Source organism: Pseudopipra pipra, chromosome 8, assembly GCF_036250125.1.
Source record: "Pseudopipra pipra isolate bDixPip1 chromosome 8, bDixPip1.hap1, whole genome shotgun sequence".
NCBI classification, from domain to species: domain Eukaryota; kingdom Metazoa; phylum Chordata; class Aves; order Passeriformes; family Pipridae; genus Pseudopipra; species Pseudopipra pipra.
In genome coordinates, this window is record NC_087556.1 from 16,737,785 (window position 1) to 16,793,348 (window position 55,564).

At 44.9% G+C, this 55,564-nt stretch overlaps 2 protein-coding genes across 4 annotated transcripts in view; one reads left to right on the forward strand and one right to left on the reverse strand.

Annotated features, from left to right (window-relative positions):
* The window catches only part of HELLS (helicase, lymphoid specific), a 21,218-nt gene extending 19,426 nt beyond the window's left edge, over positions 1-1,792 (reverse strand). The window contains exons 1-2 of one of the 3 annotated variants that reach the window (XM_064662669.1): positions 1,671-1,792; positions 1,456-1,574 (exon numbers count right to left, since the gene is read on the reverse strand). In XM_064662669.1, the coding sequence (XP_064518739.1) occupies positions 1,456-1,574; positions 1,671-1,713 (162 nt within the window). In that variant the 5' untranslated portion in view covers positions 1,714-1,792. Of the gene's footprint in view, positions 1-1,455; positions 1,575-1,664 lie in introns of all 3 variants that reach the window. The other 2 variants (XM_064662668.1, XM_064662670.1) reach the window with 2 other exon arrangements.
* A 21,363-nt stretch (positions 1,793-23,155) lies between these two features.
* LOC135417946 (uncharacterized) lies at positions 23,156-54,375 on the forward strand. Its single transcript, XM_064662673.1, has 9 exons — positions 23,156-23,409; positions 32,869-33,722; positions 40,850-41,011; positions 43,536-43,722; positions 44,736-44,887; positions 46,109-46,135; positions 47,642-47,760; positions 51,557-51,676; positions 52,184-54,375. Exons 1-8 carry the CDS (start codon positions 23,364-23,366, stop codon positions 51,651-51,653), a joined length of 1,644 nt encoding a protein of 547 aa, XP_064518743.1. The 5' UTR covers positions 23,156-23,363; the 3' UTR covers positions 51,654-51,676; positions 52,184-54,375.
* Positions 54,376-55,564: the final 1,189 nt, after the last annotated feature.

Below are 55,564 nucleotides of genomic sequence, written 5' to 3' on the forward strand. Positions count from 1 at the left end.
TACTTCCTGTGCAATGAGATAATTTGCTCTACAAGGGTTTCCTCCTCCTTTCCTCCAAGAGAATTGCCTGTAAATTTTTTGTTCCTAGTCTGACCAAGGAATACTTGAAGTTCAGACAGGCTGTATCATCACTTACTGTTTGCAACAAAGAATATCATGACACTTCTGGGAGAATCAGTACTATTTTCTAGCTATAGTATCACAAAATACTGCATTCTATAAACATGTCCTTATAAATTCCAACCTTTTTTGTAGGGAAAAGAGTAATCAAAATTAGTTCCAAGCCTTAAGAGATTGGCATTTTTCATGCCCTTAAAATAATGCTTCAATTTTTAAGACACTGAAAAAAACATATCCACTTCCCTTCTAAAGTATATTGAGTAATAGTACTACTGCCTTGAACTAGAAGATCCTTAAGGTCCCTTCCAAGCCTAACCATTCTATGATCCCTTAGAACACAATTCCCCAAAAGAGCATTTAAGAGAATAGTTCTTTCAAGCTTGTACTCTGATACTGATAATTTTTATCTGCACAGGTCTGGGAGCATCATGCTTTCATATTCTCTCCCCAGAACAGACTGGTTAGTATCCATCAGTGCTTAGCATCAACATATGAAAACATTCACAGCAAGAGAGAAATGAAGCATACACCACTGGCTCTGGGGATGTACCATTTCCCTGAAGCAGTCTGTATTTCCTGTAACACAAGCAAACCGAGGTATGCAAACCAAACATCGTCTCCCAGGATGATCACATGTACATTTTTCCTGGCAGCAATGCCAAGTCAAGAGCAGCTCCTGGACAGTTGCGTGCAGGGAAAGGAAGCAGTGCAGACCAAGAGAGTGATTGGCATAAACCCGATCCTTTCAGCTGGGCTTTGTAAGCTAGGCTACTTCCTCGATGCAGTTCTGCATAAACTATACCTGCTACCGAAAGAAACACATAACCGGGCTTATTTCTGGAAAATATAAATGGAATTTATACAACTGTTCTGGAGAGCTCTGCTCAAGTAACTTGTTTGGTGGGGTCTTTTTAACTAAATAAGGACCACAAGGAGGGAAAGAATGGTTATGTACACATACAGAAACACGAAGAGAAAAAAATTGTCTTTAATGTTTCAGACAGAAATTCAGAAAAATATGAACTTACTACCCTTTCTGAAATCAGCTCACTTTAAAGGCATGATACCTTACATTTTTTGGCTCAGAATAACAAAAGCAAAGAAGCAGTCTTCTCACTGCAAATTTCAATGCGCACAAAACGCAGCAAGCTTCTTGCCGTTAGCCTTTAAAAAACAAAAATAAAAATGAAAGCCTCCAGGGGATGAGAAAAAGGCGCTTGTGCGCCAGTCACCGCCCGGCCTTTGGCAGCCGCTCACGCGTGTTTGTTTTGAAACCCAAGGAGCCGCACGGCCCGCAGGCACCCTGACAAGCCCCGCCGCGCGGGCTGCCCTCACCTTCTCCAGCATCTGCCGCTCCTGCTCCAGCCCCGCTGCCTCCAGCTGCTCCTCTTCCTTCAGCATGGCCGGCGTGATCACCGCCTCTGCCTGCTCCCCCATCTCGGCTCCCAGCGGTTCTGCAACGAGCGCACGGTTACCCTGGGTGACCCCGGGCCGGTCACCCACGGCCCGCCCGGTCACCCGCGGCCCGCCCGGCCGCCCCTCACCCTCACCCTCGCTGCTTCCTCCGCCGGCCTCTCCGTTCCTGGCGGGCATCGCCCCCGCTCCGGCACCGCCGCTCCCGCGCGCGCCGCCTCAGCGCCCGCCTCGCGAGAACAAAAACCGCGCGCTGCACAAGCCGCGCGAGAGGACGCGCCACTCTCGCGATGCCACCCCGCCCCGTCGGGGGCCCGCGCGGGGGCACTGCTGGATCCTGGCACGGGCGGGCACGGCGCGGTGCTCGGGATGCTCCGCTCCCGCCGGACTGCGCTGCCCGGGGACGTGGGGGAGTCACCGTCCCTGGGGGTGCTTGAGGAAAGACTGGACGTGGCACTGAGTGCCGTGGTCTAACTGACGTGGTGGTCTTCGCTCATAGGCTGGACTCGAAGATGTCAGGGCTCTTTTCCAAGCTGTGATCCTGTCCGGCGCCCATCGGCCCCTGGACAGCAGGACACGGCACCGCCTTGGCGGCTCCGTTAGTGCAAGGGCCTGGGCACTTCCTTGGACACTGCTGGCTGTGCCACGAGAGGGCAGCGGAACGCTGGAAACCCGGGTGGGAGCTGCGCTTCCTCAGCCGACGGAAAACTCTCTTTCCCCAAACAGGGACTGCGTTAAAATAAATATTTCCAGTGTTCAGAAAACAAACACTTTTGCTTCACCTAAATAACGCACAAGCTGTCAAAATAACCGGGCTTATCACTTCGAGTGCTGTGCTGGTAATTGTTCGCGCCTGTCAAATGGATCCCTGTTTTAATCCTGCTCCACGCACATGGTGACCAGCGCTCCTGGTTCTAAAAAGAGACCTGGAAAGGGGGAAGGAAGAAGAAACAGAAACACAAATCTGGTAATAACTGAGGTGGATGGCATTCTTCTCATTCCCAAAGCCTGACAGGCCGATTCTGGATGTCATAATATGGTTTATGGCAAAGTGATTCTGCTCTCTAAGGCATAGTTGAGAGGTTAACTGGAGACAGCGCTGCATCCATTTGAGGGAAAGTTAGCAGGGAGGAATGTTATTAACCCCCAATAAAGTTATTTTATTGGCATTGTGGCAATTGAATGCAGGCTTTTTCAAGCTTCTGTTTCACTAGCAAATATTCTCAAGGCATCACAGTGAATAAACAAAACCTTTCTTTTCTAAGGCACCTTTATTTCTGTGAGACCTAAGGTGCTTTCCAAACTATACCATTAAAGTCGAAAAGTCACCTAGATGACAACAGAAAGGCATCCAAGCTGGAATATGGCTTCAGTGGCTCTGAATATCAGTTGCAGGCAGGAAGCAGGGATCCCAAAGATGTAACTAGAACTTAAGGAGCACTTGCAAAGATTTTGTCTGAGATATGAAAGTTAACACCTCTACTACTTAAAAAAAAACCCAAAACAAAACCATAAAATTTTTGCTGCTCAGAAATTGTGAGGAACAAATATATGGCTCTTATCCAAAGAAAAAAATAAGCCTCTCAGTAAAATACGTAATAGAATACAAATGTTTCATCTCATTCCTGCATCCATACGTGTTATTTGGTAACATCTTTACAACCATTTTTAGAATTGTGAGACAGACGTACTCCACCTTACCTCAGATTATCACTTAAATCAGACAACTTTGTTTCAGCCGTTTCCTGCTCTGCCCAACACCTTTGTCTGCAAGCTCTTCAGGAGGAAGGGATTTGCCTGTGGGTAGTGGAGGCTCCCTGTGGATGGCTCAGCATCACAACTGCCATTCATTTTTGCAGGAAGAGACTGTGGTGCTGTGCAGTGACCCTCATCCTCCATCCCATCACAGCTGCTGTGGCTGCATCCACGTCCATGTGCCCATAGACCCCCTGCTATGCCCTGCAACAGGAGAGGAGCTCTGCTAGCAGGAGAGTATTTATCTGCCTTTGTGTGTGCAGTGTGTTTCTGTGTTCAACCCATTGTAATTTAGGGATAGAATGTTATTTTCCCTGTTTATTGGTAAAAGTCATCAGAAATAAATGACAGAATGGTAATTAATTAGCCATCTCTTTGGTGACATTCTTATATCCAACATCCACAAAACTTGATGCAGTGAAAGCTTTGTAAAACATGTCTTTAAAAAAATATTCCAGGTAAATGCTACCAGATCAGTCAGTTGTGGTTGAAACCTGCTGGGCACATACCATTGTCTGTTTTTAATATCCCATAGACAGACAGACACTTAGAAGGGGAGTGTGCAAAAGATTCATGTCCAGTCTTGCAGACAAGGGCAATTAGCCTGGCTTAGCACACGTGAGTAAGGTGCTGTCAACAAACATCCTCCTCCAGACCCAGCTATTACCGTTGAATGAGTATGTGCTGCTTCTCACTGCTCCTCTCCAACGGCTCTTAAGACTGAGACATCACTATTTGATATTAAAAGTCTGAGGTAACAAGAGGAATAAGGCAGTGTTTATGTAAATTGTTCATGGGGTAGATTCTAAGGGATTGGGAATAGGGCTATTTCACTGTTAAGCAGGCAGAGATGGGAGCACTTTCTGTAAGTGTAGCAGGATCCAAAAAATTATGTGTCTCCATGGCACGAATCTCCATTCACTGCTTAGCCCAAGCAAAGAAGTCATAACATAGCTTTTATGCAGAAGCAATTAATTTTACCTCATTAGTCAGTGACTTATCAGTGCAGTACAGAAAGTCACCAGTCCATCACCTTTTGTTTCAGAAGATGAAAGTCCCTCATAATACACCTGGATGCTTCTACAGTGTAATGCAAGGTGCAGAGAAAGATGAACTTAGTGGCACAGAGGGGGCTGGGGGAAATTACAGTGCAAGAGAGCAGATAAGAGTTAGAAAAATGCAGATTGTAAACAAAGACAGTTCTGTTCTCAGGTTGGCCAAGTGGCTGCTGCTAAGTCACAGTAACCCTGGGTTGTCACCTTTGAGATTTACTTGTCACTCTGGTATGCACTACAAGAATGTGCGTTGTTTCATCATGCACCATGCCTGCACAAGTTACCTAATGAATTTACTACAAACTGTAGAAGTAGTTTGTTGTACTAATTGCCTTGTCTGCAGAATGACCAAAGAGGAAGCTGGGACTTTGAAATAAAATGGTTTTCTTTAGATGAGAAAAGTGAGATACATAAATTCAGGCTTTTTTGTCCTTGTCTTATTCATTCATATATGTATAAGACTTTCTTCTTCCTGAGAAAATGAGAAAGTCTCCAAATCACTCTGGCAGACAGCAATAGCATCCCTGATGTTTGCTCACTGATGTTCAAATTTAAATTTATTTTTTTCTTTTTTTTTGCTTCCTTAAGAATCAATGGCTGTTAAAATGCAGCAGTAGCAGTCTCCAGCAAGGAGACTGGTTGCTCTTCTTTATATTAACAACACTTGCTATGGCTAAGAGAAATACTATAGCAGGAGTCTTTTCTCCATCCACAAGCACAATTTTCACGTGGTCAGAAATTTGAGAGATCAAGTCCAGTGGATCAGCAAGTTTAATTACCTCTCCTGTGACTGAAAGTTATACATCCAACTGGGAGATGTGTAGGAAAAAAGTACTGAAGGATCTGGGTCTGGGCAGGTAACCAGCATGCTATATATACAATAACGCTAGATGGCTGCACAGTCTCCAAGAAACTGCTGTTGTCTGCAAGTTTGATTATGTAGCTTGTGGGCCTGAAATATATATGGCAAGATGTGCTGATCAGCAAAACATGTTAGTAAGCAATCGAGTTCTCCTGTAAGCTGCAAGAATGGCATTTGCTGACAGCTGGACTTAAGCATCCCACCAAATAACTAGAATATCATGCTATGGTGAAGCAGCCTACCTCCAGATTTGCTGTGTCTCTGTCCATGGGAGCTGAACCACATGTGAAGCAACTCCTGAGACACTCATTTCCAACCTGGCCTTTTGAGAAACCTGATATACCCGTAACTGCCAGGCAAAGGGTGGGGTGTGCAGAGGGAGGCAGAAACCTCTGTGGCCATTCAGCTTTAATCAGCCATATTTGTTTATTTGTGAGGACATCTAAATAATACCACCCACCATTCTGTACATCAACATCTCAAGGCTTTTCAGGATACAGCTCTCAGTTTTCTAGTTCCTTCTGTAGCATGCAGCCCAGACAAGACAGAGCAGGATTACAGTTGTCAGGGGAAAGAATTGATAGTGTGATGTTACTCTTCAGTGAGTAATCAGTTCCCTGGGGGGACAGGATTCTTCCTTACTGCTGCAAAAGTGACAAAATAATAACCATATAAGTCTGACTGTTTCAGTGAGCTCTTAACCTGGTCTTTGAATACACAGCTTTTGTTCATGCATTACATGAAAGATTGCTTGTGTTTTTTCACTATGATTAGATCTGGATGTTTCAGCACTTCTGCTTGTAACTGAGAATACAACATCTGCTAAGAAATGACAGTTTTATCCAGCTCATCACCTGGTCCAAATCTTCCAAGGCTAAGTTCTGTTGGCAATGTGTTTCCTGGCTTACATTTGGGTAACTGTAATGAAATCCCCTTCTAGTTTCTCTGCCTGTAACTGTTTGGCTCTTCACGATGATTTGTGGCTGTGCGTATTCACAGGCAGCAATTTCATGCACAATAAGAAACAGTACTCATCCTGATAACCTTCTGCTTCAAAACTACATTCTGCTGTCACTTGACACATATATGTACTAGGATCAATGCTTATGACTTCATTTCCAGGCACCTCAGGTAGGCAAGGTGGAACCAAACCCTGGAAGGCATCCAACCATGTTGGACAAAGCTCCTGGTCCCTAAACCACCTCTTTGCTTGTGGCTGCAAGAAATTAGAATGTTACGGGTGAGGCAACGAGGAAGAGCACAGAAATCCTGCTGTGCTGCAGTTTGCTGCCTGTCCATCACTCTTGACAATTTACCAGTGAAGCCTGGGGGTCCCAGCATCCCACCAACTGCAGCCTGTGACCTACTGGATGCTGGGAGTCCACAGACTGTTTCTAAGGGATCTGGAAAAGGTGATCACAGGTGCAGCTTTGCATGTGCTGCACAGCAACCCACAGAGGTGTGGACTCAGAGAGTCTTCACCTAGGTTTGAACATGCCAACTCCCTGCTTCTCCCCATGGTCAGAGTCAGCTCCAACCAGGAATGATTACATTTTTCAGTGTCACATGAGACAATGACCTCTAATGACCTCTACTAAGCCATGCTAAAAAAAAACTCTTGTGAAATTTTTGCTGGCAGGCAAAGGGGGAGCACAAACATCTGTGACCTCAATGTATACCAAACAAGCATGGTGAAATTTTACTACAAGTTGAGAATACAGAGTGGGGAGACACTTAATGTACAGTCAAACCCAGCACTGATGACATATGAGAGTGGTCCATGCATCACAGTGTTCACAAAACTCTGTCCATGGGTATCAGCTCCTTCTTTTGTGGCATTTGATCACGGTGATTCAGCTGCATTGGATGACAGCTGGTTTGCATGAGATAATCAGTCTTCTCTTTTGGTAACTCCTTCAGAACTGAGTCAGCTACAAGCTTTATCACCAGCTAATGTTTTTTTACTTATTTAATTGTCATTACAAATATCAGGAAATGCTGCACCATTAGCAAATCTGTGGTTTAACCCCAGGAATCAGGAGGGCCAGATTCACATTCACATTGCCTTCTCCAAGGCCTCTGGAACCACAGCCATGGTGGCAAGGGACCTGTCAGTGCCATTAAAATTTTTTTTCCCTGTGCTTAGTCAACACTATTACTAAGCTTAGATTTTCTCTAGGGGAATCTACTTGGTACATGGTTCGCCTGCAACTCTACTTATTAATATGATTTATTTATGTTTTGTAATATAGGACCTGAAATCCACTTAATTTACAGCATGCAGACAGCAAAGGAAAGTTACTCATCACATTTACTTATCTCATTTAAAATCCCATTCCTTCTGATTTCTCCACACTCAATTTTTGGTGATTCATAAGTAACTTCCACTATGCAAGAGTGTGTTGATCTCCAGCAGCAGGCAGCAGCATACACACGTGCAGAATCTCCAGCCTGGTAAGTCCAGCATGTACCAGAGCTGTGGGATCAGGCAGCCACAAATGGCTCCTTGCAACCTTGGTGGGGTGGAGAGCCCAGCCTTTAATACATGCTTTTAGCATATCTGCTGAGAAGTGAAACTCCCTTCCCTCATACTCACCACAGCACAAAGGTATTTTGAATCCTACAAAAGGCATGCCAAAAATCAAATTTTTCCATCAACATAGAGAACGAGGAATGTGTGTATCTGGTCTGTTGGGCTCAAAGGGAGAGATGATTAATCACCAGCAAGGGAGGATGCCTGTAGATGGCAAGTCAGCATCTCCAAGTATTTTGTTTTTCCTCCCCTCATCCCTTTCTCATTTTAAAATGAATTCTAAGAGATTGTTTACAGTAGAGTACCCTCTGCATGCTTTGGCACCTTGTCCAAAGTCAGCAAGTCACATCCTTTCTGCCAGTATTCAGAAAACACTGGTCTTAAAGAGCCTTCTTTAAAGAAAAACCAAGGAGTGCAGTGGTTCAGGAGTCAGTGTAGGTGAGGCCTTGGTGAGGGACTGAGATGGCCAGCCAAACATCCAAGGGTAACTGGAAGGAATCCCAGCCTCAGTGAACCCACTGGCTATTTTGCACTGTCAGAGTATATTCTTTTCTCACCAAATCTCTGTCAAAAGTCTCAGGAATTCACCAGAAATTTTCTGCACCTCTAGAGTCTGCTGTTGATGAAAGCTTCTTCTGTGAGACTGTACAGTCCAAGAATGAATGACTCAACATAAAGGACGAGCAGAAGACAAGCCATTATAAGAGGTAGCCTAGTGATGCTCTGCTTTTTTAACCCCCAAGTCACAGAAGGCATTCCAGTACAAGCTAGAAGTGAAAACAACACAGGATAACCTACAAGACCTTTGCTGGTGGAGATACTGCACTTCAATTTAAAAGTAAAACTGAAGTTTTCATGCAACTACAGTAATTAAGAGCCATGCAGTATTCACTGAATAATAGATGTTAATATTTGCACCCAGACAAAATTCTTGCTCAGATCAGTTTTTGCCCTATGGTTTCAGTTGGATACAGTTTTCCATTTTCTCTTAAACTCTTGACTGGAAGTGAGGCATTTCCTTTAATACTCTTACACTGAGACCAAGATCTACCTCATTTATAAAGTATTCCAGATTTGCAGGGAATGGGAAATGCTATAAAAGTGTGAAAGGGCAGCCTTTTCCTCTTCATTTTAGGTAAGAGAAGAAGAAAAACCCACTAAGCTTCTTTCAGAAGATTTTTATACTGTGGTTTTGATTCTGAAAAGACAGAAATACTAACAAAGCCAGTGATTTTAATCCAAAGGAAGGTTTTTAGGTGGTTTTGATAAAAAGTATACATACAGCTGCCTCTCTGGTATGAACCTGCTCTTTAACCTTAGTGCTGGATAGATAGACAGAGCACCCACATGAATCTAATTAATACAGACATGGCAGAAAGCAGTGGTGCTAGGTAAGAGGTGGTCCACTATAGATCAAGCGGGCTCTGTGGGGCTTCCTAGGGGGCTGTGCAATGTAACACTGGCACTGCAGGGCTAGCACTGACCTTCCTCTTTCCCTGAAATGCTAAACATTGGCTCTAGGACCTAAGCAGGAATCACCAGGAACCACAAACAATCAGGACTTGCTACTGTGCAAGTCACATGAGTGCAGCTCATCAGTCATTACAGTACTCTGCTCATGTGGAAACAACCTCGCATCAGTAAATTTGGCTTACAGCAAAAAGCCAAAGAAATCTGTGCATTGTGGACTGACATAAGTAGGTGCCAGACAGGAGGGCTCAGGACATACTGTACAGACTATTTGTAAAGACACATTTCTGGCATTCTGAGTCCACAAATAATGTTTACGAAAAGGTATTAGGTATCTTCCCCAAGGGCTGCTAGAAAAAAGAAATAAGCAGACCAGAAGGAGCTTAGGCACATTCCAGTTTGGGGAGGAGAAAGAGGCTGCAAAGACATCTCTAGCAGACTTATTATGGTACCTTTATGATAAGTTTGCCTCTTCTTATCCCGAGGGCAGGGGTGAGGGAAATATGATTCCTTGCTCTGACAATGGTGGAGATCAAATGCTGTATCTGCATGGACAACATTCTCTTCTCTTGGAGCTACTCCTGCAAAGATGCCCTGAGTCAGAGTGACAGCAACCACAGAGGGTTCTGGAAACTGCTCATATCCTAGGGTAGTGGCAAGTATATGAACTGATCACATCAAGCTTGGGAGGAAGCAGAAGAAATGATGAAAGTATTTGAATCCTCACAAACAAATCTCATCTTGCTCCATTCTTATTTACAAGGTTGATCCAGGACAAAACCTCTTCAATCCAAACAAAGCAGCACTATGCAGGGAGCACTGCAAATCTGCTGTGATCCCGCTGGGGCCTCAAAGCACTCAGTTAAAAGAAATGGATTGCAATGATAAAAGAGTTATCTTTGCTTTACCAACATATGCTTAGTAAACCCCCATGAAAAGTTAGTGAATTCCCCCTGCTGCTTCCCCAAATGTCTGTGCCTCAGGCCCAAACTCAGTTACTCCTTTAATCCTGTACAGGAGATCCAAGATCAAAGTTGGTGGGACTTTGTTTCATAGCAGCTATTCCCAGCACCATCCCTGGAATTCAGACAGCTGCTGGTTTTCATTCCTCAGCCATGGGCTAGTCAGATCTGACACTTCAGTGTTAACCCTTGGGTTTGGCATGAATTATGAACTGGAGTCTGTCTCCTGAAAACTCCCCTGCTCTGCAGCAGATGACTCACCTTCACTGTGGTACTCTATGGGAATAAATTGCTCACTGGTGTTTGCTCCCTGGGTACCAAACTTTCAGTGGCAAAGGAAGGGATCCCTATGCAATCTAGGCTCTTCTGAGACAGAAGGTGATCTCTAACTGTCCATTATATTATCCCCAGCAGAGGGGGAAGAGAATTGAAAACATGAAACATTTACTGGAAAAAACAAGACCAGTCCTGTATTTAATCAAAACATTTTGTTTTGTTCCACTTGTAATTATTTCCATCCAATGGACAAATATTTTAGCAATGAAAATGACAGTTCCTTTCCATGGGCAAATAAAATAAGAAGTCATGTCTGTTCCTGTACAGTGCTACAGTGAAGGTGATGTATTTTTAATGCTGTGTTGAAATTTTCTTTACTTGTGTTCCAGTAATACTGAACACATCAATTTAGGTTTAACAATCTATTGTGTTCAGTGTTTGTTAGGGGGGTGGTGGTAAAACCAAAGATTTGTGGGGAAAAACAATGAAGTGACACTTCTTTTCCCCTGAAACTTGTGAGAATGTGACTATGAACATTGAATACACCCACATGACTGACTGAGGCAGAGGTTCCTAGGAGATGGAGACCAACCTGAGAGCCTAGGGAGTTATTACCATTGTCAGCTATGCTGGTAATTTGTTTTGGTTTTTTTACTGGAAACCCTGGTTTTCACCTGCTGGAAAGAGGTAAACGGGAAAATAAAAATTACCCATTCGTGTACAAGACTTGTTCTTACACTTGAATGACTGTCACAAAATTGATGCAATGAATTGCAGGTACCTTGATTTTAGTTAATTGAAACCTTGTGGCAGCCAAAGGCTCTCTAAGTTTGCTTTAATGATCCTATGTTACTAAAGAGGGTAACCGTTTATGCAGGTTTACTACAATGCCTGACTACCCTCCCTTCCCTGTCCCTCAGGTACCTGAACTTTGTATTCCCCACAGAAAAGTGGAAATAACCATAGAGACTTCTGCTGCAAAACATATTGAGATCTGCTGGTAAAATACCAGTAGAGACACATTGTCACTTCCACATCTTGGGATGTTTTTTCCAAGAGTTCTCAGACATTTAGCATCACAGTCACAATTTCCTGCCTAGAACAGGCCAACCATTTTCTTTCTAATAGCTGCTGACTTCAGTGCCCAAGTGAAAAGGGGGGTGTAATTCATGGACATCACTACTTGCTTTTAAGTGATTTTTCACCCAAGAATATCATGCTGATTTCTGCACCAGCTTGGTGTAAGTCCTGCTTCCTGGCACTATCTCTGGACCTCACCCATCCAACTCAGCAGGTATATTTTCATGCCCTCTAGCGACAGATACTTTGTGGAGGAGTTAGCGTCTGCCAAGTGCGGTTTAATACTAATTAATGCAGGCTCCTCACCATTTTCTCCTTCAACTCAAAATGACAGCACACCAATCACACATCTTTTTCAGTAGCACATCATCTGACTGAGATCAAAATATCCCACTGAGATCCATCTCCATGGCCCTTTGCTGCAGCGCAAACAGAATTCAGCTGCCTGATTCTCAGATAGATGTTACATTTCAGGACCCACCTGACATTGACTTAAACCCTTGTTAGTGTATTTTGCAGCAGAGAGCATGGTTAGTGTGTGTAGTGGTGGGAAAACAGCATCTGGTTTGGGGAAAAGTAGGGTGGTTTTGAAGAGATAGAGATTGCCTAAGATATGCCCACTCAATATAGGAAGAGATGTCTAGGAAGCACCACTGCAAAGATAAGGAGACTGTTGTGCTGCCTGGATTGTGGCATGGACTGAGAACAGGGATATAGCACTCTCCCTTGCAGGAGGCCAGGATGTTGATAACAATGGAGGGGAGATTACTCCTTGTTTTTTTCCCTTTTTTTTTTTTTTTTTTTTTTTTTTTTTTTTGTGAGCAGAAAGCAGGGTGGCCAGGTCTTCACCAAAATATCAGGATGAAATCACAAATTTTATCTGAGATACTTAGATCTGCTGGTACAGATCTCATATTACTCATTGAGAGCTCCACCTTGTCCTCCCTTTGGGCACTACTAACATTGTGAAATCTTTTGCTTACCACAATTCTTTCCACATAGGGTTTTCTGTGCCAGAAGTGAAGTCTGATCTGCTCTAGGAGGCCAGCACCATCCTTCTAGTTCTTTCAGCTAAAAGTATGATGGCTTGCAAGAAACTGACAGTTAAAACTGATCAATTAATCATAAAAGTTTTGTATCTATGCCAAAGAATCTCCTAAAAAAATCACAGTCAAGTGCTAACTAGAGCTGTCTAGGTTGTCTAGCTGTGTCTGTCTTATATCCCTCTGTTTTCTTCCACCCATGGCTTTAAAGATTACTTCTCCTTCTCCTAGAGCTTTCTCAAAGTGGTAATGAGCTACCCAATTGAAATCTGTATTAAATCCCTGTAAATGTCCAGTTGTTCAGATATAGGGCTTGGGTTATGTTCATATATCAAAATTTTCAGGTTATTAGCTCTCATGTGTTGGGATAGCGAGTTTGCCATACATTTGCCATGATGGTTGTGAGTCATTGCAGACATGAATTTATATAGCCAGAAATGTTAAATATAAATATATCAATCTACTGTCCACCAAGAGAGACTAACATCTGAAGAGAGAGGCCAGGGATGTTCAGAGTTAAGGAATATTTCTATTCCAAGTGGACAAACATGTAATGCTACCTGCAAGTCTTGCTGATAAAAGTGTGCAGACACTTGGGTTAGTACTGGAGCCAGGAACGTTACACCAGATCTGATGGGGAGTGACGATGCACCACTGTGTCTGCTCTGCCTTCAGCGTTCAGGAACACCATGGTCACATAGTGCAGCTCAGCAGCTTCCTGGGAGCTGGCAGCATAACCACTTGTGGTCCCCTGAGCTTTTTTCTGTGCTGTGGAATTACACTGCTCCACCTTTTCAAAAAACAAGAGCTCTCTATTAAAAAACCCCTCTAAGGTATGATCCTCCAAATCTGGTCTGTCTTCACAGGAACATCCACAGCAGCTTAGCGATTTCCACTGGCTTTCATCTTTGCTTAGGCCAAGTCACCTACAAACACAAGGACAATGACAACAAAGGCTTGCTATTTCTGAGGTTGCTAGTGGCTAGTTGCTGGTTGCTAGTGACTGTTGGCAGCACACTGTCCACTGTTCTTGACATCAGGGTTGGCTGAAAAGACACTAGTCAGGGTATCTGCTTCATCCATAAGAGCATCAGGGACACCCCTCAGTACAGTAGTTCCCCGCTGTTTCAGCTGAGGGACCCAAACCTGCCTTCAGCATGGGGAAAGTGGGAGACAGTGGAAAGGGGCACTCCACACACCCTCTCCTTTTCCCTGCTCGTTCCCTCACCGAATCCTCCCCTGGCCTTATCACATTCCCTCCATTCCTCTCATCACCCTCTGAGCTTGCCTCTGAAACACTGAGCCCGTGCTGCTGCAGTGCACTGGCTTCCAGATCCCCTTGCTTAGACCTGTGCCATGGGGTTCCTGGCCACTGGAATGAGAGGGGTGGGAAACCCTGGCCTCCCACTCATTGTCTCTTGCCACAGCTCTAAAAAATATGTATTCACTCCCTATGCACCTCTGCTCTGCACAGCACCATATAAACCCCCCTTCCTGGTGCTATCTATTTACAATAACTTGGTTTCCATAAACTCTCCTCCATTTATTCCTCACTGAAGCACTCTTATCTTATCTTGCAAACCTGACTTGACATCAGGCAGTTTGGTGTTTATATGAAAAAAAAGGTTTGGTTTTTAAAACAGTTCAGCAGCCACAAACAGAGCTAGATCTTCAGAACAGCTTAGCCTGCATTTTTGGGCACTAAAATCACCAGCCAGAGGGTGATTCCCAGAGGGCTCTCTCTAATGGTGTGATTTGAAAACACTACTTTAAATATCCCTGAAACAGGTAGATGCGGAGCTTTTTCTGAAAAATCAGACTGTAGCTCAGTGCCTCCCTGGCAGTCAAGCTCACCTGAAATCTGCTCTGCAGCCCTTTGCAGCCCTCCTGAGCCCTTGTTTCCTGCTGCCTCCTCAGCCTGCACAATGCAGGTTATTGGGGCGAGGGTAAGGCTGGCCCCTACCTACTGCTGATTTTGACAGACTGGATCTTGATTGATTTAGTTTGCAAACTCGGGACAATACTTTGTTGTGTCTTTGCCTGTTCATTCACATTAAAACTATCTTGAGGGCAAGCAAACTGTGCTACCAGGCTTCAAATCAAGAAGTTTCAAAGCTGGGTCATCTGGAGGTCAGTATTCTCTTTTTTGTTCGTTTGTTTGTTTGTGTGTTTGTTTTTTGTTGCTGTTGTTCTTAAGAGCACTACCAGTGGAAGGTACCCAGGAAAGCTCTCATTATACAAATCCACAAAAAAGACATATGCCCATTATTTTTACTTGGCATGGAAGCCTGTGCATCAGTTCAGTCATATTGGCTTTCAATGAAGGATGGTTTGGCAGTGACTGTTTTGGTGTACAACAGTTTGGTGACATCTGTCCTCCATCTCATGAGTTGCAGAGCACTGCAGAGTCATGTAATGATGTATCACAAGCCTCCTGTTATTTCAGGATACAGAAATATCTCCCAAGAGCTGCATATAGACTATAGATTCATCATGAGCCAACCTGGAAATTTCAGTCTGAATGGCAGTCTTAAATTAGTAAGCACAGGGAAGTCTGCAGTAAAAAAGCAGACTCTCTCCATTCATCCCCCACTAAACAAGCATACAAAGAGAAGCAGAATTTTATAGATAAAAGCACAAATAGCACTGCTAAGATAAAAATCACAAATGTCCCAACCCCTGAAAGTCCTTGGTAGTATTTAATTTTCTATGGTGGGCTTAGATCTGAACAGAGGGAATATGAATATATCACTGACATTTCCCATTCAGACCTAGAAGAGCCTGCTTTGGGGTTGGTTTGGAAGGGAAAAAATGTCTCTTAATGGTGAACTTGTTTTTGTTACTCTGGGTAGCCATGGTCATTTAATGTTTATACAAACAGTTTAATACAGACTCACAGCTTTAATGTCCAGCCAGCTTTCCAAAGGAGAAAGGGTTTACCTCTTCTTTTGAGGTAGGGGGATGAAAAGCACAGAGTGAGCACCAAACCAATGAGTTGAGGAAGCAGAGCACCTCAGTGCTGGTGCTAAATCTGAGCTCCTGTGCCCATTCCACTGCATGAAGAGGTGCCAGCTGTGGGACCACACAGCAGCAGCCACCTGCTGCTGCACACAGTCATGTACACAGACCGTGGTGTAAGATCCACGGTCACATTACAAACTTCAGTTCACAAACAGTGGAGCCACAGATATCCTCCGGGATGTCCAGAGGAAATACACACCCAAGAACTGGATATCAGAGTTGTACACAAATGAAAGAGCATCAATTTGGCTTCAGCAAAAGATTTTTTAAACAGTAGGTTTGCAGAAACAGATGCTATTTGTAAAGTATGTCCTGGGGTCATCCAGACAGGTCCTTGACTACTGAACACTATCTGCTCATCAAGGACAGTTGTTTTCAACATTTTTCAGCCTGGGAAGCCCCTGTATACTTTACTAGTGGAGGTCAGGTCTCATGCAGTGTAATTAAACCTGCTAAAAGTCAGCGTGCTTTCCTCAATTACTTCTCCCCAGTGCCGGAGCAGCCAGATCCACAGGAACTGGCAACCACTGCTCCAGGATAATCTTATGGTATCTTTTTTAGTGAGAGCCCATGTGGCAACTCTCAGTGCTCCTGTTGAATCCTGGGACAAGGGAGCTCCATCGTTTCACTGAATGGGGGAAATCCCAGCTCACGTACTGCATGTCAACAGTCCTCTGTTCCCATTTTTTTTGTAGAAAGTGTACAACAATGTATACCCCCTTCAAGCAGGAAACAGTAAATTCTGTAATCAAGTTGTGAAAGCATAATTATGAGTACAATTAAGGTGAAATATAACTCTATTGAAGTTGGTGGGAGTTTTATTATTAACTAAAGTTTCACCTCTGTGTTTTGGGTGGATAGTTATCCCGTTCAAGCAAAGAAGCCATTATTTAATCAAAATGACATTTATAATGCAGTACTGCTATCATATTCAAACCTTCAAGACATGTTTACTTAAATCAGTTCTAATTAAATTGTTATACAAGAAAAATATTTAGTTCTACTCATGACTGCACATATATTCAGGGAAAAGCAATGCAAATTGCCCAGGATTTCATTAATTGCTACTGTTACTGCTTTAAACTCTGGTGATGTTTTAGAAATTCTTCTGTTGTACTCCACTGAAACAGATTGCTTTAAACTGAGAGTGAGCATTTCCAAACTAAAGCAATTGCAGCATTTAAAACAATGCAGCATTTGCAACAAGGTAAATGAGGCATAGATCCCCACACGCTCAGCCCCATTAATTGCAAAGTTTAAGCAGCATTTTCACAGCTCCTGGGATTCCCGAGGCATTAAAAGCAAAGAAACAAATAGTCTGAAGGATGCTCTGAATCCTCTCACTCCCCAGCTCTGGCCCAGGACACAGTGTTGGCACATGCCTAGCAGAACCTGTCCAGACTGGCTGCCTCCCAGCAGCGGACCAAGCGAGGGCAGAGGGCACCCATTTTTCTGAACTGGGCAGAGTCATGATGGAGATAGAGAAACAAGCCAAGCCCAGGCCTGGCTGAAGGTTTGCAGGGCTGCAGACACCTCAGAGGGTGAAAAGGGAGGCCCAGGTCAGCAACAGCCCTCCTCTGAGTTCCTCCTCATCACCTTTTCACACAATTTCCTCAATTCTTCCCTCATGCCTTCTGTCTTTTCTGTCAAAGTCCCCTGGATTACCATCTCATTTTACCAGTCTCCTCTTGACAAAGCAGAACAATGAAAGTATGCCCTCCTTCCAGTGTGCTCAGCCAGGGCTGTGCAGAGGGGAAGAGCTCCTGCTGCCGTGCACCCAGCCCTGATGTGCTGCGACCCCCCGCCTTTCCCTGCTCCATCCCAGTGTTTTCAGGCCAGTGCGTGCACACAAGGATGTGAGGTTGGACTCACTGCCACTCACTGCTGTCTTTGTGAAAGGACTTATGGGAACAGGCACACAGCTTGGCCCAGCTCCAGAGAAAGCTGTGATCTGGACTGATGGCAGAGCCCAGGCTCACTGTCTCCAGGGAGCCCAGGAGCAGAGTGTCCCTGACCACGACTTGTCCTTTGTTAGGGCCACAGAAGCAACCCACTGGCACCCCCAGGATACTGAAGTCCCAGTGGAAAAATAAGCAGCACAGCACAGTACAGTGCAGTTCAGCCTGCCTTTGGAAGGTGTTGATGGGGTATGCCAGTTTGTCCCTTGGCTGGGAAAGGTGTGGATGCTCAGGACAAATAGTCCATAGGAAAGTGAAGGGGACTGTCCTGGCCCTGGAGCCTTAGAGAGCAGCAACCTGAGCTTAAGCACTTGTTGCAACAGGTTTGGAACTCAGTGGTCCCTTCAGCCCAGCTCAGTGAGCACAAAGGTGCTTCCATTATGCACCAGAGGAAGCAATGTTCTTGGCAAGCCACTGGCCCTGACTTCCCAGGGCAGAGTGCTGGGCAGTTGCTTCCCTTGTGGTTCACCAGGGCTCCTGTCACAGCAGGGAGGAGTGGGTACCACACACCTGCTACAGGATCCAAACATACCTGGCATTTGAGCCTTCTCTGCTCTGAAAATGCTAGTGGACACACTAGCAAGCAGAACTGGTGCTGAGCTAGGTGGCAGATTTCTCCCCTGCTCGGTTTGGGGAATGGCTTGGGACAGCAGCATCCATGAGAGAGGCAGAGAAGATACAGAGGGGGTTTGCTTGTACAGACAGGGTTTTTTCTCATTTTGAGTATTAAGGGTTAATAAGTGTTAATTAAGCATATCTGATTCCCTGAGGGAAGGGCAAAAACTGAAATGTATTTAGACTAAAACAAGTGTCTGGAGCACAACACAAGATTTGCAAGAGTTAACACACTACTGCTAACGGATTTGAGAGCTGGTCACTACCCCAGCAATCTATTTTTTGCACCATAAGTGCATGGCAGTAAAACAACTTCCTCTTGTGTGATCTCAAACCTTCACCTGTACAAGCTGTACACTTGCAGACCACTGCCAAGTTAGCAAGAGAACCATTTCACAGGAAGCTGGAGTGTTCTGGAAACTTCTGTTTACAGGAATGCAAATATAATGCAATTTCTCTTTGAACCCACACCTCTTTTTTTTCCCTTGACCTGGCCCTCCTGCGAGGGGCTCCTGACTGAGGCAGCAAGGGCTCCCCTGAGCCATGCACGCAGGTGCAGTGCAAGAGCCCCATGGCACCAGGCTACCCCCAGGATGGCACTGACACCCTCATGCAGAAGGTGCTGCGAGTGCTCACTTAAGTGACATCAATACAGCACTGCTGGCATGGCTGATCTGGCATGGCAAAAGTAGCTAAAACTTAAAACAGAGAGCAACTCCTTATAGTCACCCATAGGGAACAGGTCCAAGCCAACCCTGATGGATGCTGCACAGACCATATCCTCCCTGTCCCTTCTCTGCTGCTGGGGAGCCTCCCCATAACACCACATCAAATTCACCCCTTTTTCCCAAACCATCACACAGATCCGATGTCCCTCTGCCAGCTACATCTCAAAAACTTGTTGTATCAGAATGAAAGAAAACATATTCAAGTCAAGGATGTGATTGAATTACACAGGGTCCTTTTTTGCCACACTGCAGGTGTACAAAACAATCCAGGAGCTAGTCAAGCAACCTGTCCAGATCCAGCCTTTAACTGAGAGGTCAGGGAATGGGATGGAAAACAAGGTCTAATATATACATATGATGAAAGGCTGACAGTTATTTCATTATGTGCTTCAGTGTGAAAACCACAGTGACAATGACACTGGAATGTGTTTTTCGTCACCACAAATACTTCACGCCAGGTGGAGAGGCTTTTTACATGCATGAGAAATCCTGTGATTTGGGGGCCATACAACTTAAAGAAGATGGGTCTTGAAACTACTTAGAAAAATCCTGTTCTCCCAGACAAGCTGCAGCAGAAGGAGATGAAGTTATTTGCACATGGGAGATGCCTAAAGCCAAACAGCAGAGGAACACCTGTCCTAACCAGGAATGCTCACCCATGCAGAGCTGCACTTGCTCAGGGCTCTGTCCTGCTACTGCATAATTTGGCTCCTGGGGAGTTTTTTGAAGCATGGCTCACATTTGACAGGCATCCTTCTTTGCAACTGCAGAGCATCTCAGTGGCAATCATTTTTATGGAAGATTTGGGATTGCACAGTACTAACTGGGGCATGAGGGAACAACACAATGGCCCACATACTTTTAGGAGGCACCATGAAATCTTTTTACCTCTCTTGCTTTCCAGGTGCCGGACTTGGGAATTACACTATAAACAGACCTTGGCTAACACCCTCACCCACCCTCCTTGGTGTGAGCAGCTCCCTGAGAGCTTGTGCCTGACTTTTCCACAGTAGGGAAGTGCCCTCTGCTCTGAAGATGCTTCCTAGAAGCCACAAGTTGACAAAGATGACAAGAAAGATAGGATGCAGCTGTATGCCCAGGGGATCCAGAGACACAACAGCTTTCCACAACTGGGGACTTCTTTGGGTGGAGGGTTTTCTTACGACTGAGGAAATTGATGCATCCATCAGAAATGAAGCTGATGCTGACTAAGAGGTTTTTCCTCTTCCTGTTACATCCTGTGCAGCTCAAGAGGGAATTTCCTGCCCAGTTACAATTTGGAGAAGCCATCCCATACTCTCAGCACCCGGATGAATGGGAAGGAGACACAGCACAAGAACCAGCAGCTGCAGGGAAAGGGCAGATGTAGCATGTACCAAAAACCACAAGGTTTTTGGAAGTCAGTGGTAATGTGTCCCCCTGGTCTTCAGACCAGGCTGTCCCTGAGGCAGGTTCCTCTCCATTCTTGTGCTCAATCCCAGCACAGCACTGTACAGCTCAGCCCCAGCGCCCCACAGTCCCCTCACTAACAGGCTGGACTTTAGGGAAAATGAGCCAATGTGCCTCAAAACTCCCAATTAAATAGTGACATCTAGCAATACTCTCACTGCCAGACAAGAGATGAGGCTGCAGGATAGAGGCATCCTTTCTTTTTTGTACTATAGCAGCAACAAGGTTCAATGTATTTCTGTACATAGGGGATATGACCTTTCCCGTGTCAAGGGTGTTCACAAGGTTTAGACAAAAGCACATTAATAATCAGTTTCCTTTTTCTGCACTTTTTTCAAGTTTTGACACCAAAACCAGGCATCACTTTCATTTCTTGCTTGTGGGCTGTTTTTGATGAGGGCTGCAATCAGTGGTGTCCACCCTTTGGAAGGTTTCACTGTTATTAATAATACAAGAATAAAATGGTAAAATCTCCCTCCAGGTAGATGCTTTTACACTGGAATAAAAGTTCAAAGCATGCTAATGCTTTTTCCCGATTTAGTGCTAAGCTATTCAAGTGTAAAACATTTTGATGCTAATACAGCAAATAAATCTGAGTTGAAAAAATACAAAAACCACAGTTATGCTACTAAAACTTTTTAAGTGTAGACAAAAATAACCATGTACAACAACTAACAACAACTTTGCTACTGTCCCATATTTTGTCAACACAGGGCATTTCCAATTTAATTATCAGTTTCATACACACAAACACTCCCTCTTGTGAGAATACCTGGAGCATTAAAATCTTGTGCTCATTGCCAGCCATTTTCATTCCATATTTGCCCTAGCCCAGGGCTAGAGCACTTGTCTTGTGCACATTCTAAGGGATGTTTTATTCTTGTTCAAAAGCTTACTGTCAGTGGATTCTTTTATTTATTATATTTGGTAACACAGTAATTTCTGTTGGCCTCAAGCATTTGTTGAACACAAGGGGGTAAACTGAGCTTAGAAACAGCCAGCTTGAGACTCTCCTTAGAAATCTAGATTTCTGACAGCATAAAACATTTTGCTTACTACAAATTATATACATTTCAGAGTACTTTGGGTTGCAGTTATTTACAGACCTCAGCATTGTAGCTTTTTTCCTTCTCCAAAATAGTTACTATAAAAAAAAAAGTTTCTGGGTAATATAGGAGTGTGATGTGCTCAGCAGTGTACAAAACAATGCAGCAAGAGGGCGGAAAGAATGGAGATGAAATGGTATATGGGCAGCAGAGCTGAAGGTGAGAGAGTAATGCTTGGTCTCCAGAATTCCTTTGGCTGCTAACAATGCTACTGAATTCATGCTAAGGCATCTGTAAACTACTCTGCTGCTGCTCTAATAATTTAAGTCTACCCACTGAAGCTGAGATGGTGAGCCTGGGCTGGTTGCACGTGTAGAACATGGTAGCACGTCTCACACCAAGCACACAGCACTAACCACAGTCCTGCACACCTCCCTGGCCTGGGACTGTCTCACTGCAGGAAACAGGGACCTCCTTCCCCAAGGGAACCTATAGCTTTCCTTCTCACCAGCCCAAAGAGTGTGGAAAACCCGCTTCTGTCCACACAAAAAAACACACTCTTTGGTTTCTCAGAAAAACATGAGCAGGCACTGGATGCACAGTGAGTGCCTGGACTGTTGCAAGAAAATCAGACGCAGCCCACAAAAACTCTATCCCACTGTAGTGGGAGGCAAGGGGGGAGCAATATAAAGAATCTCTCAGCCTGGGGAGGAAGGATGCCCTTTGTTGGATGACACAAGTTTGGGAACAATTAATAAAGCATGTGGTGGAGAAAAGGGGCCAATTAAACACCCTGTCTTCAGATTGTAACTGGTGCTAATCTGCAAACTCTAGTGACTGCTACAACAAAAAGTCAATTTACTTTACTTGATACCTGTCCTGAGATGAGTGTTGCAGAGTTACAGGAGGACCTGCACCTGCAGAGCAAGCGGGCAACTGGACTGATCTCCCCCCGCCTCACTTTCTCATGGTATTTGTAGCACCACTGCCCCTCTGTGATCTCTTTGGGGCCACTGATCCTATGGACAGTTGAAGTCCACAGAATTAGGCCGGTTTAACCGGTGGAGCAGGACATTTTCTCCTGAGAGTGCTTGTGTCAGCAGAAGTCTGGATGGGAGAGTAATGCAGGGACTGGTGCTCTCTTAGCAAGCAGAGACCCCAAATAGGTTATGGAGCTGCTGGTTGTAGGGAACTTGTACTGCTTAAACCTAGCCTAGGAGTAATTTCCTACATGTTTCCCAAGGCAGCACTCCAGGTGGCTCAACCATGCCCAGGGCATCCCAGAACTCTTCATGCCTGGCTTGCATATTCCCAGTTCACTCCAGTGGGGTGACACCACAAACCTGCCCGTGAGATTTTGCACCCACGACAGTCCTTCCGCTTCCTCCTCACCCTTCTTACCTATAGCCTGCAGCCCCAGCGACAACCAAGGCACTTTTGCATTATGAACAAATAACGTGTGATTTAAATAGAGAACAAGAAAAAACCTGAAAAGAAAACAAAACAAAAACAAAACACCAAACCCATTTTACTCTCTCCTCCCCACCCAAAACATTCCAGCCTTCCCTGCCACTAGAGAGGGGAGTTGTTTATTGACATTATGCAAGTACTGAAATATTTTTCTTTTTCTTCTCTCACGTCCTTTTTTTCCCTCTCTCCCCCCCCCCTCCTCTGGGGGTTGCAAAGGTAGTTCAAACCCCTCCAGTCATCTCGGCTTATCAGGCGCAGGAGATGCATTCCTCTGGGCTGCTCCCTTTATAAGTCACTGCTGGCCGGGCGCCCGCCCGCCCTCCGCTCCGCAGCCTCCGCGCCGGCAGCACTGCCCGCTCCGCGCTGCCCCCGCTGCCCGGCCATGCCCTAAGCCCGGTGCCCGGTCCCGCTCGCCCGCCGAGGGACGCGCAAAGCTCGGGGACAGCCGGCAGCGATGGCACCCCCGTCCCCGTGCCCCGCCCGCCCCTGAGGGCGGCTGCTGCCGGGATGTTCAGCTGGCACCGGAGCTTCACCCTGGGAGCGCCCTGGAGAGGTGAGTCCTCCGCCCTCCCCGGGGCCCCCGCGGCTGCCAACACCTCCCCAAAGCCGCTTCTCCGCCACCCCCTTCCTTCCCCTCAGCGGCCGCGCAGACGGTACTTAGGGCAAGCCCATCCCGGCCCGCCCGGCTCCTGGGCCCCGCCGGCCGGGCACGGCGCCGCGGCCGCCCCGTCCCCATGCTGCGCTCCCTGCTCTCCGGCTGCCTCTGTCCCCACGCAGGTGAGTCTGCCATGAGCGCGTCCCCTCCCGCTTCAGCCTCCGGCCCCTCCGCTCCTGCCCCGGGGCCGGCGGGGACGAGGATCGCGCTTCAGGAACCGGTTTGATTTCCCTCTTTAAATGGGTTTATTTCGCCTTGGTAAGCGCGGCAAAGCTTGGGAGAGAGGAGCAGGGGAGGCGGGAGCGCTGTGGCTCCGAGCGCCGTGCTGTCCAGGGACCGGCACCCATCGGAGCGCTGGGCACACGCTGCCCCCGCACCGCGCGGGTCGGGGCTGCCCTGCGCCCGTCACTGCGCGGGCAGCGGACATCGGATCGCTTTCTAGGCTGGTACATCCCCGTGCAGCAGATAGATAATTCTATCGCGGGTTCGAAATGTTCTACGTGCTCCCTCCTGTTCTGTGCAGAGGACGTGACCCTGGCAGGGAAGGCAGCTATGGTTCTGCAGCTGATCACTTTGTAACTTTTTAAGACTGTTGTGAAAGCAAATTATGTGGTCTCAGTATGTCTTTTTCAGGCGTAACGGGTCCAATGTATTTTATTCCTTAGCCAGAGCTACAGGCTTTGAGATCACAAGCCCCAGGTAGCAGAATTCTTTTAACACCCCTGTTCACCCCTCAGCTTGCCTTGTGTCAGCTGTAAACGAGACCAGCAGCTTCTATCCCATTAGCATCACTGCACTGGGTTGGTTTGCTTGGCATGGAGGTGGCTCCAGTGTTTGCCAGAGTCTAAATGTAGCCTGCTGCACAGCAGCAGGATGGTAAAGATGTTGCAAAACACTGTCTTTGCCTCCTGGAGTCCTGACTTCCCATCTTTATGCCAAAAAAGATCTATCTCCTTGGACTGCTGCAGCACAGGCAGTTCCCACAGAGTCACCAGAGGCACCACGTCCATGGGCATCCACTCAGGTACTCAAGGCTTGGATTGTGCTCCCTAATCACCTCAGCTAGAAGGAGGCACCAAATATTATATATATATCCTGGTTTGGACCCCGTCTCTACTAAGAAAGAACCAAGAATGCTCTTTCTTGCAAGCTTTGTGGCAGGGACTTAAAAAAGTTTTATCTCCAGCTGCAGCCTAAGATAGAAAACTTAAACCAAACAAAACTTTTTTTTAAGTGGCAGCTCAGTAAGAGGGATATAGGCTGGATTTTGCCCCCCCCCTCCCCCCAAGGGGGCTATTAGAGCAGAAGTGTCAGTGTGGCAGGAGCTTCTGTACCTGCGAGTTCAGTTCACTGCAGTTACAGAATCACTCTGCATCACCACCACCTCATCATTTCCCCAAGGTCCTTTTGTGGCCTCAGCATGAGCAACAAACCCCAAAACCGTCACTGCTCTCATTGCAACCATAAAAGATTTCAGACATGCAAGAGTATGGTTACACCTGTCCATCGCTACCTTGTTTGAGCAGAAGCAGTTCTCCAGGGTTTTGCCTAAGGACAGCAATGACTGCACATGAAGAATGGGTTAACAGTGACCTTTCCAATACAATTCATGGGTTCCTCTGGCTTCAGTTGAAGCACTGGTGTCTAAATGGCCTTGGTCTCTGGGGCTATTGAACAGTTGTTTATCCAAGCTTATTATAGGCAATAAAACCTGAATTACTACATACCTGTCATCCCCAGGGGACACGTTCCATCCTTGCAAAGGGCCTCCTGTCTCCCAGTTCATTTATGGTTGAATAATCCTCCATGATATGAGGCAGCCTGCAGATCAGATGAACATGGAAAAGATCTCCTAAATTAGACAGTCTTTGCTAATTTGTGGTATATTTGTTTCCATTGTTTTCATTTTCTGGTCAGACACATCTGTGACCTGTGTGCTAAACAATCTTTTGCTGTTATACAGGGCTACTCCTGAAAACACTGTTTTATTTAGTTAATGTTTTGAACCTTTCTCCTGAAGGAGCACATGGGAATTTCCAAGGAGAAGGATTTTAGTGACAGCTGTCATCTCCCTGACAAAATCTCACAAATAAGCACCATAGGTGACTGTGAGAGCTGAACCTACCCCCAACACCAGGAGTGGTTACATTGCAGAGTGGAGAGGACTTGGGCACTGATCCTTGTGCACTGAAATTATCCTTGTCCCAGTTTTCCCACTGGGCCATATATCATATATAAATATTAATATATATATAACACATATATATAATATATAAAGAAATAAGTTGCAGGGTAAATGCAGTAATGAGTGGGACAGGCTCTTCAGCTGGCACTATGCACAGGGTCAGGTGTTGGTCTAAAAACTGAACACTGACAGCCTACACAAATAACTGATAAGCCAGGTGGTCTGTGGGGACCTGCTGTGCCCTGGGACTTTCTAACAGAGGTCACTAATCTATCAGACCTGTCTTTAGGTTTCAAAAACTTCACAGGTCACTTGGAATGAATAGAAGCAAGCTGTAAAAGTGTCAAGTGGCCTCTCCACTTGGAAATCCATTTCCTCTTTAGTTCACCCAACTGTATCAATCAGTAAACAATCAATCTCCTTCTCATTCCTCCTCAAATGCTTGCAAAGAGCTATAATTATCTCCTCCTCTTCTAAAACATATGTACTAAAGTCTTGAATGCCTCCTCAGTCAGAGTCCTTGAACCGTGTTATCTTTCTCTCAGCATCTACTTTATATGGATTTATCATTACCAGCTGCAGCTGTGGGGACCTATAAAATTTCTGGTCATATTTTATTACCAAACTAGGATCCAAAGGAACTTCACACACTTAACTAACAGTGAGACTAGAGACCACCTTGGAGCCGAAAGATCCAAAAAAATTGTGCTTTTTCCAAGGACTATCTAAAATCTCAGCTTTGTCATAACTATGCCTTTGCATTCAAATTTCAAACAAATCAAATTGTGTATGTACTCTCATGAAATCCACGTGCATTTCAGTTTCCTGGTTGGATAAACTGAAATTTCAAGAATTTGGTCTATGGTGCAAATATTCATTTACCACATGGGAGTGTGTTCTTCTGCAAATGTGAATTTTCCAGTCGCAGTTCTGGTTGGGGAAAAAAAAAAAACCCTTCACAAGTTTCTGCTGTTGTAGATAGAAGTTGTAACGGGTGCACTGAAGACACAAGACCTTCTGATAAGCTCTTCTTAGAAATTCTTAGGCTCATGATTGCCCTAATTGTTAAGGAGAAGCCTTTGCTCAGACTGGGCAGCCCAAGATCCAGCAGCATACTCAGCATGCTTTGCTTGAAAGGCATTGGGAAGGCAGATTGCAGACCCTTAGTGCCAAGCAGCACCCCTGCCATTGCCGGGACTGGGATCAGGTCTTCAACAGTTCATTAAAGCACCAGGTGGTTGAGGAGATCCCCAGCCCATGGAAATACACGGCAAAGGTCTGTAGAGATAGATTTTCTTCCCAGAGCGTCGATTGGTAGTAATTGCTCATTTTTTTAGGGTGGGAATTTCTTTCGTTTGTTGGATTGTTGTGTTTGGGTTTAGTTTTTTGGCAGCGTAAGAGTAATCCAGTTCCTGTGAGTACTGAGGTCCTGTCTATGCAGTGCCTCTCCGTGCCCACAGGGCTATGCAAGGGACAGCCCTTGCCCAGCCGGGAAAGTAACACAGCTCCCTCAGGCACTGTGTGGGGGCCGCTGGTGCTGAGGAGGTGCCAGCACGCCCCAGCACCCAGCCCCACCCCTCAGCACATATGGGGGAAGAGTCAGCAGCAAAAAATGCCTATTGTTTCAGAAAGGAAGTGACCCCTTTTCTCTTAAATGCTGGGAAATTGAGACCTCATCATTGGTGAGAAAAAAAAAAAAATCACCTCTTCGAAGTTAAAGGGAAATACCACCTGAGCTGTACTGCCAGCAGCGTTAGAGAATGTGGCACAGTGACAGAACTAAAGGGAGACTTTTTGTAAAGGAAGGAAGGAAAATGAGGGAATGCAAGGACTTAATGGGAGAGGCAGCCTTCCATTTCTAGGTCATGAGTTTGACTCCAGCTCACCAGTCACTGCTACCTAATGATTTTTCAAAAGCCGACAATCATCTCTAGTCTGTTACTTGAAGGCCACAGGCTCATCACAGAACCAGTCTTGCATGGCACAGGGTTTTAAGCTGGAGCCAGAGAGGAGTTGCTAGGCAGGCTGTGTGCGTTCTCTATGGGATGATGAAAAACCTTTTCTGGGGCTTTGCATGTGCATCTTACTCCTGTACTGAGGGCTAAGCAGATTGGTAGGAGTGCTGGGGTTTGACTTTGGTCTTCCTTTGCAAGGCAGCTATGCAAAGTCCCTCTACTCTAACAACCCATGTCATTGGGGATGCCCTTTATTTTTGGTGCTCTGCTCCTGTGGCACAGTACAGTTGGAAAGTACTGGCCATATGAACTGCAATGTAGAGGGTGTTGCATGTCTTGTGGCAGACAGTAGTAGAGGGAGGAATAGATTCTCTGAGTATCTTTGGACTGTTCACCCTGCATAACTCTGCCAGCACCACCCACCGTGGATGGGTTTACTGTGTACACAGACCTTGCATCAGCTCTGGGGACAGGCAGAAGGCTGCCATGGCTCTAAAGCTGCTCCAGCAGCAGATGAAGACAAGGAAAGCTTTGGTTCCAGTTGTGCCAGTCACTGTGCACATGTTTAACAGAGATCCTCCTCTGCCAAGTAACTTACAAATGAAGATGATCATTTTGAGAAGACAGGTGGGCAGAGATTGGAAGGGAGGAGAGCAGCAAAGGGCAGTGCTGTATAGTATAGCTCTTTACTGCCACTAGGAGCACTCATCCCACTGCCAGCCTGGCCTCTTCCCATCCAGCAGTTAGCCAGATACATCAGAAGACCATGTGTTATGATACTTAAGTCAGTGCATCAGAGGCCAAGGACCCTCTCAGGGATGTAGCTTAACAAGGCTTGCACTGAAGAAAATGCCAGTGAAACACAGCTTTGAGACACAGGCATAGATGCAAAAAAGAAAAGAAAAAAAAATCAGACATGAGTTCCAGTGGTTTGGAGCATGGGGATTTGGATACAGACTTTAGATTGGTTTACTAGAAAGATGGGAGCTTTTGCAGGAATTGGGCCTGAGCAGGACTGGAAACACACAGGAGTTTTGCCTGAGCAGTTGTTCATCTCTTGCATGCAAGTTACTTGGGATAAAGAAAATGCTTGAAAGCAATTTTGTTTAGATATTCACCCTCTTTCTCCTGGTCAGAAATCTCTGTATTAATGCATGAGGTTGAGCTGTGGCAGCTGCTAGTTATTATGCAACTGGAAAAATATACTTGGACTTAAAACTCCAAAAAAGGGAAGCCTTGGGACAGGAGCTGATGGGAGGGTATTCACCTTTGAAAGACTTAAGTTTCCCTGTTAGGCTATGCTAACTGCCAGCAGAGAAATATCCTAGAAAACGATCTGAAAACGATTCAAAGCAAAGTTCTACAGGCTTAACTGGGACACATCCATTCCTTTTACTCCCAAATAATGACCTTCAGCTAATAGCTACTTCAGTGTTACCACCTTCCCATGAGTTGGGAAGCAATATTATTCTCCAGCTGTACAGGCACAGGAAACCCAGCAACTTTCCCAAGGTTATACATAATCAGTCACCGTCAGTTACAGCATATATTTCAATCCAGGGAACCCTGTTTATCTCTAGAGTGATTACAGAGCCGTATAATCCTTTGAGAGGGCTACTAGGCAAGTAGCACAAGCTACCCTGAGACAAAGTTTGGCCTGGGCATGCATGCTGAGATGCTTGAGGAAGCTATACTTATTCTGAAACATGCACACAAAACTCCATTCCTTCCCTGGCTGCCATACCAGTGTACCAGCCAACTGCCTAAAAGCTGCAGTGTTTGATACCTTACCCCCACCCCAGAGGGGTGTGGAAAACCAGTCCAGGGCAAAAGAAACAAAAAACAACAACAACAAAAAAATCTTGGCTGAATTCCCAGGAGCAGCAGTGTCAAACCTGGCTGGCCTCCAGCGCAATTAAATACATCTTACCATCGTTAATGCCATTGTTCAGCTCTCTGAAGTTCTTCACACCTCCTTTCAGAAGTCTCTGAGCAGGATTGTAACCATACCCCTACAGCATGCTCCCTCCGTGCCAGGCAGAAGTTCATCTCCCTTGCTTGCTTTGCTTAGGGCCCCTAACAAAGCACTTACAAGCCAAATCCTCAGCCAAAAGTAGCTAGCTAACACAGTTCTGTTAAGGGCCCTGGAAATTAGTAAATTTATAGCAGCTGAGGTTCTGGCTCACTTTTTTTTTTTTTTTTTGTAATTGCACAGATGAGCTTTATTTGCACCATTCTGGTGTTTGTTAGCGATATGCTTGAAAGAACTGAGCACTTTTGTATGCCTCTTTCAAGATATGTAGCAGAAAAAATCTGCTTGTTGGAAGCCCCATGGTTTAGATTCCATAACTCAATTAACAGAGAGGAAGAAAAGAGACTGCTCTGTCAGTGAGGTGCAACAAGAATAACTTGAGTTTCAGGTCACTGCCTTAATCATGGGAGATCTCTGCTGTAGCACAGATGACCTCACTGACCATGGGAAAGTATCATTGAATGAATGAGGATGAGGTGCCTAAGCGTGTTGCAAAATCCTGCCATCCTTTGCCTCTATTCTGCTCTTGTGGTAGGGGGATGATAACATTTTGCATCATCACAAAGGGTTGGGAGGATAAATAAGAAATACTCAAGACTGGGGTTAACAGGATATGACAGTGCTGAGATCAATGGTTTGCAGTCTAGAACAGATAAACAAGAAGTTTTTGTGAAACCATGTGATGTTGCTAGTGACCACAGTAGGGGGAGAGCAAAGGACTTTGTTGTTGGCATCAAGGCAATCCTCACACAGAGAGTCAGAGATTTCATCTCATCTTCTATTTTTTTTCTACTGCAGCCAAACTTTTTGGTGCACGTTGCAGTTTTTGTAGTCATAAAAGATATGAATTAAAGTGTCTGACATCTCCTTCTGTAAGTAGCAAGACCTCATTTTAACATGCTGCTTCCTGATTTCAGACAAAGAAATGTTTGTGTAGGCCAGAGCAAAACCAGTTAAGCAAGAAGAAAAAGGGGCAGATTGAAAGAAGTAAGAGAATCCAGCATGGCATGATTAATAAGTGAAGGCAATCAGTCTGTGGGAAGGAACTACTATTGCATATAGTAATTCCTGGTAAGAGTGACACTTCTATGGTTTGTTCTTAAAAGTAAGTGGAGGAATGCAGCTGCTCTCCTCCTGACTCTCAGTGGTTTTGTTGGCCAGCTGGGGTGGTGATGCCATCAGAAGAGCCTGTAAGCCTTGTATTTTTTCATGCAGATACACACTTTGCTTCTTACTGCCAAGAGATGTTTGCAGCTGAGCAGGTAGATCCTCTTCACTTCAAATCAGAAGTGACTCAGCTCTACCTCCTTCCAAGACCTGGCACTCAGCTCTCTCTTACAGCTGGTGTTTTGCTGTGTGTGAAGCTGCAAACCAGCCATCCTATTCTTTGTCCTCAGTTCAGGGTCCCTCATGCTTATCCAAAAATTGGAAGAATGACAACACAGCCCGGCACAGGCAGCTCCTGATGAACTTCCCTGAGCATTTCTGTGGGCAATGTCTTTTTCTTGTCCCTCACCACAGCAATGTACTGGTGTTGTATTGCTGAGGTCTGGCACTGACTGTCCCAAATGTGACTCTTTGCACTGGAAAGATGTCTGTGAATCCTGCTAAGAGAGGCAGTGCAATTCTATATATGATAAACAAGATCTTATATAAGGTGTTGTAAGCACTGTGTGCCCAAGTGCCACAAAAAAGCCCATCAGATGGGATTATTTATCACTCACTGCCCTTTATGAAAATCCAGTGTAAAATATTAAATCTGTGGGTGTCTATGAACAGCAAAGGGCATGTTTCAGTGGCATCCCAGGAAATTCAAAAGATCAAATAAAAGGAAATTTAAATACAGTAGAAAATGTCCATGTACTAGTTAGCTTGGCCTTAATGAGTAAAAGTCTGCCTTGTCTGTGTATATTGCAGAAAGTGAGCTGGAGGAGGGAAGGCTGGAAAACGGGTTATTTCTGAAACAGGGATTTTTCTGGGTTACTATGAAGGAGAGCTGCACAGCAGAACTTTCCCTGCTCCACACTGGTGGTGTGGATCCAAGGCACAGTTACATTACTGGGAGCGAGTTTGTGAAGCTGCTGCTGGTTTGATTCAGGCAAAAAGAAAGGAAAGAGGAGGGGGGAATGATAGGAAATGAAGTAGGAAGTAAGATATCCAGGAAAGTGTATGCACTGTAGCCCTCTGAGGTGCTCTGGGTTAGGCACTAGTAAGGGAAAAGATACCAGAGAAACTGAAGTTTTGTACTGCAGTAATTCCTGGTTCCAAATCCACAATCAGATGGATTTGGAACTGAGATTTGCAGTTTGCTAAAGGGTAGATGCAGAACTTTCCCACTGGCTCTCATACCATTGTGATCCAGAAGTCTACACTATGAAATATTATATTAATAAAAAGCTGTAAGAAAACCTGGGGCAGATCTTCATCTCCTGAAGATCAGCTTTTCATCTAGAGACTGTTCTACCAGGTTACTGTGTAAAATAATTGTGATTTGAAAACAAAGTCTTCTTTGTCTTTGTGCAAAAAGCTCTTGAACAAAGCTGCCCCCATCTCCTTACTCTTTACAAATAGGTAAAGAGTAATAGTAATTTTATTTAAAGAAATTACTTCATAGCTAAAACCATTCAGGGAGTGAAAAAGATTTACAGTGCCTCATTTGCTTTTCTTATCAGGACTTGCTTTTTGTCACCTGTATGTGTGCAGAGAATACTGCAGAGATTACCAAACAGTTTGCAAATTGCTTATTGCAACCCCAAATTCACTTAAGCCTGTGGACAGATTTTGTTTTACTCTTTTTTCTGCTAGTTCAGAATACATTTAAATCAGAGAAAATATTTAGCCTTAAATTAATATCTATCATGCTGAAGGAACATGTACTTCTCTGCATCTATATGCAGGTAATCACTAAAAAGTCATCTGGCTACCTGTGTTGTTTTCTACCTATCTACTAAATTAGAACTCTGTGTGCACTTAAGTCCCCCTAAAGGACTCTGGGGCTATGAAACACAACACTTTTGTTGTAGCAAAGCTTACAAGAAAACTTCATATAGCTCAAGAAAAACAAATTAGGGCTGTCCCCTTCTATCACCTTAGTATAGGCAGTTATACGTTCCACATTCCTCAGGGGATGCATTAGAGACTGAGTTTTGTTGCCTTCTGTGACCTTCTGCTTGTTTTCTTTTAAGCAGGTAAGAAGAGCCCACCTGCTGAGGACAAAGTTGTGTTGACACACATGAAGATATTGAGCAATGAAGGAATTCAAAACCCAGGGTTAATCCCAGAGGCTCCAGCTGACACAGCCTGTACAGAAGAGTCCCATCTTCCCGGTGCCAGCCTCCCACCAGACTGCTTGGAAAATCCAAATGCAGCAGCCGCACCGGCAGATCCAAACTGTGCAGATGGCCCGGCAAGCACTGACTACGTACCCACCCTGCCGGACCTCAGCGCCTTCGAGTCCAAGTGCCGGCTTCATAGATTCTCCAAATTTGAATCTGAGGACTCAGGGGTTGAATTGCCAAGTGGGGCTAATTCTCCATCGACACCGACTGGCTCAGAGAAGAGCTTTGTGCTTCACAGCAGAGACTCATTTTGTGACTCGGGTGTGCTTAGCACCTCTTCTTCTCCAGAAATTGACCATCAGCTAATGAGAACATGTAAAGAACATGCCAGAAAAGTCAGCCTCCAAGATCCAGAGAGCAAAAACCAAGATGATTACTACACCCAGGAGGCAGATGCTGTGCAGGGTCCTACAGCTTCCCTTGAAGACTTCAGCGTCCCTCAGGAAGAAAATCCTGATGAACATTTTGACCAGAGTGACAAGCAGTTTCCAGAAAAGGAACCTACCCCAGAGATGGACCTTTCCAGGGAAAGCACTCTTTCCACCCCAGGTCCCATAGAAGAGCCAAAGACAATTGCTGACAATTTCCCAGAGAATTTTGGCAGCGTGCAAGACCTTCAGATCCATGAACATCCGCTGAAGAAGTACCCCACAAGTGACAGTCTGAATGAATACATGGATGAATGCTGTAGACTGAGTGAGGTAAGAAGCACCTAAACTGAATATTAGATCTAGGCCTGTCCAAACACCCCAGTCAGGGTTCAAGTCCTGTTTGTCACAAACTAGGACACATCTGAGTGAGTTTAGAATACCTGCCCCGAAACTGTTGTAAGCCATAAATAATGGTAATTGATTTTTAAGATGGCTTTTCATAGCAGTAAAATTCTGAAGTAATTCATAAATATCAGGTCTCGGTAAGGATGACAAATGGCTCTTAGAGATGTGATGTTTCAAAAAGCCCCAGAGTAGAGGATGGACTTGGTTCTGGTCTCAAAATGAAGATTGTGAACTTAGTCATCATCCCTGGGAACAGCTGGACTGCTGTTGGGACACTGAAATTTGGACAGAACTTGTCTAAGGGATATTTCATTTCTCTCCAGGCCTGTTGTGTCCTGTTGAGCCAGCTCTCCCAAATAATATATGAGCAGGGAGCTAATGCACAAATTCAGATCTTTGCAGGGCTGGAGCTGGAGATGCCATTTTAACTCACGAGCACAGCTGTGATGGACCAAACTGCAAAGACATAATTTCAGCAGGTTGTCCCATTCCATAGTTCCTCTATTCCCTATTGCTGAGGACACTGTGCCACTGATGGGAGAATAAAAAGCTCTTCTGTGCACCTTCTCCCATAGCAGATGCTGGCAAGCACTAACCCCAGTGCTTTGCCTGAAGGCTCATGCTGCTGAAGTGGTGACAGGTCCCTGCCTTGTCTGCCCACTGCAGTGGATTCCAGGAACCAGCATCAAACTGTGCATAGTGGGGATTTCTTTTTAGGGCATTCATTGCAGTAATAGCGATGAATTGGAATGGGAGATGGGTGGGAGGAAGCCAAGTAGCAAGTGATGTGTGCTGTGCATACAATTTAACCATGACCTCTCTGCCCCAGCCATGAACTGTCAGGCGCTGGACTTCCTCTCCAGCATGCCAAACCCTCTCAAGCAGCAAGAAAGGTCAGAGATGTCCCATCTCTGTTAACATTGCATATCAAGGCGGTACAAGCAACACACAATCCATCTGAGCAGTCTCTTCCTCCCCAGAGCTGTCTCACACATGGCAGAAGACAGATGTCTATTTCTCACAGATCCCAAACAGTCAGCGATCTGTTCGTTTGGCAGAGTTCAAGAAAGGATCAGAGCAGCAGAGTCTGACCATAAGGAGACTTCATGAAAAGTTACCTAAATTCTCTGTTGCACTCTGGAGGGTTTGCAGCCAGATTAGTCTTGTCTGACAGCTCTTTATGCCTGTGAAATTCTTTTAAATACTTTGTGAAATGGAGTCTCAGTTTCCCAAAGCAGAGCATTTAAATAAACACGAGAATAAATTAGAAAGAAGCTGAAGAGGAAATGAAGCTCTTGGTGGCTTATCTCCCCTCCTTTTTAATATCCTCACTGGCTGAGTGCTAAAGCTCTGTGCCCCAGAGCACTTTTCTGTCTTTGTTTTTTGAGCTGTATAAATACAGCTGTGACCTAGATGCTAAGGAAGTTTGCCCCTTTTCACAGAGCACCTCCAGGCTGCTGTATCTCAAGAGCAGCACTCTTCAAACTGCTGGGATGCCAGGTAGCACCCAGGCTGACTTGGACAAGAAATGCCCACCGGCTGCTGCACAGCCCTGTGGCTGGTGCTGCTCTGTGTGCCTCAGAGCATCAGGACAGCCTCTTGCAGCTGCAGAGCCTTCTGCCCTCACCAAATCTGCACAAGGCTGACCTGCCTTTACTGTCATATAACAGAGGTGGGACACAGTGAGACTTGCTCAGAAGCAATGTCCAGATGATCATCTGTCCGTGCAGCTGATGAATCCATCTTGGTTCATCCCAGCTGAGGCTCTGCTTCAGGCATACTCTGTGGTTTTCACATTTGCCTGTAACCTGTCCCAAGACACAACATGGTACTTAGAAGCCAATCTCTTCTATGGCCTGATGTCTTCTGAGGGACTCAGATACCTCTAGAAATGCAATCAGTGTTGTCTGAAAGAAAGCAGGCCAGTACAGGGTATGCCTGCCCTGCTTGGCAAGAACGTGGCAAACCAAATTGCTCTATCAAATCAATTCCTGCTGCAATAATGTTGATAGACATGCAAGAGTGCTTACACTGGCTTATATTTAATGCTAAGTGACAGCATTATTTAATTATAGGTGACAGCAACTTCCTCAGTTCTGTTGCTTGTTTTGGGAATAGAGCTTTTATGTGAGAGGAGAACAGTTGAGTTTCCCTAGCCCAGCTGGCTGTGGCAATGCCAACAGCACTGCACTTACCAGCTCACCACAGCCGAGCAAGGATTCAGTCTCTGGATGAGGTTGCCCCTTGATGTCCTCCTGACCTCCCTCACTGCTGAGGCCTCTTCCAAGAGAACAGGAAGGAAAATACTGAAGAAGAGAGACTGGAAATGACCAAATGTTTTGACCATTTGGATTCAGTTGGTGAATAGCTTTGGCTGAAAATATACATCAAATCATTTCAGTCCAGCATTTCTTAAACAAAACTGTCTGATCTTTTGTTTTGAACTATTGTTATTTTGAAATTTGCCTGCATTTGGAAAGATGAAAGAAAGTAGAAGCTGTCAAACAACAAGAGAAAGAACTTTGAAGCCTAAATAAAAGCATTTCCTTTTAATCAAAATTAAATGTTCAGGGTCAGTTTGAAGATACATAGCTTTTGATGCTTTTGCTTTACAAACATTTCCTCACACTTCATAAAGTTTACATTTAAAGCCAGCCCATATCCTAGACGAAGAGAGAGGGTGGGAACATTGTCATCATTAAATGAAAAAAACCCCATTATTCATGCAGTGCAATTTATCCTGGGCCAAAGCAGTCAAAATGCTTCTCTACAGAGTGGTATGGTTCAGGGGAAGAATAGGGCAACCTGTGGTGGTCATCCCCATAGCCTGTGCATGCTGCTCAGAGGAAATCAGAAGCTATCAGCAAGCACAGCCCCTCCTGGACAGCAGGGTGGAGCACTCAGAAATATACAGCACAATCCCTCTCTTTCCTGTTATTCACAAGGCTCCTGGTGCTGTCAGCTTTCAGTGACAAATGCTTCCCGCTCAACCTGTGGCGTCGCTAATCAGTCGCTCCGAGTCCGTGATGGGAGGTTCATAATTATGTTCCTTGGTGGCAGTCGGTGCAGTGACTGTGCTGCCTCTGTACTGGCCATGCTAATGTGGCAAGAGCACACAAAGAGGGATTTATGGGAGGATGGAGCACAGTATAACTAAAAACTATCCACAAGAGAAAGTGAAGAGCATTGCGTGAAGTGCAGAAACCTAGTCAATGCAAAATACATCAGTGAGCTCTTGTCTGAATGAAGAAAATCTTCCCCTGCAAGCTGCCCATCACCTTAAACTCCTGCTGCCAGGTCCAGCCCAGGACAGTTTTCCATTGAGCCCAACTGACGAAAAGCACACTATGTGTATCCAAGTAACAGATAATGGCTGAAATGAGGCAGGAAAACTGCTGATTAGATGACCAGAAATACAGATTTTGATTATAGATCAGTTGGACAAGGGGCTTGAAAGCAACTGTCATTCTTGCAGCTCCCACTGAACTTCAAATCTTTGTAGTTCTCAGATGCTGCAGGGAGCACAATGTTACACAGAGACAAGAGAGACAGGCTTCCACCTCTGCAACTTGGGTAGCCTCAGAGGAAAAGTGATTTTACACTAGTCAAAATATTGCCTGGAGGGCTCTGGATTAGCCATAGGTCCCAGTGCAGATACTGATCCTGTATTTTTAAACTTCCTAAGAAATCTGTGGGCCAGCACAACTGTAATGGTTTATTGCCATATACACATGTACCGAGAAGCTGTCCCCAGAACTTACTCAGGTGAGCACTGACAAGGGCAGAGATCTCTTTTTAGTTACACAGGTGTAAAGTCAGTGTAGTGCACCTCAACTCTGCAGGGTCAAAACTGTAATGGAAGTAACTCAGCACAGCATAGCTGAGAGCCTTTGACTCCTTTTCTTCCAGATGAGGGTCTGGCTCAGTCTCATGTACCTAAAAGCAAAATCTGGCACCTACTTATACATTATATTGTTACTTTCCTAGAGCAACTTCAACCATTTGATTCATAAATTGTGTCTGTCTGATCCTTCTCATCTTTACCTTGCAGAAAAGTAGGCAAGGTGTTTTTCCTTCTTCGTAGGTTTCATCAGCTCAAAAATGGGTATACAGCTTTTGTTCCAACACTACTTGATAATTCCCATGTGCGGAGTGGGAAAAATTTCGGTCTTGTTAGGTGAATATTTTGGGAAGCTTCAACTAGGACAGAAAGTGGAAGAGACTCATCCTGGAAAATGTTTGCAGTTTTTCTATGGTTGCTTACTGTTCACTACTAGCATAAAACTGTCTCAGGTGCTGAAAGGAAAATATTTAGACCAGAATAGGACAGACCAGGTTCTATGCACTTGGTATCACCAGAAGATATCAAGGGCTGTTTAGGTATTTCTAGTCTATGGAAAAACAAAGTCCTTGAAGGGTTCCTAGAGAGGCCCTCTCTGTGCAATTGTTTTGGGGGAAACCAGCTACATTGCACAAATTTTCTGTATCAAACGCCTACCACATCTGAGCAATTCTGAGGCTAACAGGCTCTGTGGCAGGGCAAGCCAGGTGAAGCAAGCCCCCCCTTTAAAAGTTTCTACTCTTGCATGCTGACCACTGAGGTGGCTGGCCCTGCAGGAATGTGCGGGCACAGGAGGCTCTGCCTCATTTTCCTCTTGCTCATTTGCACTTTCTGGGATCACTTCAATAAAATGCAGATAAATTTCCTATCAAATAGGCCAAACCGCCTGCCCTAAGCAGCCTCTGAAAGATGGCTGTTTCCTCTGTCTGGGGTCTTTAGCATATTGAGTCCAACCTTCAGTCTGGTTTAGGTCCTCTGCAGGAGTAGATCCACCTAAGACCTGGAGCAACTACTCTGCACCTTTTCCCTCTCATTTTCTGGGCACCTGAATTTACTCTCAAGAGTTAGAAGTTCTGTCTAACTTTTGCTAGAAGCCAGATTTTCTCCATGTCTGCCCCAAATACACCTTTTCTTTCCCGTGCCTTCAGCCCTAGACACAGAGCACTGGAAATCAGGGCCACCTTCTCTTCTCTTCACCATGCCCATTTTGCCCTACCAACCTAGCAGCTGCAGACATGAAGCAGGACCGTACAGCATTAAGTACAGGACAAACAAAAAGAGGGTCTCTAACTGAAAGAGGTCACAAATGCTTCATGCTTTTTCTGCAATCTAAGTTAGGACTAAATATTTTATATCATCTTCTTCTCCAAGACCTCCTCTGTCCCTTGTACCCTCCCCTTTTGTTTCCACAGATATAAGGAGTTAGATTTGGCTCAGTGTCTCCTTAAGGCAATACACGTGCCAACAGTCATGCAAAAGCAAACTGGCAGGAAGGGGAGTTGCTAGATGTGCAAAAAGAGGGTACGGGTACAGTGTGGCAGAAAACTTATATTTTCAAGGCTAATGAGGAGCATCTGACAACCCATTGGGACAGCATACAAAAAATTCCTATTCATTTCAGGACTGCTCAAAATGGCCAAATTTTCAGAAGCTGATACTCATGTACTTTCTGAAAATCATGCTTCTGAAGCTAGGCACCCCGGAATCCCTAGCTGCTTTCAGATATGTTAGTTATAGTGCTTTTGATTCAAGCTTTTCTCACCAGACACCACACAGGCTTTGGTCTCCCTTTGGGTCCTGGGGCTGTGCTCCTTCTCGCTGCACAGCCACACTGAGTACTCAGTTTCATGGCTGAGTAACTTTTGTCTTGCCATCACTTCTGCAGGCTCTGCCTGAGAGGAAACAAAAAATCGTGAATATGAATGACTGATTGGCTTGGAGTCAACAACCTCTGTCCCAACCTCAGACACAAAACCATCTGGATATAATAATACCTGTTTATAAATAACGTTGTATCATCATTTGTTTAAAAAGAAGTAAATCCTAATGTTGATTATTTTTGAACACACCATGAGCTTTCTGACATAATGAAAAGACAGGAAGAGTCCTAAGGCTGGCATTTCCCCAAAAATGTAGATTGTTGTGGGAAAGGAGACAGAGTAAGCTTCCTGCTTTTGTAGAGGGAACTTATTTTTTGAAGTAAGATAAACTTAGAGCACTGCTTTTGTAAAGATCGAAGCTTATTTTACTTACTGATATCACACGCACATCAGCAGGCAGCGCCAAGGTGGAAGTGAGCCTCTGCATGTGTTTGTTTGCATCACGTTCGACACAGCCTGCTCATGGCACAGGGGAGGACACTTGCTGTGCACAGGGAAGTCCTGGGACCAGAAATGGTGAGGTGCAGAGCAGGGGGCAGGGCAGCATCATTGCCTTTCCCCTGCCACAGGATTTCAGTCTCTGGCACTGCCTTCGGCTGAGCAGCAGTGAGACTCTGGCAGGTGAAGAGAGAGTGGTAGTAGAGATTATCCTACTACAGCCAGACAGCAAAGTTGATCCTGCAGACTTTCTTTGGGCATCTCTTAAAGACTGAGAAAACAGCAACAGGGATGTAAGTTGGCATCTGGTAAAGAGCAGTGGAAAGATATTCTTTCTCTTTGGCAGCTTGGTTCAGACACACGTCTCTCTTAGAGACTCGTGATGTACCAGTCGGAGTACATCAGACAAAATGTACCCTCAGGTTGGCCACAGTGCAGCAAATCAATGCAACCTGCAGAGATACGTGCCTTTGGGTAGGAGTCAAGCTCAGCCTCAGTACACATAAGCATGATTTGCACTGAGGACTGTAGGCTAAGTGAGCCATACTAGCCCCAGCCATCTGTACCATACAGTAGAATCATATTTGTTTGTAAGGGTCCTGTGGGTACTAAAAGACAAAAATTAGCCTGAGAGGTGGAACTAGAAACAAGTTGTCATGAGGTTTTCCTCTGTGTCAGCCTGTGATCAGTCAGAGGAGTCCCTCTGATAGTGGATATTGCTGAGTAATCCAGAAAAGAGCTCCAGTAAGCAATGCTGTAGCTCAAATCTGTCTATGACCAAAGCCCCTTGCAAGAGGAAGCACACATGACTGTAAGGAGTGTGTAGGGCTCTTAGCTGCTAGTAAGAATTGCTCTGTTGTTACTCCATGGTCCAAGATGCATTGTCTTTGCAGGTGAACCAAGGTAACAGCAAAGCCCTGGGATCTGGTCTGGGATACCTAGAACACATTTGCCAACTGATTGAAAAGATTGGGCAGCTGCAGGAGCACAACCTGCGTCTCCAAAAACAGGTGTGCAGCTTGCAGAAAGAGCAGAAGATGTGCCAGTTAAAAGAGGTAAGCAGACACCATAGCATCTTCCATTAAATTATATAGTCATGGCCCAGATGGAAAGTTCTGTGTGAGGGAAGATGCTAATTTACCGGATCCATCATCCACCTGGGCTGGGTACTTTGGTCTTCAGGGAACTCTTGCCCACCACAATGGGCTTAGTTTCCCGAGCGTGGGCTTGGGTTTCTGTTCCTGTTCAATTTTGCTTCCCAGATGTACTTGCTTCTGTTGACTTAAAAAAGCACCCCTCTCACCTCATGCGATGGCCAGCTCTTAAGTCATTAGCTTTTACTTCTCTACAGTTGTAAACTTCCCAGAAACACATCTCCTCTCCTCAGTGCTATCAAAACGAAATCTGCAGACCTCCTTAGCAATTGTGTTCTGAATTAAGAGATATTTCTTCCTTCAAATGTCAAAATCCCAGAATTTCTCACAAAACGACACAATGGGAAAGAGAAGTAGTGGTGCTACTACCCAACTCCATGTTTTCTTTCCCTTCTTGTGCTTCTGAGCTGCCAGATGAAGAATCTCTGATACAAAACATCTCACTGTTCCCATTTGTCATTTTTATCAGCCAGACTTAGCTGGGGAATTTGACTGAAATTTGCAAATCATTTCAGTGTCCACCTAAACAGCATTTTTTTGCCCCCGCATATTTTGTTCAGCTCTACCCCACCTCTACTTCTTAGTTCTTTTTCTTCAGCCACCACACAAGGTTTCCAGCTTTCTTCCTCCTCTGCTTTTCTGTTTATTTTATCACTCCCCAAAGGAACAGAAGGGGTTTGTCACACTCAACTATTTCTTCCCAGCTGTGCTATGGCGAGTCTTTTATTCTCCCGATAGCGTCATTCTTCCCCTGGTGCTGCTCTCCCACCTGCTGGGACTGGATCTGCAGTAGGTGACTGACTCCTCCTCAGAGCCAAAGCCAAGTTCTGAGTCAGGTTGCAGAGCAAAGTAGCTCGTAATTTCCATGTACCCATCTCATGCTCAGAGGAATGCAGCCTCCTACATAGAGCCTGGGAATTGTTAACACATTTCCTGGAGCTTTACAGTTGTGAGTCATTGCTCAAAGTAACTCTTCCAAGCTGCAAACTCATCTGGTGTATGTGCCCCCCTCCCCAGCTCCCACTGAAATGAAAGGCACCGTGCTTTCATTTAAATATTTGAAACCTTGATCTTTTTGGTACTCTTCAAGATCTCTCAGCAGTGCCTTTGGAGATGCATTTGTCCCATACTGTTCAGTGGGGAACTGGATCCCCAGTTGTAACATTCAGCACTTGCAGCGTGCTCTACAAAACTGGATGCTCTCCCAGGTATCTCTGTGGTGCCTGCATCTCCTATATTTGAGCAGCTCTCTGCCATTTTGTTCTTTAGTCATAGCCCCTCTGTGTAGAAGAGGAACACTACTACCCCATTTGGCATGAGATGTGAAGATTGCTGTCCACATCATATTTTTGGAGGGATTCCAAAGGCTCCTTTACAAACCATGTTCACTCTTCATGAGCGTGGAAAGGTTTCCATGTCCCAGACATGGCTCAGGAAGACACAACCCCCAAAGCAGAGATTAGTTAGTGTGGTATTAAGAGCTGGTCATGAGGATTGTAGGTAACCAGTGCTCCCAATGCTGTTCTTGAGAGTAGTACAGACATCACCACAGAGACTGATGACACTTCGATCCTGGGACACAAAGGGAACAGTGTTGCTCCCCATCCTTTGCTTTACAGGGAAATCTATAATACCATGGGCCAAACCCAGCATCTTTCATCAGATTTTCAAAGCACCTCCCAAAGGTATAAGTAACGCAAAGTGCCATGCTGTTGTGACAACATAACCAGATGAGAAGTGACATTGAAACTGTCAATTGCTTGTCTCCAGAGGAGCTAAACTGGTGTTGGCCTGTCCTGGTTCCAAAACCAATAAACAGTCTGGTTCCTTTTCTGCTTCAGCTGGATAAAACTCTTCTTGCTTCCTGCCCTACTAAATTCTTGTGCAACATGGTCATGCAAGGTAGAAAATCTCCCCTTTCTGCCCCACAAGCTACAGCAGAAGTACACTGGCTGAAATACCACATACAGTCAATCTGACTGGTAACATGCAAGAGAACTGTGGCATCCCACCAACAAAAATACAAGATATTGTTGTCTGTGCATGTTCCAAAACAAATAACATTATCTTAAAATTTGAGTCATTGTTATAATGGATCTGTTTATTTACACTAATGCCTTAGCTGTGCAGCTCTGTGTTTAGACACTTGTATTCAGTTCTTCCTAGGAAACAAACCAAAAAGATGCTTAGTATCAGGCAATTTAAGTTAAATGCTAATGAATCCATGAAAACTCTGTATTACCAACTCCAGGCTTCTCAGCCTTTTAGAAAATTAAGTAATTTGTCTGGGTTCTGGTGGGTCTCAGGACAAGGATGGACATCCCTGGGCTGGAGTGATTGCAATTTGTCTGTGCTATCACGCTGCCCAGTTACCTTAGGCTGTTGCAGCCTGAAAGCCTGCATACTTTCTTTTTGTCTGGTATAGGAATACCTTCTGCAGCATTGCTCCTGTGGAGCTGCCAGCATCTTCCTCAGCTCACATCAAGACATTAAAACAATGTTTGCTGGGAGGAGCAGACCTCACAGCCTCTTGGTTCAGACTGGAAACCCATCTGATCTTTCCATCATCCCAGAAATAGGAGCGAACACTGAAAAGCTGAGCAGCTGCAATGGTGAGTTCAGATATGTCTAACCTGCCCTCCTGTTTGCCACCACTTGGTCAAATAAGCTGACCAGCCACTTTCTTCTCCCTAGGAAAGACAGATGGGGACACAGCAAGGTGTTAGTAGAACTAAACCTTAGCTGGAAATCCAAGAGAAGCAATTTAAAATGCTTTGTCTATACCTAGGATTTTAACACCGGCTGCTTCACTTGTGCGAATCAGGGCTTTTTGCTCTGCAGCTGTGGCTAGAAAGATCAGGATAAATGCATTATAAAATAGGTCTTTCTTTTGGAAACTTAGCATGCCCAAATGGGCCCATTAGTGGAGCCCCTCTGTGTGGCTTTAAAATCTTCCCAGGCAAGGTAGGATTTGATCTAAGATGGAAAGCCTTAAGCCTGTTGTTAGTCTCCTACCCTCTCAAGTAGGCACAGAACACATTCCTGGAGGATGACTTGTTCTACAGACCAAGTGGAAATAAGCCCCAGCTGCAAAGCTTGGATCAGAGACCAACTTTTCCAGAAGGCTGAGAAAGACTGGGCTCAGCCTACTGATGATAAAGCCAGATGAAAAGTCTGGATCCAATGTTAGATGTCAACCAACTCACTAAGTGAGGCTAATGAGTTTATTTCAAACCTTGGACTTCAGCCTGTCTCTAATACCCGGTGAAACCCAGAACCTCAGCACACCTCCTAGGAGGACTGAGTCAGGGTATAACTGGCCTTAGGGATCTCTAGTGCTGAGGCTCAAAATTATCCTTTCCTGGCACTTTCAGAGCAGGCTTGGAAGGAAAATAAGATCACGAAGAAACCCTTAGAAAGTCCTGCCATGGTCAGGCACTTTATTGGAGCATTAACCTTTTCTCCACTGCAGTGTGGCATGAAGACACACGTAGTCTCATCCCATCTTTAAGTCCTTAGCGTTCTCATCCCATCTGGAGTCGTAACTTGCTGGAAGCACTGCCCAGAGGCCATCCTAGCAGGACACTGCTAAGAAAAGTGAGCAAGTCCTTGCATTTTATTGCAGGAAGCGAGAGAGACTCGGAATCAGGAAAGAGCCAGTTGATGGTGGGGCTCAGGAAGTCATCAAACAACAGGAACAAGGAGAATGAGTTCAGAGAAGCTGGCAGTATGGCTGAGGGACAGGCTTTCCCATCAAAGGACCCTTCAGTAAGAAAGGTAAGTGATAAGCTTGAAGGCAGACCCTGAGTGGGACCTATGGGAGAAGCAGAGAGAAGTTCTGCTCAGGCAGATGAGTGTGGGGTACCAGGGGAACAAACCAACCCTGTCTGCTATCAAGCAGGGCTGGGGCAGTGAGGGCCAGGGTGGTCTGTGTCCCTCTACTCCCAGATTTAAATGAAGGACTGTCTTTAGGCCAAGAAAGGAACAAATGGATCACTGGTGCAGGGGAGGGGAACACTGCAGAGAGCAGCATGGGTTTTAGCCCTCACCAACTCCAAACAGCTCAGTGTGTAGACTCTGTCATAAGTATCTTCACTACTGATGTTAGTGAGATTAAACCAACATTCATGACCACATAAAAAAATTTTAGTGGATCAATCCTTAGCTGGCCACACTTACTACTAGACTAGCAGTATATCAATGTAATTAGCTCCAGTCCCCAAAGCATATCTTAGGGAATCCATGGCTCTGAAGTCCAAGGGAGCCAGGATGAGTGCTTTCCTCTCCCTTTCTTTCCCATTGTTTGTGGCTGCCTCAGCACTTTCATGTTCCGGTGGGGATCAGAAGTGCTGAAATGCCAGCACAGAGACTCTAATCAGAATATTCCCAGCCCAACAGGAAAGAGGAAGGAGTAGGTCTCTCATGGGAAAGACCTTCTCATGAAATTTCCACCCTGAAGTTGTAAATAGGTCACAAACACTTCGATGAACTTCAGAAATCAAATTAAGGCTGAATTCTGAAAGGTGCTCCATGTTCTGGCTTGTGTCCAGCCAGCTTACAGAGTATTTTAAGCACACGGAAAGTCCTGATGACTTCACAGGACTGGAGAACAAGATCCATGCTCTTTAAACTGAATCCTCATGTTCTTTTGTTACATCACACCTTAGTATTGTCACTTAGTATTAGATTTTGTAACCTGAACATGAAATGCCCCATTTATTCCTACTGTATTGGAATTCTGTCTGCTACACTCATCCTAAGGGTACCAAGTACTATAGACATGAACTGGCAGTCTAAATACAAAAGAGAGATGAGAGGTAAAAGAAAGAAGGGATTATCACACATGTGAGAGACTGAACAGTAAAGAGATAAAGGACTTGACCAAGGCTATGGGTATATGCCAGGGCAGAGCTGAGAACAAAGCCTAGTCTTTTGCCAACAACGGGAGATGGTCTCACTGGCTTGTTATTTATCAATGTATTTGCCTTTTGTTTTTAGGGTCTGGATGTCAGCAAGAACATCTCGGTACGTACCATCTTTGCAGAATATTTTTAACTTGTGCCTGCATTATCAGGGACCAAGCTTCTGTACTGCACAGCATTGTACTTGAACAAAAGAGGTTTGTTGACTCCCGAAGTTTACTATCAAAGTAACAGACACACAAGTATTATGACTTACCCGTGTGGCCCCTTGTTCTGCCACCCCCACTGCAGACGACAGCCCTCAGGAGCAGGCAACTGCTCAGGCTTTCTGCGGTATCAGCTGTGCTTGCTTTTCTGAGACAGCACCAGCACAACGAGGGACTAACTGCCGAGGCCTCCAAAACCCTGCTTCAGCACACATTAATCCTAGTAGTAAACACAAAGGTTTGCTATTTCCATGAGTAAACAGTCTCGTTTACAGGCAATTAACTCAATAGCACAGAATCTTGTGTTGCAGTTCTCAGCTGAGCCTGTGACCTCATCTGAAGTTTTGAACTGAAAACTTTGTAGAGCCCCAAGCAGTTACTGCAGTAGGCACTGCTGGGGCTGGTACGTGTGGCTGGGCAGCTGCCAGGTTGTGCTCTCAAAGTGGCCACAACTCCTGTAGTAATGGCTCTGCAGGTGGCACAGTGGGCAGGAACCTTGGGACAGGGCAGAACAATGCTCCAACCGTGATAATGGTTTGAGAACTTTAGTGAAATGGGAATCGTTTCTACCTGTTATGCTAGTTCTGGGGCATGATCATTTTTGTTCTGTTCCCAAAGTTTCCCAGCCATCACTTTAGGAAATTTAAAACAATATAGAAAAAGAACATTAAAATTTTTGATGCTTAGCTCCTTTTAGTTCAGGAGTCCAGATGACCTCAGCCTGGAGAGAATAAACATTAGGGATGGCCTCCTGAGACTGCCTGACCTCCTGATAATCTCTATTAGCATTTCAAATGTAAGGGCCCAATAGCTGTGGCTTGCAGACGTGACAGGGAAAAAAAGGCTTGATCTCTTCTAATTCATGGTCCACAAAAGTCACCACCTTGAAAAGGGCGATAACAGTGCACCTGGCCTAATAGAAAGGATAAGAGAGTCAAACTACTTTTTTGGGTTTTGTTGTAAAGGCCCCCTGGGCGCATGTGAGTAGATAGGAAACCAAACGGATCTTTTCCTTTAGTACAGTATAACAATAGGGTAAAACTGCCCTTAGGCAGCTACTTAGCACTCACCACTGAGGTGCCCTCACTCTCTGAACCCTGAAGTCAGATAGAACAGCAGCGTCCTAGAGGGAAACGTTACCAAACAAAATACAAAAAAAGGATGGTGTTACTCACAATTCTTCCATCCTGTCTCCTTGTTTCCTGTATAGGTACAGGCTGGCCACTAGGTATCATTGCACAGTGTTAAAAATTCTTTTGTGGGACCTGACCCCTATCTGTCTGAAAGAAGTTGCCCTCTTCCCACCACCCTGGAGTACCCCAAAGTATCATATGTTGGCCAGATGAGGTCTGCCAGCAACTTGCCACTGGTCTTTCAAGTTGTGGTTTCTTTTTGCTCCCTAGGGTGAGAGCCATGCTTGGGGGAGAATGAGAGATCTTATGAGAAAGACACGGTTGAGAAATCAGAACAAGCTGGGACTGACCTCTGCTGCTCTGAAGAGGTCCTGCCCACAGTTGTACAGGTGAGGCAATGCTATGGGAGATTTTCACTTAGTGTTGGGAGGAGGTGATTGAAGATTTACCTCTGGTTGTTGATGCCTGGAGAAGACCACTCCTTACCTTCTCTCCATTGCATATGCTGGTCATGGCCAGTAGTGCCATTTGCTTCCTTAGTGCCCAGATGCTCTAAGATCCCAACTTGATGTTACCTGTGTAAGAATAATGGAAATATTAGGGTCCCTAAAAGATGGTGCTTGCCCCCCAGCAGGACAAGGGGATGATGACAATTAGCCAGAGCCACTCTGTAGTCTAATTACTTGTCTTTCTGCTCCCTCCTAAGCATTACAGTCAAGGTTAATGCTCTCCTTTGTCCACTTTCCCACCTTTCATCCAGTGAACAGTAACCAATTTGGCACCTGATGTGTGATGGGATGGGACAGTCAGGATCAGCGGGATGGTTTCCTGTCAGAGGAAGGGAGATGAAGTTTACTGAGCATATGCTCATGAGTGGGACCTGCTTGTTGCTGTAGATGAATATTTGGGTCAAGCACGAGGTCTTATTTCTATTAAGGGTTCCATGCTGGTCCCTTAGACAAGCTTGTCTACCAGGCTAGTTACAGGCTGGTCTCTGAGCTATACTGTGTGGTGCACGTCTATCTGACAGTGCTGCCAGCTACCCCTTGTACAGATATTCCCAGTGTGCTTGCCAAGTTCTCCCAGCTAGTCTGATGAATTTGGAGTGTTTGTGTATATAATCAGGTAACAGGAAGAGCCTGGGTATCTTACTCACCAAAGCAGGAGCATTACATGGAGCTGTGCACCTCCCTGTATGTTTTTTCAGCTGAGGTCTCAGTAACCTTGGGCAGAACAGCTCAAATGTGCTTAAGCCCTCCTCAGGTTTTAGAGGGGGTGATGGTAGGGAAACAGCAGTTGTTTAAGCACTCAGGAATGTCCTATTGTTCCCCTTAAGACAGCCTGTACCTACCTTACAAAATACATAAGGGAACTGGGAATCTTGTAATTACAGCTCAAAAAAACCCCTCTGTAGTTCATGGAGTGACTTTTCCAGCTGGGAAAAGCTTGGTTGGGGCCCAAGCACACGTAACAGGCGAACTTCCTCCTATTGTTTGGGAAACTGAAAGAAACACAAAGCAGAAAGAGATCAAACAGTTCCATCTAAAATAGATGGTGAACCAGCTGGGGAAAAAATACAAACTCCTGTGAACCTTTCCTCTAAACCTCAATAGAATCAGGACTTTATTTGGGTTTCAGAAAAGTTCTGTCTCTTTAACCTCCTGCTTGGCTCTTTCCCTGCAGCACAGAGGCCAGTGCCAGTGCTTTCTGCATGAGAATTGAAGGCTAGATCTTCAGGTGCCTAAACTGATATACTTCCAAAAAAGGGCCAGCCCAATAGCTCCTAACAGAAATTCTAGCTCCCTAGAAATGTCCATGAGAACTATGGCTGCCATGGAAATGCTATACAGTGAGATGCCGAATGGACAATTTTTTACCTGGTTGTAACTGGGCAGCCCCAGACATCTTGTACACTGATTTTTCCAGGCTGCTTTCTATTGCTGATGAATGGCCTTTTCTTTCACTAACTTTCTTCTCGTGTATATCTACATGGACCCCTTGGCTCTACTTATGCCCCTTTATCTGCCTCCATTTCCTTATTCCCTAGCCCTATCTGTATTTGATCTTGTTCTTTTTACACCAAACCCAGCAATAACAATGTACTGACACTGACCTGGAAAATTGGGCACCTTGGTCACGTGGCATTTGGATATGCAGTTGCCTTCAGGTTCCTATGAAATAGAAAGTTAGGCTTAATGGATCAATGACAGGCTGGCAAATGCTGCTGGACAGAAAGACAGACTCTTTGTAAAGCGAGAAAGTCTCACTCATCTGTAGCTCTTGGCAAAGCAAACCTTGAAGGTCTGATACTCTCAGCATTTAAAGCCACTGTCTTTGTTATAATTTATGAAACATGTTTGTCCTGGCTCCTAGTCCTGTTTATACGTGCAGGCATATGGAGCTGGCTGGCTTTTGCTTACCCGGGCTTCCTTGGGCTCCAGGTCTCAAACTGGAACAGGCTGGATCCTGGTGCCCTATATTAACACAGCTCCCAAGGAAGAAGAGTTTGTTGCTTTTGACACCCAGTCCCACTTGAGTCATTTGGGCAATTAGAGAAAGTCTCTTTGTTTTTGTTTTTGTAACTAGGTCAAAGCAAATCCCCTTTTATGCTCCCACTCTGTGTATGATGAATGATCTGCTCCAGGGCAGTTGTTTTGTTTTTCTTTTCTGTCTCCTTTTTTTCTTTTTGTTTTAAACATCCACAAAAGAATTCTCATAGTAGAGAGAGAACTTGGTTCTTTTAGCAGGAGAGAGGGGGGCCTGCCAAGGTAAACATACTGGCACAGGACTCAGTGGTTTGTCATACATTGTTCTAAACAGGCTCAGGTTTTCATTTCATTTTCTTTTTCCTGCTAGTACATTTATTCCTGCAAAGCAACATCTATTTTGTGCAAAGGGGCAGAACAGGCTGATGACTGACTTGAGCATGGTGTTATGAATTTATGCAGCACATGGACCCAGCTTTCCAGGACAGGACCTAATGTGAGCAGCTTTGAGCAATCCCCTCCTGACATTCCTGTGCAGACATACCCACCTGGCTCTCTATGGGAGCTATAGCTTTAATACAGCTGCATGGGCATGAGCTAGCCTCAAATACAGTATTTTTCATGGTAAAGATAATAGTTTCAGTTTGAAGCCACCAAAAGCTTGCTGCTGTATGACACCTACTTTGTGGTTAGGGCAAAGTCATTAAGGAATGACAAGCACAGCTCTTGTATTACAAACCCCTATCTTCAGTACTGTACAGCAAAGGTTGAAAAGGTCCCTAGAACCTCAGACCCAGGTCTGAACACTGCTTTTCACTTGGGAAATTACTACTAAGAGAGATCCCTGTGCTCAGGGTTGAGAAACAGACAAAGAATTAAAGAACATCATCGATGCAGAAGTTTGACCATCCCATTGTAAAAGAACTAAGAGCTGAACAAACAAGAAAACATGCAACATTTAGACAAAAACCAAAATAGTAGTTGACAACAAAAAGAGTCTGCACCACATCAGTCAGGACTTCCAGTTGAAAATTTTTCAAATCAAATATTTGAAGTAAATAGCCATTTATTTTCTGTAAATAACTTTCAAATACTGCTTTAAAAAAACCCCAAACTAGAGCTTTTCTTTCTTAAACAGAAGCAATTTTAAAAAATGTTTAGAAGGTATTCTAGAAGGACATAAGTCCTGGAGGCCTAAGCTAAGTAATTTCAACCAAACAGGATATATTATACTTATTTCAATCATGTGTAAAAAATAATGAACAAAAAATAGGCTGGAGACAGTCCACAGCAGCTAGCTTAGTGTTGCTCTTCAAAACACTTAATTTCCTATTTACTGCTTCAGGCCAGAATTTTTAACTTTACTGTGACACTGAACCATGAGTCTGTGCCCCGGCTGCCAGCTAGGCAGAAAATACTGGTTGCTCACAACAAAATGATGTTTGTGTCCATCCATTAGTGTGACTCCATGCCAAGTGCTGCATTTTGTGGCTCTCTCTTTTTTCGCACGCTGCCACAAATATTTGGACAGCATCTGTTTTGGAATTTCAGACTGGAGAAGGGGAAGCTGCTTTGGGTATAGCTTGGATGTTGGGTACAGCTTGGATGTTGGGTACATATGCACAGCATATTAACGTTAAAAACACAGCCATGCGTTCTGACCTCTGTCAAATTCAATTGTATTTTTCCATTTGTTAAGGCCAGATATTATGTCTTCAGAGCTGAAGAAAACTGAGAGGAACTCCATGATCATTCTGGGACAAAATACAAAGAATGAAAACATGTGGCCTTTCTGATAACACGAGTCAAATGGAACAAGGTAAAGCAGCAGGTGTTTCCTTATGGGTTGGTGGATTTTTTTGCCTCTTCTCAGCACAGAAATGAGGTAGTCCTGTTCCTTCTTCCAGACACAGTCCAGCATGCAAAGACAGCAATAGGTCTGATTTTTGAAGTTCAGATTATATGGGTTTACACCTGATGATGACTGGCCCATATATCTTCATTTTTATAGTCCTCCAGTTTTTGGTTTGTTGGTTTTTTTTTAATTTTAACCCACAATTTAAAGGTAACTGTAGTCATACAGGCTACATCACACAGCCTTTTTACAAAAAATAAAAAACAGCACCAAATTCATTTACCTACAGTCAGTCAAAAGACTCCCAAATAATAAGCCAACCAGATGTCTTGGGAAAGAGACAATCTGTCCCTAATAAAGACTAAATCAGAACCAGCCTCTGTTTCATCTGCCACCTTCCCAACTCAGCCTAGAGGTTAAATGCAGAAAAACTCTCCCTAATCTCACATTCACTGTATGTTTCTGTTTCAGAAAGGCAACATGAAAACACCAAAGGACACAAAACCAAGAACTCCAGGGTTACTTTGTGCAATCTGCATCCTACAGTTGTCAACAGAGCAACTCTGATTTGAGCATCAAAAGGGAAAGAGGGAAGGGGGAGGTTGAGAAGGGTCTGTGGGCAGAGGCATCCTCAGCTATGTATGGCTTCGCTCCTGAACTTGAAGTGTATTTACAAAAGTCATGGATGAAAATTGCTCTTAGCATCATAGCAACATAACCAACAGAGACTTTTAAGACTCAGAAATTCTTCCTCCAGTCTGGGTTAGGAACAGAACTACCTGAAACACTGAAGCTTTTAAACTGTCATTGCTTTCTGGAGACCTTCTCCAGCTGAAATAAATGTAAGCTTTATGGGACACAGCATCATCTAAAGGAGTGCTAGGGACTCCTTGCCCAGTGCAGAAGTGGCTGCTGAAAGGAGAGCCTCCTCCTTCTGGGGGTCTGAGTTGCAGTCTCTGCTTGTCCGCAGCACAGCTCCTCCCTTCAGAGCAGCATATGGCCAGCTGTGCCTTTTTGCTGGAATCCAATAGGTAAACCAAGTATGTAAAGCTGAAGTCATTCCTTAATCCAGGACTAGCTTCCCATCCTGTGAGCCTACTCCTTCTGCAGGGGCCCCCAGACTCCAGTACTACCCTCCACAGAAGCTGGCATTGTGCATGCTCATTGTAGAGACCAGAGTGAGAGGTAATGCAGGAATCAGCCTTTCCAGAGACTGCAGGGCACACCTAGGGCAATGCCTCTGCTTCACTGGGCAGCACAACTCTTATGCTATCAGTCTTTTAATTTTCCTTTTTTTTCTTTTTTTTTTTTTTGGCGGCAGGGGGAGGGGCAAGGTGAGACACCAGGCTTGAATTCCTACTTTTAAGTTACATTTAAGTCCTCTATCTGTGCAGGTGAGAGCCTGAGGCTGTAGGTGGAGCAATCATGCTGCTGTGTGGCTCAGCCAGCAGTCTCTGATGGGAAAAGGTGAGAAGGAGAGCAGAGCTGCAAGGCAGTTATTCAAATACATCCTTTATAAACTGCTGCTCTTTTGGGATACATTAAGAACTGTATAACAGTACGAGTGTATTTGGTGGCTGCCTTATTGCAACGTGTTTGCTGATTCCAGACTCAAGGAACAGACAGTGCATGCTTCTGAAAGTCCCATGGTTGCAGTGGTCTCTGCGCACTAGCTCTCATTGGTACTAGCAAAATAATTAATGCACATGGAGTAAAGATTTAAGTAAACTAAACTTGCCACTTGATAAAGCATCATTCTACCCCATAAATTAAAATATAATTAGAAGTTAAGCAATTGGTGTTTAAAAATCTCTCCCCAACCCAAACTTGCCTGAGAACCAAGATTTAAGAAGCTTCAGCAGACAAAGTCTCTCGATAACAGATGCTTCACCGTTGCTCATCCAGATCAGCTGGAGCCCTTGGAGTCCTCCAAACCAGAGCAGGATCTTTTCTGGAATTCAGAGCAGCTCAGCCATGCTCTCCAAGGGCAGCTGTGGTTTGTAGGGATGAGTGAAGGCAGTAGCCCACGCCTAGTGCTCCAAGTACTCAGAAGGGTTGCTACTGTTGTTACTTAGCACCTCAAAAAAAACCCCCACAAAAACCCCAAACGAAATAACCAAAGCTCAATTAAAAAGAAAAAGGTCTGTGCTGACTCAAAGTTAGCACCCTAAAGTAGGTGCTGTGTTTAATGTTTCAGTTGTAGCTGCTGCTGCTGCAGGACTTGGTTATTCACTGTGTATCTTGCTAGCTTCATCCAAAGCTAGAAAGATTTATTACTTGATTATTCTGTGAATAATCTGTATATCTCCATACATACAGGGAACAAAAATCATGCATTAACATACACCCTCCATTATCTCTCCAGCTTTACAGAGACTGTAACGAATGTGAATCAGTGCAAACTGAATTTAATGTATTTTAAGACGTAGCATCATGAACTGGTATTTCCTACCACCACCTCCATTCATGTTATAAGTTTGTTGGTTTGGATTTTTTTAAACTCAGATGAGCTAGCACTCTTTTTTTATTACAGCATTATATTAAATATATTCATGTATTTTCAGAAATAAATGTATTTATAATGTGTAACATACTGTATAGTTCTCTACTCCAGGATGCATTGTAATGCAAGCATAAGAAATTTAATAAAAGCATCACTATTATGATAATTGTCCTCAGATTTTATTAACGAACACCTGGCTTGTAGTATAGCAACTACCACACCTTTAGGGTTTCAGGTGAGCATAGTTGGTAGGGAAAAGAATTGTTACCTCCAAGCTTCTAAAGAACTTTTAACTCTGGCAAAGAAACAAGTTTACTCTTTTGAAGCAGGTGCTGTTCTTAAAGATCTAGATGGCAAAGAGTGCCTTTGGAAAATTCAGATACAGCAAAGTGTAGGTGTTAACTTTGAGCAGCCCTGTATTAGGTGCTGTTGCTGGGCTGTGCTTCCAAAGCCCCAGAGCAGGCAGCCACAGACAGGCAGCACACACACCACTTCCAAGAAGAACGAGTGAAGGCACTAGAGACAAAGTGTGCTGATGCTCAGCACCAGGGTTTCTTTCCGTAAATCTGGGTTCAGCACTGCACAACAGCCTCAACTGACAGATGGCCTCAGGACTGCTTTTCCTCAGCTCCTTCATTCCCAGCCAGCAGCACCCTCCTGGACAGAACAGCTTTCCTTCACCTGCAGAAGTCTAAGCCACTGTCTACAGCACCTCACACCACCTTTAGTTCAATAGCACAACCAGGTGGTACAGAGTGAAGCTAAAGAGGGTGATGACACGAGAAGTCACATACAGGTAAGCAAAAGTCAATGAGACCCAACTAGAGAAAGTAGAGGCTTAGAAAAAAATAAGGCAGAAACACACCTGTGATGTAGAAGGAAAATAATACACTTTCACAGAAGGAAAAAAAAAATTCACATAGCAGGAGCCATAAGAGCCACTAACACCCCAGTGGAGTTGGAGAACAGGCAAGGAAGATAGGACCAATACACCAGTGGAGGAAACCTCCACGTGGCCTACCTTTCACCCTGTGCCAGGGTTTCACAGGAACAGCTCGCATCCCTCTGCTGCTCCTGCCCTGTCCTCCTGACCAAGTATCAAGTCTTAAACACAGAAGACTTCCCAGAGCAGATAAGAGAATTAAGTTCACTTCTCTGCTTACCCACTTGGCACTGCATGCACCCTACACTAAGCAACAGGTCCATTACAGTCAGACCCAGCTGTGCACTAGAAGGGACAGTCCCTGCAGGGAAATCTGTCTGATTCCCAGAGGCTATTGACCCCAGAGCTTCCTGCTACTGTGGGATGGTTCAGCAACACCATGGAGGGCAGCAGGGACTTGGCTCTC

Bases quoted from the DNA above. Each gene is read 5' to 3' on its own strand.
- LOC135417946 (XM_064662673.1), top strand. From the start codon at position 23,364: ATGTTCAGCTGGCACCGGAGCTTCACCCTGGGAGCGCCCTGGAGAG. The intron at 44,888-46,108 runs GTAAGTGATAAG...TTTTGTTTTTAG, and splicing joins AGGACCCTTCAGTAAGAAAG to GGTCTGGATGTCAGCAAGAA. The intron at 47,761-51,556 runs GTGAGGCAATGC...CCATTTGTTAAG, and splicing joins TCCTGCCCACAGTTGTACAG to GCCAGATATTATGTCTTCAG.